Source organism: Uloborus diversus, chromosome 1 (genome assembly GCF_026930045.1).
Source record: "Uloborus diversus isolate 005 chromosome 1, Udiv.v.3.1, whole genome shotgun sequence".
Lineage (NCBI taxonomy): Eukaryota > Metazoa > Arthropoda > Arachnida > Araneae > Uloboridae > Uloborus > Uloborus diversus.
Window position 1 is genome coordinate 4,561,078 of NC_072731.1, and position 72,089 is coordinate 4,633,166.

A 72,089-nucleotide genomic window follows, 5' to 3' on the forward strand; every position below is an offset into this window, starting at 1 on the left:
TGGGAGAATTCAATTTATGTAAATCGAGAATCAATGTTCATTAAGAAAAATCTCGCTGGTTCTCAGTAACTATTTGATGAAACTCGACACATTCCCGGACTAGAAAAAGTGTTTTTCGTTATTTGGATGATGACTTAGAAATTCATGAAATATTTTCCGGCCTTTTCAGAACATAGAAAGCTGATAGGGAACCATGGGTTAATTTTAACTAAGAAGATATTTCTTCATATAGGCTAAATATTTCATACTTTTGTTCCTAATATGAGTCTGATAGTATGTCCAATATGAGAATCCCGTGCTAAGTGGTGTGGCTGCAAGGTTTTCACAAGAAAATTCCTTGATATTTTACTTTCACTTTTACGCTCATTTTTTAAGTGTATAATTATTTAACGAGTGTTCATCGCTTTCTTCTGCTAGAAACACGTTTCAGCTGCTCAGTGCATTATATGCTTTCATAGTAACTTCTTAAAAATGCATGTGATTATTGAATTAAAAAAAAAATATCAACAAATACCTTTTATGGGGCTCTATAATTATGCAATCTCGGAGTGACACAAGATGGTCTTCAAGAGTTAAAACCATAAAAACATTTCTCGATAACTTCAAAGCAGCGATTTGACGACTGGAAGAATTATTGCAAAACGATTCTTTTAATGGTGAAAGAGCTCATGCCCTTTAGCATGTATGATTTCGTTTGAATTTGTATTCAATTTGTATTGAGGAAAGTGTTTGAAAAATGCTTTACTCTATCGAAACATCTTCACAATCCGTTACCCTTAATTTTCGGACTATTCAAGCCACAGTTCAATCTGCAATTGCTCTGTGCACCATACTACCATAGTGCAATCTACAATTGAAATTGAAAATAGATTTTACATAGATGTATATTTCAATCAAGCGTGATTCCTCCGAGTCAATTTTTAAAAGACAAAAAAAAAAAGTGACAAAAATCTACATGATGTGAAGTCAAACACTTTTTTTTTTATTATTATTATTATTTTGTATGAAGTAATAGATTTAGTTTCGAATGAAATTAACACAAGATTTGATGATAATTGTTTTTCTGTATGGCTGGCTCTATATTATCTGGATTGGATTTTGAAAACTAAAAATAAAATGTTTCAATTATGAGTAAAAATTTTAGCATGAGGCAAGAAAAATTACAAGCAATATACCGACAAGACCAGTTCTCACATCCAGAGACTGCAGATTCGCCTTGTTATGGACTCATCAGTCTCGAGTAGTGAATAACAGAGCTGGAGGCAGATGACATCTCATTGAAGCTGACAGCGCCTACGAGACTAGATTATTCAATGATGAAAAATTAAGCCCCTCACAAAGTTTGAAGTTTCTTGGGTGATTTTGAAGAGCAAGATATAAAAGGTGTTTTTATACATAACTTTGTTACTTCAACTATTTTTTTAACTATTCCAATCAGCTCAGCTAGTAGAGAAAGATTTTTTTTTTTATTTTGTCTCAGGAGGTTAGAGAATTCTTTTCGAAGCACAAGGGGCAAAACATTCAAACGAAGTCATACATGCATAAGCGCATGAGCTTTTTCACCATCTTTTCTATTTAGCTGCACTGGCAAAACAGCACGATATTGGCACTGATAAATTAGTAACACGATTCCCCTGCGCTTCCGAATTCCAAAAATCACGCATTGAAACTTTTTCAAAAGGTATAAAAACTTTAGTATCGAGATGTTTTGTATGATAACTTATTAGAAAATGAATCAAAATTTTAATTGTTTCTAAACACTAATTTTTATTCATATTAAACTGATTTTATGACCACTTCCTCTTCCTGTTAGCTAATGTATGTAATGTATGTTTGGGACCGCACTATGGTAATACTTACTTAAAAAACTCAACCCCCCAAATGAAATGCTGAAATGCCGCCCCTGTGTCTAACGTCTGATTTCTCTTTTCGTTAGATGTTGGTATGCGACGTGCATGCTCGTATTTTGTCATTCGGCAACAAATTTTATAATTGAACATTTTCTAGGTCATGATTTTTACAAATTTTCCTGTGTGTGACCTCTAATAAGCTTTTTACTTTACAAAACCAAGGGCGAACTAGCCTACCGCCGGTCCAAGGTTCGGTGCGCCCTCGAACCTGTGCGCCTTCAGTTTTTTTTTTTTTAACCCTCGAACCTCGCCTTTTTTGGGAGTCCCGGTTGGTGCTCTCTTGAAGGACTTCGTTCGCCTCTGGTCAAAGCTATATTTTAAAGAAATTATTATTCAAATCAAAGATATTGAAAATTACATGCTTTGATTGAAAAAGGACACCTCGACTCAAGCACCACGCCCCCCCTCCAATTGCTGTTTTTATACCTTTCTTTTCTAGATACATTTTACTTCTCCATAACGCGTCGCTTTTTTTCCAGCAAGCTGTTTATTTTTTCCCCCCTTTGCAACGTGCGCCCCTAGGCCAGGGCCTAGGTTGGCCTATTGGGTAATCCGGGCCTGCTTGCTGTCTACAGCGTTTCAAAGTTATGATAATCAAGAAGCGAATTAAATAATGCGCTGGCTTGCTATCAACCATATCGTTGCCACTACATATGAGTAAAGAAGCGAATTAAATGTTGCTTGCACTCTGGGCTAATGGCAACGGTGAATGGCAGTTCATCATTTGTGATGTCATTCGCAGAAGCGTAAACAATAATATTAAGTCTGGCCACCGATTTAATTTTTTTTAAATAGTAAACTTTGTCAAATTATTTAAAAATGGTCAAATCCTATGTTTAAGCATGCTCTTAAAAAAAAAAAAATACTTTTAAAATTTCAGAAACGACCCCATTATACAAAAAGTGATTTTGCAGGAAAAACTTACCTGATAGAAATAAATGGAATGAAAGTTCGGATTCGGTACATTGACATTATATGAAAACACATTTTTTAAGGCAGTAAAACAAAAAGTTGAAATTCGGAGGCTAGTGTAATCCATTTTAAACGGATTTAATAATTATTATTTCTTAATTTTGGATACATATAAAATGGTTTAAAAGTGTTGCTCCCATATTGTACCAACAAATGCAATAATGATATTAAAATATGAGTTTGAAATAAAAACCTGTAGCTCAAGATAACCCCGAGTCTGTGTTCTTACGTTATCTTGAAATTTAAATAGATTTATTAAGTAAATTTTTTAAAATTTTGGATAAATATAAAATGGTTTAGGAGTGTCTTTCCGCTATACAACAACAAATATAATAAAGATATTAAAATATGGGTGGAGCAATTTGAAATTTAAAAAAAAAGTCTCAAAAGTTACCCTGAGTGAATGTTTTTAGAATTTCACGAAATGTACAATTATTGATCATTATTTCTTAATTTTGGGTAACTATACGATGGTTTAGGAGTGTTTCTCCCGTTTTGTACCATCAAATACAATAAAGATATTAAAATATGAGTGGAACGGTATGAAATAAAAAACTTGTCGCTCAAAGTTACCTTGAGTAAGTGAGTTATTAGGTTTAAAATATTCAATTATTAATCATTATTTCTTAACTTTGGATAACTGTGCAATCTTTTAGGAGTGTTTCTCCCGTTTTATACCAACAAATACAATGAAGATACAAAGTTATGACTTGGACAGCTTGAAATAAAAAACTAGTTGCTCAAAGTTACCCTGAGTGAATATTATTACGATTTCGCGAAATTTAAATGGATGTAACAATAATTACTGTTTTTTAATTTCGGATAACTATCAATGGTTTAGGTGTGTTTCCCCTGTTTTATATCAGCAGATACAATAACGCTATTAAGATATGAGTGGAACGGTATAAAATAAAGAAATTGTCTTTAAAGTTACCTCGCGAATGACAGTTTAATAAATATTCCTTCACTTACTTAAAAATGGGCACCGAATATCTTGATACATACTGACAATGTTTTGAGAAAATTGCGCGTTGAAAAAAGAAGTCATTTTATTTTCTCTTCAAAAGGAAGGTTAATTATGCTCTTGACACTTCAGGTGTTTGGTAGGACATTACGTCAAAACTTCGATCGCTGAATCATTTCATGGGCGAGGAGCCCAGCCAGAAAACCAACAGGCGTTTCACATCAAGTCAAAAAACAAAGGCCTGACGTTATATAAAAGACAAATTGAGGGTGGTTTCGGAGCTCTTTGATCACCACTCATCTCTGGAATAAAGTTGTGGGAACATACTTCGCTGAAATTTCTTGGTTTTATAATTCAGGAGAGAATAAAGCAAAAAGTGGACGATCGATTTGAATATTTCTCGATTTATGACAGTTTATGAGAGAGGTTAAATGTTTTACTTTTGATTTCATATGTTGATGAGAAAAGAGATTTAATTACTCAGAACTTTCCGAACAATATAATACGTCGTTTTTGAATAGTTTGGTGAATATGCTTCGATCGAGACTTTTCATTCTATTGCTGTTGTCAAACGTAGTTTTAAGCCACAAACGGACCTTTTCAAAGTTGAAACTGAAATCCGCTCTTTTGAAACTGTTGCTGTTGAAGAAGTTGCACAAAAAGATTATTTTAGTGGTTCCAGTACCTTACCCTAAGCAGTAAGTACCAAAAAATTTCTTTTTAATGACTAGATTTATTATTGCTGATTAGAATGAATTTTAATTTTGATTTTAGCTTTGATTACACAATATTATAGAAGAGATAGAAGAATAAAACTGTAAAACGATAATACAATGTAATGTAAAATGGCTGAAAAGGAATCTGCATTTTTCCATCATTAGCACTAAACTTAGCGGATTTTATTTTTGACGATTATTTTTTATTTTATCTGTGCCGATCATGTTTAGTTAAAGTTATGGTACATAGAAAATACTTGTTTAGCGATATCATGAATCATTTTGTCGTTTAAATGGATTTTTTTAACAAAGCAATGGGACATTCCACAAAAAAGTCAACCCTTTGTCCTGCACGTGACGGTTCTTATGTTTCATTAAAAAGTAATAATTTTAACGGGTAATGACGACATTTTTTGCAAAAGAAATCACACATAAGTTTGTAATTTGCTAAGCAGAAAAAAAAAATGTGTTCATGAATATTTTGAAGTATTATTTTTATTGAAATAAATGAGGCGCCACGTGCAGGACAAAATGACCAGTTTCTGTGGAATGACCCCAATCCGTCAAATAAGACTAAAAAGTTTAATTAAAATAAAGAACAATAAAAGAAAAATGTAAAAGAAAGTCATTAAAAATCTGCATAATAAAAAAACAAACCATTAAATTACATTAAAAGTTCCATTAAAAAGCTCAATCAACTGATAAAAATAAAAAAATAAAAAAATAAAAATGAAATTCTTCCTTTAAAAGGTAAAAAAACTCACCAAAAATGTATGATTACGAATTTTGTATATAATGCTATTTTTATTTTTTATGAGCTCAATTTGCTGTAATTTCGCTAAACTTGGTGTTTTTCCATTCATTTTTCTCTCAAAATTACCATAGTGCTTGAAACTTATGTTGACTCTGCCTGCTATGCACTATTTAGCATTTCATCTATGGTATTACGAGAATTTTAAAAGATATCGCAAAGTTGAAATCATTTTTGGCAACTTATTTATAGCACCAAATTTGGCGACATTTAGAACCTAGGATGCAATTAGTATCTTTAGTCTTATAATAAGTGGATGAAACCTCTTAAATGTAGTGGAATATTCCTAATTTTTAAAGGCTTGACTTCACTGGAAACTTTTAGATGCATCATTTGCAGCTATAATAAATTTCTTATTTATAAAAGAACCTACTTCAAAAAAACAAAGAGGAACTAAAAAGTAAAAAATAATTGGTCATACGATTTCCTACCCAAACCTATAAATCAAATTTATTTTACAATTCCAGTACAAAAATCAACTAAACTAAACACTCAATTATAAAATAAACACTGATTTTAATTACTATACGATTACCGATACGATATTTTAATACCTAGCAATTTTATATGATCTTCAAAATTTTTAATAATATTTTGAAGTCGGGGCCCCCTATAAACTACTGCCTAACGTAACTGAGCAGGTTTAGTTTTAAAGACTAATTTTGCGTTTAGTTAAATTAGTGTTCAACTCAGGATTTGGTGGATAATCAGTTACGTTAGCTAGTAGTTTATAGGAGGGCCCGACTTCAAAATGTTACTCAAAATAAAAGAACGTATATAATTAGTTAAGTATTAAAATAATTCATCGTATTGTAATTAAAATCAGTGTTCATTTTATGATTGGGTGTTTAGTTTAGTTGCTATTTGTACTGGAATTGTAAAATAAATTTAATTTATAAGTTTGAATAGGAAATCGTATGTAAGTATGAACAGTTATTTTTTACTTTTTAGTTCCTCTTTGTTTTTTGAAGTCGGATTTTAATTTTTAAATAAAAATAATTTATTTTTTGCTTTTTAGTAATGTAAACATAAAATAAGTACGTGCGGTAGAGTATTGTACCAGAGGGAGAGACTTTCCTTACGTACATCTCGAGTAAGAAAGCGTCGAGCACAGGTGTCTAAAAACAGCAGATGAGCACAATAGAGAAAGAAAGAGCACAGCGTCTCGGAGACTTCGGAAGATTGTGAAGGAAGGCGTTTTCAAATGCGCAATTATTTACAAAGAAAATTGTCTTCATCACCTGTTCGACTTTATCAAAGTAGGTTTCCGAAAGCAAATGACGAGTCACTGGAAAACAACAGGAATCGCTTTAACTTTGCCCATAAAATTTGAAGAGTTTCCTCGATTTTTCAAGGATCCCATCTTCAGATGCTGACCTCATGACCATGAGATTACCTGGGAAGTATACCTTTTTAAGCAAAAAGAATTTTCCAAATTGGTCTATTCGTGTTTGAGTTATAGGAGGACATACATAAAAATGTTCCGACGAATTGAGAACGTCTTTTTTGAAGTCGATAAAAAAAAACAAAAGACTCTTAATGCGCATAAAATCTTATACGATTGGCACTAAAAACCAATCCTTGTTTCTCTCCAGGATTTTTTTGAGTGCCAATTTAATTAGAACCATTTAAATGTTAATGGTTTCCCAAACTAATTTACATTTCACAATTCTGATGTTGTATATATAAAGTTCAAAATATTACTAGAGCAATGATACTAAATGAATTTCCTGTTTGCTTCAGAGAAGTCTTTATTCAAAACTTGCGATATGACTACTAAGGACAAACACAGGGGCGACATTTAGGGGGCGGGTGCGCAAGGTGCAATTAGGGTTCACCTTCTAAATATCACCCCTCCCCCAAAGACCCTCGAAGACTCCGCAAAGCAAGAGCCCCCCTAAAAAGGAAAAACACTTGTCGAGCCCACCGCCCTTAAGGGACACCCCTGATTAATATTAATGTTTTATGGTACTTTCTTTAACATTGAGTAAGGAAAGTACCTTTGTTTTATGGCACTTTCTTTAACAATGGATTGCAGATTTAATCGTTTAATATCGAAATTAAATAAAGTTTATTGTTTTTTGCCCATAACTTTTTTCTAAAGAATAAGTATGGTGCGCGAAGGACCTAAGTTAGATCACTCCTATCCATTAAACAAAAAAACTATAAACATCGTTTCACTAAGTGAGACGAATGAGTGAATTAATCGATTCATATTAATGAAATTTCAATTCAATGCCATTCATTATCACTAAAATTATCCAAAATAATGTCGTTTTGGAACAAAAAAAGTATAACTTTTTTATAGAAAATATTTCAGTTCTTCATGCACATGTGGAGTAACTTCAATTAATTAATAAGAGACTAATTATGCATCAAACATACCTTATTATTTGTATTCTTGGTTTGCGAAATGAGTTCTGTATGGTTGAGGTTTTGATATGTTTGTACATTAAGGAACTCTATATCTTAAAAGACAGCAAATGTCAGAATGTAGCCTAGTTATTGTTGATTTTTTAAAATTTAGTTTCAGATATTGATGTCTTTTTCTCTCATTTTTTCCAAGAGTATATATCAATTAAACAAAACACATACACGTTTATCTTCGTGTACATTTTCACATGACTCTCGTCAAAAAATGATAGTGAAATGATAAATAAAGAAATAAATGAACCTAAATTTGAAAAAGGAAGAGAAAAGAGAGAGAAAGACACACATTACTGAAAATTCAAAATTTTACTGCATATTTGTAGATTTTCTCGAAGAGAAATATCTTTAAAAAGTATAATTTTTGGGACAATGAAATATTCTAAAAACTTTTTTTTGTCAAATTAAAGAGATCAGTATTTAAGAGTAGCTTTCAAAGAGTAACTTCAAACTGATCGGATGATGTAATCGAATGTGCAAACTAATTAAAAAAAATATAAAGCTGGTATTATAACCTTAGCAGCTGAATGTAACACTGTGTCTCCTGCAATTTTTTGAAGTCAAACACATCAACGCTTTCACTGTCAAACTGGCGACAGGGCGTACGCTGAGCAGCAAACGTATCTGCAAATACTTTACAGACATTTTTTTTCGTTCTCTTGAACACTATGAAAATAGTTTAGATATTGAGAAACTTCGACTTCAGCTAATGTTATCGAATTTATTATATCGGGCCGAAAAATATTTTGACCAACAAAGAAGGCCTTGGAGTTGTTAATTTTGCTTGTTAGAAAGAAACGGAAAATAGATACTGGGTTAAAAAAAATGCACGGGGAATTATTTACTTAAAGCAGCATATAGGGGTACAACTAGTAAAGGGTTTTAGGTTTTTAGAGGCATATAACTTGAAATAGAAATAAAACACAAGATGAAATGTCTTTAATATTCATATAATTTGCTTTATTTAAAAGATAATTTTGAGGCATTAATGTTTGAATATGATTTTGGGCATGTGGGCCACCGCGGCAGGCGTAGCAAGGTCCAGTTTTCTCACACTTTTCGCAGTAGAGCTGGTTGAATTTTGGCCATAATACGCGGAATGTTGGCTTCGATGCGCTGCATTGGACATCGACACATGCCACACAGCAAGCCAGTCAACTAAAATTTACTGAAAGTGACGTTTGAAGAAGGTACACTATTCGAAATGGACAGGTTAACTGGCCCCCACGTTCTTGCGGTTTGACGCCCTTGGATTATTTCCTCTGGAGATATGTGAAGTCCCATGCCTACGCTAGTAATCCAGAAACAATGCAGCACCTCGAAGCCAATATTCGGCGCATTATTCCCGACATTCAGCCAGATCTACTGCGAAAAGTGTATGAAAACTGGACCTCCAGGTTACGACATGCACACGCCAACTGCGGAGGCTTCCACATGCGCCAAATCGTATTCAAACATTAACATTAATGTCATGAAATTATCTTCCACATTTAGCAAATTACATGAATATTAAGACTTTTTTTTGTGTTTTATTACCATTTCAAGTTGTCTGCCTGTAAAAAAAAAAAAAAAATAATTTTGTCATCTTGAATTCAAATTATGTTTTTCGCAATCACGAGTGTGTGTGTATATGTAGGCGTGTGTGTTTGTATGTGGGAAGTATGTGTGTTTGTGTGTAGGGGGTATGTTGTGTGTGGGTGCGTAGGCATATGTGTTTTTGTGTAGGGGGTATGTGTATAGGCATGTGTGTTTGTGTCTGTGTGCAGGCATGAGTGTGTGGGTAGTTGTGTGTAGGTGTGTGTGTGGAGTGGGGCGTGTGTGTATGTGTGTGTAGGCATATGTGTTTGTGTCTGTGTGCTGGCATGAGTGCGTGGGTATTTGTGTGTATGTGAGTGTGTAGGTGTATAGGCATGTGTGTTTGTGTCTGTGTGCAGGCATGAGTGTGTGGGTAGTTATGTGTAGGTGTGTGTGTGGAGTGGGGCGTGTGTGTATGTGTGTGTAGGCATATGTGTTTGTGTCTGTGTGCTGGCATGAGTGCGTGGGTATTTGTGTGTATGTGAGTGTGTAGGTGTGTGTGTGTGTGTGTATTTGTGTAAGTGTATGTATGTGTGTGTAGGTGTATATATGTATATGTGTGTAGGTGCGTGTATGTATGCGTATAAGTGTAGGATATTGACGAAACCTGGAGACGGTTTTCGCTAGAGGTGCAGCATCGTGAGGAGCCGGTCGACGGTGGTGCTGCGGAGGGTGCTGGTGGGGAAATAAAATCATAGGAACGCCAAAAACAGTCAAGTGAAAGCAATAAGCAATCGTGATTGCTCAAAAAAAAAAAAAAAAAAAAAAATAAATAAATAAATAAATAAAAAACCTTTAGTATTACACTTTGAAAATTCTCAGTTTTGTTTTTAAATGGAACTTTCAATCTGTCCATTTTATGTCGATGAACTGCATAGACGTACTGTCAATCCACAACTAATATTCCTTGTAATGTAATTTTTTATCTAGTGCATACAGAAAGAAATTTTAAGTTCAATTTATTTGCGATGAATGTGTTTGAAATTACTTCAAATAACGAAACTTATGTGAAAAAAGTCATGAATATTACTTTTCGATTTTCAGCTCATGTACTCATATATAAATATCTATGTACATGTATCTGTAATATATAAGTTCATTTCAATATTTACAGGAATGCTTACTCTGGAACGAATTATTTTCCTCAAGAAGAAGTAATTCAGCCCATGCAGCCGATTGGTTGGATGATGGATCGTCACATTAGTCTGATGAGAACTCGAAGGACAAGATGACGTAACTGATTCAGCAGACTACAAAAAAAAAAAAGAACTTGTCAAAATCTGAGACTGACACGTAATAATCTGAAAATTGAGAGCTTCAATACTCATCAAATTAATTTAAAAATATGTATTTTCCGTAGGACTAAAAAATGAAAGTACATTGATAAAAAAAGAAAGTAATAAAAAAGGTTTCATTCGGAACCAGCTCGTGAATTCATTCTTTTTGGAATGAAACAGATTTTCTGAAGATAAAAACGTTCTTTCAAACACTCTATTCTTATTTGTTGATTTGACATGGTTTTACATGAGATGCCTCGAAATCAATTTCATTTTTTGTTCTAAAAAATTATATCATGCATGACAAAAGTATTCAAACGTTTTGAAAATCCTTTTAGATTTTAATTTTTATTCGATTTGACACGGTTTTACTTGAGATGCTTCAAAATCAATTTCAATTTATGTTCTAAAAAATTATATTATGCATGACAAAAGCATTCAAACGTTTTAAAAATCCTTTTAGATTTTAATTTTCATTCCCATATCGATTGGCAGTAATTTTTGCTCTTTTTTCATTTTCTAAATCTTTTAAGAAAGGTATTCGCAACTCTAGCGCTCGAATACGCTACCTTGCGGTGATTTACAAAATTAAAGAAAAAGGTGAAACATTGCGTTCCACGTGTGTCTGTTCATAGGCATTTTGTTATGAGTAGTTATTAACGCATTCGATGTATCTTAAATTGCTTTCAGCAACAGTTTCGTCCCGTACTGGTATTTTCGAGCATCTCAAAATAATGTTTGTCAGCATTATTTCCCTCTAAAAAGCGAGTTGATTTTCGTAAATGGTGAAAACGTAAACACAAAAAAACTCTTGATTAACAAACTTTGCATCATTAACAAATATGCTCGTCTGTTCGATGCATATTTTTTCTTTTTTTTTTGAAAGAGGATAACGTTGTACAAAGTAAATTTATTTTTATTGCTTTCTGTGAATTTGTAACAATATGGATTTTTTTTAATCTTAAGCTCGAAAGAAAGATTTGATAACATTAGCAGAAAAATTAGGGCTTTCATCCTTGCCTAGTTCAAAAATAAGTAATTTAACTAACCTTATTTTACTGCAGCATTTAGTTGGAATGGACACTATGCAAAATATTTTCTTGAATATATTATCGTAGAACGAAATGAAAAATGTTTAACGCTGAGAGTTTTCATCGCCAAAATAGTGCGCCAACTTCACTTTATTGCTTACATTATCAGCTGAAGAGTTTAGCCAAAAATGTTTAGGGTTATAGTTTTAGTATTGTGCGAGCTAAAAACCCTTGGCGAGATTTTGTATGTCAGTTATAAACCATTTTTATTATTTTTTTAATCATATATGGATTAAAATGGTAGAATGATTACAGAATTCGATAAGTTTAGGTAGCTCAATTAAAAAGAAAACTACCACCGTAAGAATTTTATTGATGATTTGAATAGCATGACGGAATTTAATCATAATTCAGAAATTAGACACGTACGAAATAGAAAAAAATAAAATTAACCGATTGAGCAATTTGAGAAATAACTCAGCTATAAATATAAAACAATAAGCACTAGCCAAACAAAACAAAAATGTATCATTTTCCTCTTTTGATAACTCTGGTAAACAAAGGTTTTGTTACATGAAATATTTATAGTGTTCATATGGCCACAATGAAAATGTAGTTCCATCAAGAATTGATAAATTTCGAATTCAACATCGTGGAAATGGCTGCTTACAACTACGAACCACGAAATTTGTATTAATTTCTAACGTTTAGTAATGCTTCTTGAATTCTCATTTCTTTCTATGTGGGCCTGAATATCCACAAGACTTTAAAAAAAGATTTAAAAAGAATAAAACAAAAAAGTCATGCATACAAACAAAAATTACTAGGCTTATTAGCATTTTCTACGCGACAGCGTGCGCTTGTTTTACCTTTTTCATCCGCCATTAGACGGTGGCTGCGGTGCCCTCTATAGTTTGTTGGAATTGCGAATTAAGTCCCAACATACGGTAGAAGTCCCAACATACGGTAGAATAACACAATTTCCTTAAAGAAAAAAAAAGTTCTGTAACGCTTAGTACGCTAATGTTAACGTAACGTTTATTTGTTTTGTCTAAGCTAGATCTAATCCAGCGATGTTTTAGTTTTAATACATTTACAACAAATACGAAAAAATACCGCAGCGGACGATTTTTTACAGTTTGAAAATATTTTCTGGTTTCCAAATGTAGGTACATTTCATAAAAGTAACAAGAAGTTCCGTCTAGAATGGAACGAGCATACGCTCCCCGTATACCAATATTGAATTTTTAGCATCAGATCATAATTATCTTAATTAGCTAAGGTTGCAAATTGCGTCAAAATACCTTTTCAACATTTAAAGCTGATTTCTAAAAACAAAATATGCTTCTCGCATGAAAAAAAAAATATTGATGATATCAAACTTTCTTAAAATTCAGTTTCTCAAACTGTTAGGTTTTATTTTGAAGTAAATTTCGACAATTGATGACCTTTACAATGGGACCACTTTAAATGTGTATATAATAATAAAAAAAAAGCTCCCAATATGCTATTTCGAATCTGAATAGGTGCAAAATTAATAAATAAACAAATCAAGTTGAAGCACTTTTTAAACAATATCAATGCAGGTTTTCAATATCAATGCAAAGGTATATATATATATAAGATTAAGCAAACAGAATTACAAATATTAAACAAATTATAAATAACAAATGATGATAAAAAGGAAAAATGCAAACAGCTATTAAGTAGGAATAGAAAAAGAGTGAATCCAGAGCTCATCAGCCGTGGAGGATTCATTAATTATGGTCAAAAGACCAAAATTTTAACTATAAACTAGAAGAGAATGTTTAATGTCATTTGTTATTTATAATTTGTTTAATATTTGTAATTCTGTTTGCTTAATCTTATATTTACTTGGCTTTTTAGTTTTGCTGCGTTGCGCATTTATGGGCTCTTGGTGTGCTCTTTTCAATATTTTCCACTTTTATTATATATATATATATATATATATAAATTCATATATATATATATATATATATATATATATATATATATAAATTCATATATATATATATATATATATATATATATATATAAATTCATATATATATATATATATATATAAAGCATTAAAATAAATAGATTTCATAAAAAATAAAACCATTTGCAGTTCTTTCTTTCAAGTAAAAAAAAAGCACGTGGAATTTGCTTTTAGTTCCCTCTGACAAAATAAATATAAAATAAAACTTCAGAATGAATATAAGTCAAACAAAAATTATCTCAATAATCATTATTTCACAATAAAATTAATTACTATATTGTTTTGATTTCGTCGTAATAATCATTTTGAATGCCAATCTCCCCTTAAAAAAAAAAAAAAAAAAAACGACCATTTCTATCTATATTTATGTAGTGTCCGGCCAAATGTCGCTGCTGATTGGCTGTCGGGTGTCAGCCAATGCCTAAAAAATGCTGTTTTCATTTAATGTGTTTTGACATTTTAAAATATGTTTTTTTATGTATTTTTATTTTTTATTAAAATTGATGATTAAAGCAATGTTATTCGTTTGTTTTCACTTCTTTACATGCACACTTATATTCAATGCTACAACATGTCTTATGCGTCAAAACTTTTTTCAACTGTTCTATGTTTATCCTAGTGCTTTAAGATTATTCTATAATTTTCACAAAGAATAAAAGTCCTAGATTAAGTGGCTACTGAAAATAAAAAGAGCTACGAAATTAAAAGTGTTTACTGATCACGGGCAACTAACTAAATATTTAAATTTTTATGTCTAGTTAACAGAATGCAATTTTATTTACAAAAATAAGAAAATTGGCTTGCTGAATTATTATTAAATTTTAAATATCAAAAAATGCACGAAAATAGAGCAAAATAAATTATCAGTCGCAGAAATAAAAAAGCCTTTAATTATTTCTAAAAACTCGAAAATATAAACACAAAGATGCGAATAAATAAACTAATGGAGAAATTGTAGAATTAAAAATCAATATTATTCAAACTAAACAGCTGCGATTAATCGGTAATTGGCCGATTATTTTCGTCCAATTTATCAGTAGTTGGCTTATTGCATCAATAAGCAAATTGGCCAACTAGTTAGGATACACCGATTTGCTTATTGGTGCATCCTTACCCCTTGCTCCACATTTTACCCCGTTGTGACTCTTGAGCCATTAATACATAAACAAACATAAAAGTTGACGAAAATGTAACAGTGACTATCCATGTTTTCAACAATATCATACCAAGAATGAACCTTTCCACTTTCAACAAAGAAAAGGGAAAACAAGCAACAATGATGCAATTACTCATTTTGTTTGTTAAAAAAGCATAAATTATCCTCTAGTGTCAAAATTTTAAAGAAGTAAACTAATAAGTCAGGGACAAAAGCAGCAGCATTTCTAAATTCACAAAAGATGGCTCCGTTTCACAGAATTGTCCCTTTTTTCATGGGCAACAAACTATCAAAAATTAGGACAGATTCCAAGCATAGAAAAAGCCTGGAGCCTCGTTCGGTTTCAAGTTGGGAGAGAAATCTTTCAAAACCAATTTGTCACTGTACCTCACATTCAAGACGCTGTCTTCTACGGTCAGAACTTTGCTTTTAGCAAAAAAATGGACGTGAGTTTTTTTTTTTTTCTGATAAAGTCTATTAGTACCTGTTATTGCTGCTGTTACTGACTCCAAGGAGTCAGACCAGGTCTCAAAATCTGTTGACATTCAAAAGGTAGATGACTAGAAAATGAGAAGAAAAAATAGTCCATTGCTTCTCGTCACTAAGCTATATGCTTTATCCTTGACCTTGTCTAGTACGGTCACAGAAGTCTGATTGCGATGAGTTCGAATCCCGGCTTAGACATGGATGTACTTTCCCTCTACTATTGAGCAATCACGATTGCTTATTGATCTCACTTGACGGTTTTGATGTTCCTATGATTTTATTTTCCCTCCGCCTCTGTCTGCAGCACCACCGTCGGCGGCCTCACGATACTGCTCCTCTTGCGAAGACCGTCTCCAGATTGCGTCCATATCCTGCACACACATGCATACTTACACACACACGCATACCTACACACACACATACACACACAAACCCATACACACACATACACACAAGTCTACACATACACATACACAACTATACACACGTGATCGCCCAAGAGGAGGGGCAGGCTTGAAGGGACAGGAGCTGTTTCTAGAAACAAGTGAGTAGGGTAGTAACCAATGAGTAGGGTCCTGTCGCAGCTCGTGATTGCGAAAAACATAATTTGAATTCAAAATTTCAGAATTCAAATTAATTTTCTTTTTTTATTATTCTTTCTGTGTGGGAATGTGTTTTTGTTCCGTGAATGGTTGCCTACTATATAAACGAGTCCTTATGGCGTGTGTGTACTGTGGAAGTCGGACTTCAGACCAAATTAAGGTTAAGTTGGAAAAGAGAAGCAGCGCACCTCAAACTGGCAGCCTAGCTTGCACAAGACTACGACAACGACTAAGTCATATGTTTGAGTAGAAGGATATCAGATGTAGCTCAAATGCTATAGAACGAGAAATACATTTTTGTCAACTCGGCTCTCTTGCTTCGAATTTAAGTGGGAAAAGCATTGTGTTTCATCCACTGCATGCCTGGCTAAAGTGGAGCTTTAGCTGGACTGTCCTTTATTGAGGCTAATTATCGTGAAATCGGTAATAATGTAGTGCAAATAGGCACTCTGCGACTTGTTTACTTTTTACCCCGCACTGTAAAAACGATTCAGAAACGTTCCTGGAAAATAATAGGCAGCTGATGTGCCCAATTTCTTCCAGTAACATATCTTGGAAAAACCAGGAACGTTTTCCGCTAAAAGTCAGTAACCTCTCTGAAATTAACCTTGAAACTTTCTGAAGAACTGCGAAATCTTCCCTGTTAAAGCCAGTCATGTCTTCAGAACCATCAAGAAAAATTAAGTAGGTTTAGTGTAATTGATTAGAACCTTCCTGATTTACCAAGAAGGCTCCATAAAAATCAGAATGACCACGGTCAAAGCTATGCAAGAAGCAACCAAGCATATCTCTTGCCTGCGATTCCTGCCTCGCAAAGCTGTAGCTATCCATTGACTTTTTCGCTCTCATTGGAAGCTTAATCAATCTAGACAGGCCGTAAGCAACCTTAGGCCGATACACTTAATAAACACGCTCATTCAATCTTTAAACTGGTTGCTAAATATATTTTCCACAACAGTGAAAAGTCTGCACGCGTGCAACTTGTAGCGATTCAGGAAACTTTTTTGTGAAGATACTTGTTTTTACGGGGAAATAGGTGTAAACGTCTGAAATCGAGAGACGTTCCACGGAAATAACCATTAACGTTTCGGAATTTTTTTACAGTGCGTCGACAACAGAAAAATGGAAAATGGGACTTAGCAAATAGGATTTTATTCGAGAATTAGAACAGCAACAACCCACCGGTGTTTAAGAACATTGATGCTTGATGAAAGTCAAACATCTATAGTTCTAAATGTCGATATTTTAAAAATATAAATTTATTCATAACAACCTCTAACAAATGTTTTTAGAGAAAAAAGAGGAACAATTTCACAGTGGTCGTATTTGTTATTTAGAACTAAAACTTTTGAGCTAATATTTATAGATTAATAATCTTTTTGTTTTCATTAGTAATGTAGCAGGTTAAATATCCGTATCTTTAAAAAAGAGTTGACTGTTGCATTGAAAAATGGTGCTAATTTGCTAACTACAAAGAATAGTTGGTAACAAATTAGGACCATTAAATCTCCTATATCTTAACGCAAAATACGCAGCTAAGTACCAAACTATTGTAAAATTATTGATTATCTTTTGAAGACAGCACACACGCACCGTTTTTTGATGTAACATTCCACCACATTTTTTAGTGATGATGCATTTATTTCAAATGCAAAACATAGACACATCAATATAAATTAATATGAGTAATGCCGTAATTTCTTCCAGTAACAAAACTAAGAAATACAGGTATTAATTTATCAACGGTTATAACTCTAAACAGCTAGACAATATCTAAAAAACTAGAAACACATGTAAAATTAGTTGAAAATGAAGCAATGAGAAGATATTATTTAACATGACATTAAAATATTTACTTTGAATTAACTTACAGGGAAATAACTACATTTAAAATACTAAATGGAGTCAAAAACACAAAAATTGTCCTGAATTCATATACTACTCGTTGCTAAATTCTTATTTCAAGAAGTTTTAAACGAAGTCTCTGAATCAACAACTTATGAGAGGAAGCTATAGTTATTATATTGTGCAAATTTAATGCCGATGATTTGGAGTGGCGTAATTCTTTAACTGATCTGTGCTTCAATAAGCATTAATTACCTTTGGTCGATTTGTTATGGTGCATTGCAGTCCTTGTCCTTCGACAATGATAAGGTTCGGTTTATATTTAGTAGCATATTGTGTAGTTTTAAGCAGACCTAGTGTTTCTGAAAGCCTTGTTTATTATTAGCCAGTTTCTGAGGAGAGCCATAGGGTAGAGTCACAACAGCCGTTTGACGTTATCACCAAAAATTTTTTGCAAACTTGTTGATGTTAAGGACCCTATATATACGAGCCGGCGCATCAGCTTAAGATCAGCCTTTTTGGATCGGAGCGCGAGTTTGATTGGTTGTCTTTTCTGGCGACTGTTCGCGTTTGGTGATTGTTCAATGCGAGCGATTATTAGCGGCACGTGAATTGTTTATTAGATAAAGTATTATTTTCGGCGAATTTGGCGAAACCCGAAACTGTGCTGTGGTAACCCAAGCAGTGCAACAATGAAAAATCCGATCCAAAATGGCTAAACTTAAGTTGATGCGTCGGCCTGTCTATATAGCGGCTCTAGTTGATGTACCGTCTGCTGTTTTACGTAGGCGTTTCAAAAAGTGAGGTAACAAGAGCTCTGACAAGAGTGCAACTTCTTTGGGTAAATAAAAATCACACTGAAGATCACGAAGCTGATCAGAACTTTCAAACGGTGCCAGGAAGCTGGATGTCTACGAACGGAACAAAATGTCAGTTGATTGCGTTGACGGAAACATGTCCCGCCAATGAAACAAGAAATTCGATTAGGGTTTTGCGTCGGGAGGCATTGGACCAGTCTCCTTACAGTCTCGTGTAAGGAGACTGGTCCGATTCTTTAAAGGTCGAAAGAGATGGAAGTCACTTGGCGTAAGGTTGGGACTGTAAGAAGGGCGATCCAATGCTTCCCAAAGCAAAAACCTTATCATACTTCTTGTTTCATTGGCGGGACATGCTTCCATTGACGCAGCCATCTTCTAACTGACATTTGTTTCTTGTTAGTGGACACCCAGCTTCTTCCACAGGTTCCGTTTGACAGCTCTGACCATCTTCGTTATCTTCAACGTGACCTATTAATACAGAGAATATGCACCCTCATCAAAGCTCTTGTTACCCAGGGGTGCCCAGCTGGTAGGGGGGGGGGAGGTACAGACTGCGCCATTGAAATTTTTAGGGGTTGTTTAGAGGGGTATTTTTTCAGTTTTAGGGGGACTCTTGCTTTGGGGGAGGGGGTCTTCGCGCCATTTATGGGGGGCTTTCTGTAGGGGGGCACCCCTGTGTTACCTTACTTTTTGAAACCCCCTCGTAGATTAGGGTACTTTCAAATATTGACACTTCGACTTTATTATCTTGTTCTTAATACAGTAAAACCTGTGAAGTTGACCACACTTATAAGTTGACCACCAGTCTAAGTTGACAGCTTTTTTCAGGCACGGAATTGATCCTTATCATATAAATCAACCTCTGTAAGATGACCACCTGTTTAAGTTGACCACAAAAGTAATGCACCGCAGGTGGTCAACTTACACAGGTTTCACTGTATTTAATTCCAATAATTCATGAAATGGAGGTATCTTCCAGGCTTTCACGCAGCTGAGACTTAAACCACCAACCTATAAGATAATCGGCAATTTGGATAACTTATTGAATATCGGTGCTTCTACTTGGACCCCGTCGTTTAACTGTGCTCCTTGGAGGCCGGCAGATTCTTCTGATGTACGTATTACTAATTCAAATAGATTTTTAAATCTATGAGCATAAAATATAGGTACGTTATCACGTGGATATTTTTTAACTTTCGAACTCGGTGAAAGTAGAAAAATATAGGACGCCGCTGTATTTGCAAGTCAAGCATAATTTAAATTTTATAATGCAAATTTTCTTGTTTTTCAGCGGCTTAATGTATTTACTTGGCTGATTATGTTCCATTTTTGTGGAGGTTTTAATGGCTTGTTTTAATTATTTAACGGATATTTTTGCTTTTTAACGGAACTCTTATGGTTTAATGTGCTGTTTTATTTAGTTGCCGTATTTAGGGCATTGTCTTTTGATTTTTACTTTCTTCTATATCTAATATATAGAAGCAAGTATTGGATTCGTGCAAATTTTCGAATTTCGAATTTTGACGGATTCGAACGTTCTGAGGTGTGCTGAGTCCATTTCGACCATTTTTGGAAAATGCCTGTCTGTCTGTGTGTGTGTGTGTATGTATGTGTGTGTGTGTATGTATGTGTGTCACGTCTGTGTGTGACCAGTTTTTTGTGGCCGCTCTACAACAAAAACTACCGCATGAAATCGAACGAAATTTAGTACACATATGTGCCCCTATGTGAACTTGTGCTCATTAGTTTTTGGCGCGAATTCCTCCAAGGGGGGTGGAGCAATGGGACGTTTTTCGAGTTACGCGTGCTTGCTATTCCTCAGGATGTAACTGGCGGAATCAAACAAAATTTGGTCCATATGTTGGTATTAACAGGAACAGGTGCTGATTCAATTTTGGTGTCAATAACTCAAACGGGGGTTGAGCTATAGAACGTTTTTTGTCGTCAATTGTGACTGCTGTATCTCAAGAAATAATGAACGGAATGAAAGAAAAATTTATCGGCAAGTAGCTCTTAGTGGGTATAAGAACTGATTTTATTTTTGTGTCAACAGCTAAAAAGGGGGTAGCGCAATCACCCGTTCTTTTTTTCCATTTTGAGTGCCCTATCTCAAGAAGTAATGCTACCTTCTGGTTGAAATTTGGAATATATGTGAATCCATTTGTAAACAGGCTTTGGTTCAATTTTGACGCCGATCGCTCCAAGAGGTGTTCATTTTTTTTTTTTTGCGAATAAAAATATTTTTATTAATGCAACAATAAGAAAGATAAATCGTAATAGATTGTCGTCTGCGTATTTCTCGTGATTTTAATTGTATGGAAATGATCGGAAATATTATCTCAATGATTTAAAAATTTTAACTGTTGCCATCTTATGTTTGTTAATAAATAAAATATTTGTAATTAATTCAAGTAAGGCTTTTAAAGTAACTTTCAATTTTCGCTCTTTGTTTTGTTTTTACAATAATTCAGACATTGGGATGGTCGTCAAGTTTTTGCATGTGTAATTTTGTTTCTGTTAGGAATATTGCTTCCTCGTCAAGCATGGGGAGGGATCAGAAAAAGGAAAAATATAGAAGAAAGTTTCGTGATGGCCACAACATACTAGTTTTCTCTATACTAAAATTTTTTCGAGCGATTTCATTAAAACGTGGAAGTGGAAGCAATCATTATGCAACTCAGCGTAAACACTATTCAAAAGTAGTGTCCTAAATCTGCCAATTACAAAAGAACAAAATGCCTATGGGTAAGTACATTAAAGAAACAAAATAATGTATGGCATTGCCAACTGATTAGTTTCTATGTAGATTTGACCGAAGATCGTGGCAAATGCTAAGGGTATCATAAAGATACATACAATGTCACCAAACTAAAAAATATTTTATGAGTCCTTACTAATCAATTTGGTGACATCTTCTTGAAAAATTGTCCTTCTACACTGTATTCAATAAATCTAAGACATCAGCACATTAATGTTTTCATGGAAATGGATCCCTATTTTCGGAGCACCCTGTATATACGACCCTTTATGAAATTAACCTCAAACTTGAGCTTAATTGCGCTAGTATAAAGAAGAATAAAAAGGGAAATTACACGCTTCTTTGGTTTTTTTTTCATGGGATTTTTACTTGTGGTCTCATTCTACCGTATGAAATGTTTTATAAATATGTGTTGCAAGAAGCTACTTTTTAGTTCGCTATAAGCAGTTTTTTAAGGAAAAAACCTTTTCTGCTTCATCTATTCTTCGCACATAGGTTTGAGTGTATATTAGAGCAGACATTCAGCAGAGATGACACAGGGTTGCTTCAAAGTCACCAGCATGAAAATAAGTTTTTTTGCTTGCCACGTGACATTTCTTCATGTAGCCGAATTTCAATAGAGTTAACGCACTGGCAAATAATGTTTGGCATACCTCGTGCTGACGTAATTAAACCAATCATCACCAATAAATTATTTTATCGCACCATGAGAAAAGCGAAGATCTGCCACGTGACAATGAAGAAAGTGACAGGTCTTCGCGGAGCTTATCTCGCCATTCCAAAAAGAAATACTCTCGTATTTTTTACACTTCATCTAAAGTACATAACCGAATATTATACACGGAGAGTTTATGAAAAGACCGTAAATTTTCTGTTTAACATGTAGGGGAGGGTGGCCCAAAGCGGGTAGGTTTTCGAAGAACGCTCGAAAATTGTAGTTTTTGGATTTTTATCGTAACAATTTTAGCTTTATTTCCTAGCAGGGTTCTTGAACTTCAAAATAAAAAGTGTTTTTTGTATTATTTCAAACCTAATATTTATTTATTGTCAAAATTTATAAACATTTGAAAAACCCGCTTTGCCCTATACCAGTTTGCCCAATGCGGGTAAGCTTAACTAATTGTGATTTGGTATATTTGCCAATCAAATATGAAGTTATAAATGATTAAAATAATTGACCAGCTACCTGCCATTATAATAGCAAAAAAAAGTACTTATCCAATTTAAAGTCAGCACATTTGTTAATAAAACGTAAAGAAATAACTGATTAAATTAAGAGACTAATTAATTGCCATCCTAAAAAATAACTTTTTAAAATTATACTTTTCCTGTTTAAATAGGAAATCTAAGTCAGCATACGAGTCAAGAAATTATAAATAAATGTATGACTGCTCTCGCTTTGCCCGACCGCTTTGCCCAAAGGCACGTTTTTAATATTCAATAATTATAACCTTAAATTTAAAAAAGAAACAAACGAAATGGCTATCGTAGTTTGTAAGTGGATGGTGTCGGAATAACGTAATATTATTTACAATAAAAAAAATAGGCTGGTCTTCGACTGATCACAAGTTACAATACTTCATTTTTATTTAGAAATGTATCATTTTTTTAAATTCTAAGCCTGGTTGCGCCATGCCGCTTCGCTGGGACAGATTAAAACTTGGGGGTTTCATGTAAACGCGACATACGTATGCATCGCCGCTTACACATCAGGGGAGGGGAGGCATACGAAGGCCTATCCGCTATGGGCCACCCTCCCCTACTTCAAATGACTGAGATATTTTCTTTTTTTTTCTTCGTGATTTTAGTTCTTTCGTCTGTTCCATCTGCGCCTTGTCTCCAGCCCATCTCAGGGTCCAGAAAAGTACATCCGAGTGACGTTCAAAGACCTGCACAAACGCTGCGTCCCTGCACCTGAGTCTGGATCAACAAGCGTGCAATTGCCGCCGCTGTCATGTAATGTATCGTTACAGTTGAAGAAAATATTATCAAAATTTCCCAATGCCTTTCGGCAAGCATGATGCAGGATTACATGTAAATTGATCATAGGTTCATTGAGTTCAACTACATAGGATCCCGAGATGTATTTGTTCTAGGATCCGTAAATATTTTAATCGGATTCTGGACATAAATGTAAAATTGATAAATAAATGAGGCGGATGAGTGGGGTATGGCAGTTAATGTTGGGAAATGTCAAGTGCTACACTTAGGTCATGGAAATAAGCGTACGAGTTATCGTTTACAGGGTTCAATCATTAGTCAGGCAGAAAATGTTATTGATCTGGGTATTTTAATAAATCAGGACTTCAAGTTTAGTCAACAGTGCAGCATTGCAAATAACAAATCCAACAGGATTCTTGGGTTTATCAATAGATCTATTTCAAACACATCTCAGAAGGTTCTTCTGCCTTTATATAGGAGTTTAGTAAGATCTCATTTGGAGTAGGATGTTTAGTTTTGGTCACCTTATCCGAGGAAAGAGATTTGTGCATTGGAAAGGGTTCAAAGAAGGGTAACTATACTAGTAAGGGGGCTTTCGGATTTAGATTATGATACCAGACTTAATGGGCTTAATATGTATAGCCTGGAGCAAAGGAGGATCAGAGGGGACATGATTCAGTTGTTTAAATTTATCAAAAGGAAAGATGTTAATGGATTAAATTTTTGCACCGAAATCAGGACGAGATGCCATTGTTTTAAGCTATTCAAATCTCAGGCTAACCTGGAAATAAGGAAAAACTACTAACTTGGAACAGCTTACCGGAAGAGGTGGTAATGACCAAGATATTGGATAGCTTTAAGAGGGCCATTGATCTTTATTGAGGACTAATTAATTGACTAGGAACAGCCTAGCTTGGCCAAGAGCATGTTGCTGGTTCTCACATTTGTATTCGTTTTGGCTGCTATTATTCGGACTCCACTGGAAACAACTCAATTGTTCGTGTAAAAGAGTAGCGTGCTCGTAAAGAGAAAAAGGAAACCCTTAAAAGGATTTAAGGTGGGTTGGTACCCTAACCCCCCCCCCCAAAAAATCAGTTTTTATGTATTCTAATATTCAAATCAAGAGCCTTCAATTTTCAAATCAAGAGAAAATTTTGCTTTGGGGCTGGCACTTTTTCTTAAACAGCTGTTTTAATGGTCAAAAACTGTCTTTTTTATTTAAAAAATGACTATTGGTTGAAATTAAAAAAAAAATTAAATAAACAGAATCAATTTGAAACTTCACTTAAGTAGACTCTTTGATATATCTTGGAAAATCTGAGAAAGTTGTAAGTTTATATCTTTAAAACTTTGAGAAAAAGATACGTTAAGTTTAGCAATTTAACATTACCCGTACACAGGGTACTAACTCACTTTAAATTTTGATTCCCTGAAGCATATACTTAATATTCTTCATGTTTACACATCATTAATTCACCTTTTATGACGGTGTTCTAAATTGTTTTCATAATAACAGAAATATTTGAAGTAATTGATCGTTGTATAAGGAGCCAAAAAAGAAAAAAAAAATTTTGCCTCAGCAATCGGAGACACGGTGAAAATGTTGCTTCAAAAATGCTGAAAGAAGTTAGTTTTCCAAAATGTATTGAGACATTCTCAAATTGTTTGAAGAAAAAGTTAATGCACCTATTTTCACTCTAAGTTTCAGGATCACTTGCTTATGAAATTTTGAAGGAATACAAAGCTTGTCCTTACTGAAAAACAAAATTATTATGCTTTTCACAAAATGTTAAGCTGATAGCATAAAATCTGCGTTTTGCTTGAAACTAATTAAGAACGTCCACTTACATCCCTTTCCTTCTCACTGCCCGAATTAAAGTAAGCAGAGTATTTTTTATAATCAGCTTGTCAGCTTTGAATGATTGCGCAAATTTTCAAAATTGTACTGATTGTTATTTACACTAAATAACATGAAAAAAAAAATCATGCTGATGTTTAAAGCAAAACTTATAACAGAATGAAGCAATTTTTTAAGTATGGATGACATTATTTATTAAAAATATTCTTCACGTGGCGTTGCGTTATTCCGTAGAGCAAGATAATTTAATTAATACTACTATTTCAATGATTTTTTCGCTTAAAAATCTATTTTATTGAATTTGATTGTTAAATGTTTCATTTGGCATACCAATGCAACTATTGTTAGGTGATTTAAAATTAGATTTTAACTGAGAACACCTTTAGTAATGTCAAAATCTTTTCTAATATAAAGCTGAAAGTCTCTCTGTCCGAAGGATGTCTGGATCTCTGCGACGCGCATAGCGCCTAGGCCGTTCGGCCGATTTTCATGAAATTTGGCACAAAGTTAGTTCGTAGCATTGGGGTGTGCACCTCGAAGCGATTTTTCGAAAATTCGATGTAGTTCTTTTTCTATTCGAATTTTAAAAACAAAACTATCATAAGATGGACGAGTAAATTACGAAATTAACATAACGTGGAACCGTAACATGGGCAGAAGCCAATGGGCGAGATACGAAATTATCATAACGTGGAACAGTAACATGGGTACAAGCCGATTGGCGAGAAAACCCACCATGCATTATTTGTAAATATACAGGCGAACCAAATGACCTTTTAATTTTTCTATTACGGGCAAAGCCGTGCGGGTACCACTAGTTCTGAATAAAATTACTAATGAAACTATTTAATACTCAATTGGATTTCATAAACACTTGAAATATAATTGTGTTAATATATTTGAAACATAAGGTGCTTAAATATTAATAAATCCCTCCTTTTAATTTTTGGGTATTCTAATGCAAGAATGCAAGGGGAGGGGGCGGGTCATGGGTGCAGACTGCGCCATTGAAATGTTTAGAAAGGGTTGTTTTAAGGGGTATTTTTTGCTGTTTTTGGGGGCCTTGCTTTTCCGGGGGGGGGGGTGCACCCGTGTCTAATGCAACTACATGGGCCTACCTCAGTTCACATAAATAATGATATTTTCTCTTAATTTTATGAATGCAGACAAAATTGAAACACTGTCCGATATTTTAACGCGAAACCTTACTCGAATTTGCGCATGCGTCAGGTTTCTTCTGATTTCATCAAAACAGGGGTGATAGCAAGAAGGCAGTGTTGCCAGATTGGGGGAAATTTCCCCATTTTGGGGAAATCTGGTGCTCTCTGGGGAAATTTTGGGGAAATGGGTTTTGAGGGGAATTCTATGGGGAAAAAAACCTAGGGAAAAAAGATTTTTTTTTTTTCGTATTTAAATTCGCGTCAAGAAGTAGTAGTTACATTGTTTGTATCAAACAGCGTTGGTTTAGCTTTGGCCAACTTTATGGAATTCGCAGTATGTGGAATATTATGCTGCGGAATTCGCATTATTGTTCTGCGTGAGTAACTAGTTGATAGGTGAAAAAGGTAAAAATAAGTGTGATGAAGAATGTTCTTGGATAAATATATACAAAAATCAAAGTTTAAATGTACTTACAGAAGCAGAGTAGTAAATGCGAGTAGAAAAAAATTCTTTGGTTATTTCTTATCTTTCGGTCAGGCGCTTGTATTTATGACTTGTGGCACCCGCACGGCTTTGCCCGTAGTAGAAAATTAAAAGGTCTATTGGTTCCCCTGTATATTTACAAATAATGCATGATGAATTTCTCGCCAATTGGCTTGCCCACGTTACGGTTCCACGTTATGATAACTTGGTAATTTACTCGTCCATCTTATGATAATTTTGCTGGGGAAAATGTTCTTAAAATTGGAATAGAAAAAGAACAAAATCGAATTTTCGAAAAATTGCTTAAAGGTGCACACCCCCATGCTACAAACTAATTCTTTGCCAAATTTCATGAAAATCGGCCGAACGGTCTAGGCGCTTTGTGCGTCAGAGATCCTGACGATATCCAGATAAAGAAAGATAAAGATAAAGAAGACAAAAAAAAAAAAAAAAGGGAGGGGGAAATGGAAAGAAAAAAAATTTGGGGAATTTTATAAGAAAATTTGGCTATTTGGGGAAAAAAATTTTTTTTCAAGAGACAACAATATTAGAGTGAGTCGATTCATTTTATGAAAATATTAGTGGAAAAATAATTTTTGAATTTGGGGAATTTTGATAGAAAACATCGCTTTTTGGGGAAAAGTTGAAAGGGAATTGGGGAAATCTGGTTTTGACCATCTGGCAACACTGCAAGAAGGAAGTAACGAGCAAGCAAAAACTGAATCCATCTGGAAGTGCGCTTCCTTAAACCATCACCGCTTTTCAATTGGAACAGTTCGCAGCTGCAAGTCGCGGAGTTCGAGAACAGACCGAAAAAGTCTGTCATTGTATGCAAAACTGAAATGTCGATGACATTTTGTAAAACTCCCGATTTCTGTCCTTTATGTTTTAGTCTCAAGATCGCTGTATGTGATCACGGATGTAGTTTTTGCTTCGTACGTCAAGATTAAGGTCAAAATCGGAGAAGAACAAAGAACTTACAGAGAGAATAAAACGATTCCCATCGGATTCAGTTACCACAAATACAAGGTGGGATGTGATGGAAAAATAATTAAAGAGGTAATAATTTTTGGTGCTTAAATTAAAAGAAATAAATAAAATATTAATCTAGGAAAAAGTCGCTGCTTTGCCACGTACTCTTTATACAGGGTATCCAGCAAAGGACTCCCTGGTTTCAAAATTAAATATCTCAAAAACAAAGGACGATATTGGAATAAAATAAACAGTATGTTTATTGTGAAACCCGTGAAAATCATATACAGGAACTTGTAAATTAGTTTTAAAAAGTTCCAACAGGTGGCGCTGCACGCTGCAATTGCAATAAAAGTCTCCATGAATGGTGCTGCGAAGAGGTTGAACGATAATTTCTAGCGTATATGTAAGCATATCTGAGATACTAAACTGCTGCTGAAACAAGAAACCTCTTCACAGCACTATTTATGGAGACTTCTATTGCAATTATATTGTGCAGCGCCACCTGTTGGCAGTTTTTAAAACTAATTTCCATATTCCTGCATATGGTTTTTATGGGTTTCACAATAAACATACAGTTTATTTTATTCCAATATCGTCCATTGTTTTCGAGATATTTAATTTTGAAACCAGGGAGTCCTTTGCTGGACACCCTGTATGTAGGCATTAATCTTTTCTCTTTCTTTTACTTAGCCGTGCATAATAAGTGCAGCAAACATAATTTATCATCTGTACAATTTTTAAATAATGAGTGGTTATAAACAAAGTTAACTTTTGAAGAGCTACGGAGAGCTCATTCATATAAACGTATGGCATTAGAACTTGGTATGAATGTCATATGGATCAAAAGAAAAAGAAATATGCAATAAGACAAAATACCAGTTAAAAAATTTCTCTGCTATTTGCGGGCTTCTTGACTTTTTTAACAAAAGCAGTTCAGATCGCTATGTTGCTGAAATTCACAGAGAAAACTTTCGCGCTAGTGATGAATACGTTATAACAGGTTTTGAACCATTCAGAAGGAATAGATGGAGAGAGTGCAACCCTACTATCCCGATACGGCAACAGTACCATGTGACCTGGGGAGCAATTTCGAGTTGACCGTAACCGCTGAAGAAGTTTTCATTAGCTGAAGCCATGCATGATAACAACCTTTAACTGTAAAAGGGAAAAATTAGATTTATAGTAATAGTGCAGTATTCTAGCATTGTAAACTGTGAGGAAAAAGCCACACCAGGAGGTCCAGTAACTTTTCTCTAGCATGTACGAATGTTTTTTACTTCTAAATAAAGAAAAAATAACATTTATATGCATTCAACGAGTACATATTCCACAGTTGCCTATAATTTTTAAATTTTTGTATTTATTTTACCTATAAAAGTTATAAAACATTGTATATATTGAGTGCAAATAACATTTTAGTTCCATAAAAACACTTTTTACTTAACTAGTAATTATTTTAACGGCTCTTAAGCATTTTGCGTGCATTTGCTTTGTTGGCGAGTATCTTCTCGCCAAGCTCCTGTGAACAGCAGATACGCGAGAATAAAGATTTGCTATTTTTATGCTTCAATTTAAATACTAGAATGCCTGCGTATGAAATCATTTCAAAACATTGATTACAATACATATGAATCCATAATTTTTCAGTCAGTAACACAGAACACTTTAAACTATTTGTACATGCCCGTCATTTTAGGGAATAAACATCAAAGTACATGAAAAATTCAATTACATTATGTTTTAAAATCCGGAAAGAAGTGGGGAGAGGGAATTTGAATGATAGGCCTGTATTTGTATCAGTTATTTATTTATTTATTTATTATTATGCGGTAAAGGAGTTGGAGCCAGAGTTGCTCTGATTTGTAGCCCCGACTTCATAATAAGCGCCGTCGCGTCGTCTGAAAAATATTTAATGCCAAAAGAGCAATTGCGTGCCACAACGTGACAACTTCCTAGCCAAACAAGTCACCTGACCTGGGAAACATTGGGTCCCAAGCTTATTTCACTGAGACATTTGCTATGGCTACCTCCATTAGTATTCCTTTTCAATGTTTTGAACTTGTGACTGAAGAAAATGAAGAGAACCCAGTAAACGAATGGGGTCGTTTCCAAAATTTTAAAAGTATTTTTTTTCTGAAAGAGCATGCTTAAAAACATAGGATCTGATCATTTTTAAAATAATTTATTTAAGTTTAATATTTTAAAAAAGAACATACTTAAATCGGTGTGCTTTCATTGTTTACACTTCTATTGTGTGACATCACGATGAAATGCCATTCAATGTTGCCATTTACAGAACAAAATATTTAATTCGCATCTTTACTCACGTGTATTGGCAACGATATGGTTGGTAGCAAGCGTAGAGCGCAATTTTAATTCGCGGCTTGATTATTATAACGTGGAAACGTAGTAGAAAGATGCGCCAAATTGCATCATTTGTAACGTCATCAAGACCACGCCTTGTTTGAAAAATCGGACATTTAAAAACATAAATTAAAAAAAAAAAACTGTTGAGGAAAATGAAAGTATTTTCTGGGTCCATGCAATTTTTTTTGCTCATTCTATCCATTTCAATGACTAAAAGTAGGGATAAAACAAAAATTATTTTCTTAGACTTATTGCTTTTTTTCTCAATGCGCCCCTTTCTCATCTGATGGTAAAAAATTGAACTAATGATTTCTTATGGAAACTTCTTTTAACTATAGTCATTAGAACAAGTTCTACGTAGGTTCAAATAGGAGAAATTTACCGAACAAAATTTTTTTTATCTACACACTTTAATATGGCTGTTGAACATGCACCAGTGCGTTTTACAAAACAGTAAAATTAATAACCATGTAAGACCTCTTTTGGCAGTCGACTCGTCACTCTGTCGCTTTCGACACACCACAAACTGAGAAAATGACCCCTCAAAAAGCCTTATTAAAAATTTCAATGACGCAGTCTGGGCTATGCATCTCCCCCTCTAACCCTTGTATTAACCCCTGTTTTTCTCGCACATGAAGATGAACGTGTCACAAAATTTGTTTATTTCATGCATAAAGTGAAAATGTCTCTATCAAAGAAGTACACTGGCCTCAAAAAATTAAGGTACAACCGGTTTTTTGCGTGTAATTTGCAAATGAATAAATGTAGAAACACAAAATTTGGAGGATATGTGCATTCAATAGTTTTTTATTGAATGCGTTTTAGAAATTTGTATAATAGTATTTCAAAAACGATTTGTAACGAAAAATAGCATTTTTTTTTGAAAAGTCCATTCTTGGAGAAAACAGCAAATCACAGTGTTATAGCGTAAAATGTGAAAGAAGCAGAACAAAAATGTGTTCTAATAAAGAATGTGTCTCCTCCTAACTTGAATGCATTGGCAGCATCGATTTTCCATGCTGTTTATTAAGTTGTCGGGCACCGGAATAAGAAGCGAATACCAGAGACAGAGTAAGTCTTGTTTCAACTAGTGTTACGACCTTAGAGGAGGATTTAAAGAAGCAACCTGTCTGCCAAGATAGTCCCAAAGATGCTCTATCGGATTCAGGTATGGAGATTGAGCTGGCCATTCCATTCGTTCCAAATCGTGGTCCTCAAGATACTCCTCAACAATCCGAGCTTGGTGAGGTCGTGCATTACCTTCCATCAGAATGAAGTCATTACCAATAGCACCAGCATATGGGTAGACATATGGTTCAATGCTCTCATCAAGATACCTCAGACCAGTCAGAGTTCCTCCATGGAACACATGCAGGTCAGTGTGACCACCGAGCGAGATCCCTACCCAAACCATGATTCTACCATCTCTATATCTGTGCCTTTCAACGGCATTGGATTGATGGTATCTAGTGCGCTGTTACCTCCAGATCAGTAGACGCCCTGAATCACTCTCCAAAGTAAATCTGGACTCGTCTGTGAACCACACAGAAGCTTCGAAAAACATGTTGTACCTTAACTTTTTGAGGCCAGTATGGTTAGCAACGTGCTAAATTCAGTATGATAACAAACACATTCTCAATCTCCGATTCAGGTTTTTACTACACTAAAACCAGGAAAATATGACGCCATTTGGGTTACGCCAGAAAATATTGCTCTGCCGAGAAACCCTTCTTGGGATCCGATGTTACGTAGACAGCAGAGAGGCAACCGACCGAAAAATGTCCTCACCCTGAAGTCTTCAGCCACCAGTCACGACAGTATACATAATGGTGAGTTAGTGTCTGAACAGCTTTCTACGTGTAAAACGCTAATTAAGCATATGGGTCTGTCCACGGTGACTGACGTTACAATTTGACTCTATTTTTAACTTACAAATTCAGCGCTGTCTTGAAATTAAATTTTGTTTCTTCTAAAATTCATCTAAAATATCATGATATGGTACCTCACTGCCCCCACACGTGTTTTCGGACTTGAGAATTTTTTTTTTTGTGGGTAATTGAAGGGAATAAAAAAACGTGACTGATGTTACGCAGAAGAGACATTAAGAAAACTGACTTATATACAATTTGAAATTATCTTCAAACTAATAACGTAAAATCTAAACAGTTTCTTTTCTCCTTAAAGTAGAGATTTTGACTTGATGAGAACACTTTGTTTTATTGGAAAAACTTAAAAACTGAGAGTATAAAAGTTATTTAACACCCGTGACTGATGGTACAAAGATTTTGTGACTGATGTTACATTTACAATAAATTGCTGCAACTATAAATTATTTCTCCTTAAAAATAAAATTAGCACATGTTTGTTTAAAATTGTATTTAAATTACAATAAAAGTACATTTATAAAGTTTTAAAAGATATATTTTTGATGTATTTCATAAAATAAAAAATCCTCTTGCATTTATTACATCTAGTGCGCTAAATATTTTATTCCTTTCTCATGTGAATAATAAATTTTATTAATATTGACAGGCTATTTCCAATGTCTTTCTGCTTGAATCTTGACAGTCACTAAATACTCTTAGATTTTAATTTCAATGCATCTAACTTCCAACAATTGTTGGTGATATTAATCAAAAACCCGTTCTCCAGTTGCAGTCAACAATTTTGGAACATGTTCTGCTGGAAGTGATTCTCTCCTTTACTGCAAAAAAACACCTGCTGCAACTTATAAATTAAAAAAAAAAAAGTATTACTCAAATATAACTCTTTATAACATGGCTGTGCAAAGTCGGATGGTGATAGCTCTGAAATTTGCATGAAGCTGTGACATTTTGAAATATTTCTGTATCGATGATATAGCACTTTTTTTTCAAATGCATTACATTCAGAATTAGTTGCATCTGTTTGTCAAATTTCATACTGGAAATTTTTTTACGGCTGCAGTGTTCTTTTGTGAAGATATAACAAAGAATGCTTTGAATAATTAACAGTTTTTACCAAGGTTTCATTATTTTGAAGAGGCATAATGCAGCTAACAATTTAAACCTGGGACTTCAATACTTTAAATTTGTTCTACTCTTGTTCTACTTCATCATTTAATTTCTCTTTTTAGTTCCACTCTGAACTAACTTTGGTAATTATGCTAGGATTTTTAAAATTACTTTATTTATTTTTTATAGTCCGCTCTTTTTAGCTTCTACTTTGTTTTAATTTTTGTAATTTTTATGTTTTCCTTCATTTCTTAATTATCTCGCCTCCTTTTTTGCCTTTCGGCAGCAATCAATGGCATTTGTGCAATTTGTTTGAGGTTTATTACCAAAAAGAGAAATGTGACTGATGTTACTGTGACTGATGTTACATATTTTAAATAAGTTTTAAATAATTAAATTTAACTTTTTCTAAATATTTAAGGGATTAATATTAAAATATCATCATAAATGAAGAGAATATGACTTTTTATTAACTTGGGTTTGTTTTTGTTTAAGCAATGCAAACTTTTATACAATTTTGTGACTGATGTTACATTAGTATAAAGCCTAGTTTTTTAAAAAAAAGTTAAAAGACAATTATAACAGTTTAAAGTTTCTTTGTTGGTCTAATCTCTTTCTGTGTAAACTAAATTTCAATAAAAAATAAGATTGTAGACATAACAATTAATTTCCTAAGTGAGAAAAAAGATTAACTTTTAGAGCCGCTAATACAACGACACATGGGCACTGAGTAGTGTTGCTCAAATTTGCCTATAACACTTACAAAAAATGTGTTTATAACTTTTTTTGCACAGCTTTATAAAAATACAGTCTTTTTCTCCTCACATGAAGAAAAAAAATTACTGATACAATGAAATTTTTTTTTACTGTGATGTCTCTAGTTTTATGGAATCGCCCATATACTCAACTGGAATCAATATTTGGCTATTAGTTAGTGTTATTTATTCTGTAAAAAAATATGGTAAAAAAATAAATTAGACTAGGTGACCCATGCGAAGCATTTACGCTTGACAGTGGTGATTTAAAAATTCGAGTTTTTTTTAATGGTAATTTTTTGTAAAACAGTATCAATGTGAATTGTTGGTTTATTTTCCACCGATGACGGTGAAAAATAAAATGAAATGATGTCAAAATTTTGTAGTTTTATGAAATGTTGAAGAAATACCAAAAAAAAAAAAAAGAATTAATTTGAATTTTGTCATCTTGAATTCAAATTATATTTTTCGCAATCACGAGTGTGTGTGTATATGTAAGCGTGTGTGTTTGTGTGTGGGGGATATGTGTGTGTGTGTAGGCATGTGTGTTTGTGTCTGTGTGTAGGCATGTGTGTTTGTGTCTGTGTGCAGGCATGAGTGTGTGGGTAGTTGTGTGTATGTGAGTGTTTGTGTGTGTATGTCTTTGTGTATGTAGGTGTATGTATGTGTGTGTAGGTGTATATATGTATATGTGTGTAGGTGCGTGTATGTATGGGTGTAAGTGTGGGATATTGACGAAACCTGGAGACGGTTTTCGCTAGAGGTGCAGCATCGTGAGGACCCGGTCGACGGTGATGGTGCGGAGGGTGGCGGTGGGGAAAATGATAGGAACGTCAAAAACAGTCAAATGAAAGCAATAAGCAATCGTGATTGCTCAAAAAAAAAAAAAAAACACTCTTAAGAAATATTATTTATGATATTTCGATTCGCCACGTAAAAGAAACGACGTTTGCAACATTACGACTGTGGTTCAGAATCCTGCAGTGTGAATAGGTAATATGTTCTTGGAAATTTAAATCAAGATCCTAGGGAAAGAACCCACTATATTCGCATTTCAAGCACGACGCTTTACCACCTGATCCCCACACAGTCTCACTCGTGGGGCGCTATACATTAAAGAAATGCATCATAAGAAACATAATTAATCTATCTTTTCGACAAACCAATACAATGTGCGTTTTCTGTTTATTTTTCTACGAAAGGGGTGAAGATTGACAAAATTATGCCTTGTCACAAAAAAAAGAAAAAAAACTTTTGAAAAATGTTATATGTGATTACAATAATTACCAAATCGCAATATATTAGCAGATTTCATAATTTATTAACAAAACCAAAAATTCTAAACATTGCGATACATTACAGAGTTATAAAAAAAATAGAGGATTTCGAAAATAAATTACAGGAAAAATATATACGATCAACAATGGGGGCGCTCCTCTGTCAAGGGCTACAGAGCACCCCTTGGGAATGAGACCCGTCCAAAACGAGATAAAAAAAACCTCTGAAAATACATCGCTAAAAATTTTAATAACACAGTCTGTGTCAGGAACCATCCCCTCCTCTTCGTTGGCACCCATGATTGGCACCCATTGCCAAAGTGAAGTTGCACTGTCCATTTTCCACAAGAAGGCACTTCGCCCCACTTTCTACAACGCAGAGTTAAATTTTATGCGGGGGTGATCTGTAAACATATCAACGTGCTTTTAAATGAGACAACCAGACTACCTGAACTTGGGCTTGCATTTTTAATGCGCAAAAGAAGTCTTCGTGTCCTTTACATCACTAACTTCACTCGTCTGTTGCTACTTTCATTATTCTTACATTTTAAAAACTGCTGCTTTTACAACAAAATGCTATGATCCAAATATGCTTTCTGCAGCAAACAGCGAAATAGAATCTTTTGATACCACGTGACGAAGGTGGAGTCAAGTGCCTTATAATGGAAAACGGACAATAGAATATCTGCAGGAAATTCGGTACTGGTGATTGGCTCATTCTTGAAATTCCCTACGCAACGCATGCGTCAATGTCATTTGAATATGCGGGCCAGTTCACAGCTATCATCGTGATTGAACCATGCAAACGCAGTGTGCGTGGTTCGCTAAATTTATTTGTCTTTAACGTACTGTACCCAGTAAAAACAAATAAAATATAGGAGGCTTGGAAATCTCTGACTTATAATGGCTGAAAGAGGTAAAACCAAGACGGATCCATTTACGTAGGATATGAACTGTCCAATGAGACATCTGCCTTGATGACACAAAATTGAAATGTTTTACCTCTTTGGCTATTTTTTAAACCACCATAAGGTGACGTAATCAAGCTGTAGAACTGTGATTAGTGTAATAGTTTCGGAAACAGTCTATGATTTGTCTGTGTTTTAATTTCAAGGGCAAGAACAAAATGTAAAAAAGCATATTAATTGGATTTACAAAGCAAGTACATCCCAAGAAGATATTATTAAATTCAATAACCTGTCGTTACTCCTAAATTTCAGTAATATAATTAGTAAAATTTAAGATTAATTCAACAAAATACTTTTTTCAAAATTGCTTTTTAAACATTGAATAATAGCTGCGTTATTAAGAATGTATTTCTTCTGAATTGCTGTCCTCTTAAGAAACATGCTATGTTGTTACAACTCCCTGGAGCAATTGTTGCCAGAAAAAAATTAGTCTTAAGATATAGGAGCCATGCCGAAAGCAAAGAGATATAGCAGTTGTGATTCAGCGATTTGTTGTCAAAAGCTTACCATCCCCAGCTTCCAAAGAGGTACACCTGCATACCACACCAACGCACATACCTTTTTAAAAAATGGTTGAAATGCGTTCTGCACCTTCAAAATATGTAAAATCAGTCAAAATCAGGGTTTTTTTTTTTACGATTTTCTCCAACTAGTTTGGATATATAAGAAAGTGAAAAAATAAAAAATAAAATAAGGTGAATTGGCCCAAAAATTTGTTTATAACTAAGTTTGTCAAGAGTTATTTAACTTTCTCTACTGTCACAGATTCGGTATCGCTGGATTAACCCGTTCTTGTGTAAACATTTGTGCTAATATGTTACCGTAAACAAAATGAAATTGGAAAATGTCGTCACCGCGCTGATTCACAAGAAATATGCGGTCTTTCACCAAGGTTTTTGCCATGTGAACGTTGGTATCATTTACCAGATTTTGGGCTTTCGCAGTAATCTACAAATCTGTGAAAGCCCGAAATTAGAGAATGTCAATGTCATTCGGTTATTCACCGGAAACATTCGGTCTTTCGTCGATGTCTTCGCTATACGAATTTTAGTTTTCATTGGCTAATGTTTCCAAATTACTAAATTTCGGTCTTTTACGGTAACACACACACAAATTATATATACATATTAATTACATGTAATAGCTGATGTTTTTTTTTTTAATACAGCAATGTACCAGTTCCTTTCCTCATCCAGCAACAGTGCCTGATGCTCTTCGCTTTGAGTCTCTTAGCTCAACCGTTACGGTTGTACAAGAAAAAGAAGATCTACATTGAATTGTACACATTTCTGCATTTCTAAAAGATTATTTCGTCAAAATAAAGTGAATTCGTTGCAAGAAATATTGTTTCTATTTCCTCTAAAACAAATATCATCCACATTCAGGTCAACCTCGCTCTGTCCTAACATAGGGTGGATCAATCAGTGAATGAACACCTGGTAATATATTTTGCTGAATTAAAGTTTTAAACACTTTTTAGAGGAATTGGCAGATGTCACTAACTTACTTCTAAACATGTTCACAAATGAAACGACAAGAAAATGCTTAGTTTGTCCACTGGTTGGGGTGTTCGTTCATTAGGTTGGAGCACTTTGTTTCATTCCAACCCCTGAAACAATCAACACCATTGAAGTTCGTCCAAATTTTTTAAAATAACTACATTTTTCATCTTAAGTGTTCGTACTGTCATGTGGCAAATGCAACAATGCTATGAATTTCTGAAAATGAAATTGCACTTAAAAGTTCATTTACTGGTCGGTCTACCATACTACTGGTATCATAAAGAATATCAGGATTTGTTTACCATAGTGCTGGTTACCCAAAGGGGTGGATATAGAAAACATTTTAAGGAGGCTTGTGCTGAAAAATGACCCCCGCTCCCATGAACGAAGCAACGGTTTTGAGAACGAACATTTTTTGAAACTGCTTGAGGGTCAATACAAAGCACAAAAATTGGCCAGGAATAAATCATCTTATTGGGGATAAACGTTACACATTAATTTCATAAGCAATGAAACGAAGTAGTAGTTCAAAATTTACTTTCGAAAATAATTAATGAATTGAAAAGATACTCTAATCTTTCACATTTTATGCCCATAAAGTGTTTGAACACAATGAGGATGGATATTATTTTCGACGGTTTATGGGGGGGGGCGGTCATGGCCCCCGTGACCTTCCTCTTGTATCCGCCACTGGTTACTCATCCATTGAGGCGACGAAACCTTCGTCGCAGACTTTCTATACCCGTTGTTGTTTCCAAATAATCTGATGAACACTCCCTTTTGCTGACAATCACTTTCTGATTGACTGTTGTTCCATGTTATTGTCCCGACAGTGAAAAATATTTTCATTCAGAGCATTATTATTATTATTTTTTAATAATTCATACCATAACCAGATGGTAACTAGCTTCACTGACGACAGCAAATGTCTTTATATGTCCCAACCCGCCTTTGCCTTTGGAGTGATTTACAACACAAGTAGTAGAAATAGCATCCAAGACACAGGTGAGAATCGAACCCATTACCTCCTACATACGAAACGAAGCTGCTACCACAGATCCATGGAGGTTGCCACTCAGGGCATTAAAGGACACAAGTCGTGAAATCCTTTAGTCGCCAGCGGGTTCCGCGGCCAGTACTAACAATTTCATTAATCACCACTCTTTTGGAAAAGTGGCGACTAATTTTATTTCATTTAGTTGCCGTGTTTTCGGTGGCAACCACTTTTTTTGTTTCCTTTTGCAGAGTATCATAGTTTGCTGATTTGAGTTGTGGTTTTTTAAATCTTACAAGAAAGTTGTCATTGAGCGGCAGGGGTGGGGGGGGGGGGGCGGATGCAATGGGAGGGTCATGGGGACCATGATTTTTCTAAACTGTGAACAGTATTATGGATCCCTAATTAATGTATGTGATCATATTTTAATAATTGCATACAAGATGGATGGATGAAAAATACCATGAAAATATATTATTACACAATGCGTTGAAGTGCTTTATGAAAGAAATGCAAGTGTTTGTCTTAATCTTTTTAATTTGTTAATTATTTATTTAAGTAAATGCTTGAAATAACTCTTCCTTTCATTGCTTCTGAAATTAATTGACGATTTTTATGCCTTATTAGGCGCTTTATTCCTGGACGTTTTAGAGCTTTTTATTGACACCCAATCAATTCCAGAAATTGTTTGTTCCCCTAACCCTATATTTAAACAAAACACGTCACCAAACAACACTTAAAACTCCATAAAAATAAAAAGAATCCTTCAACTAATAAAAATATGCCACATAAAGTAAAATAATACGCCAAAAAGTAGTAATCATGATAATAATAAATTAAAAAACAAGCCATTTACGAGCACTTAAATTTCTATTGAAATGTAATGTTAAAACGTGAGTAAGAAACAAAAATGTTTTCACCAATTTGACACGTTCCCCGGATCCCTCCTCCCCCTCCCCCACCGAGTTATAAGACATGATTATTTTGTGAATTTCCCCGCGTAGTAAATTAGTCATTAAAGGGTCATTCCATGCGAAATGAGTAAATCAGCTGTGGCTGACATGTCACAGATTTCAATAAAAATTTTTATTTAGGTAAATCATGCATATATATGAGGGCACGCAAAGTATGGAAGTTTAAAAACTGTTTGTTGATTTGTTATTGAAATTAGAAGTTGATGCTCACGCTAAGCCTAAATTTTCAGAAATCATGGCAGCCAGTTTGTGACTCAATAACTCCGTAAGTTATAAACGTACACTTAAAAATAAATGTTTTCACATTCTTTAAACAAAACTCTATTAGGAAAACGAAAATTAAAACTTATTCGGAGCTTTTTTTTTTTTTTTGAATCTGAGATATTAACTAAGATTAAAAACTTGCCAACATACTTCAGATTTCAAATCACTCTTCTAGCTCTTTTAATAAAAAAAAGTAACAGCAAAAAGGTTTTAGATTGAAAAACTACCTATAACTAACTCTCTGCTCTAATTTAGTAGTTGTTTTTTAATTCCTTAATGATGAAATAGTACCTTAAAAAATTAAAAATTTCCGAAGTTTTCATTTTTTTCTCTATTTTAGATGTCTGTTTGAACATAAGGGAATGCCCTTAATTGGCTTAATTTTTTTACGTAACATATTGAAGTGTCTTTTAGACAATACTAAATTTTAATAATTGGAATCAGCGTATTTTTGTTACTAGAGTAATTTGAACTAAGGCAAAATTCCTTTAGTTAAGGCCATTTATCGTAAATTGATCAAAACTTAACCCTTTCTTTCATGTTTCATTTTCTCAAAAGTATGTTTATGAAGTACTTGCTGAAATGTTTCCCTAATTATTATGGAGTATATAATAGTTCAGTATGCATAATTAAATATAATGGGGTTGTTTCCTTCAGTCAAAAGTAGTACTTTTTGTCACTGAAATTGATAGAATAAGCAAAAAAAAAAAAAAAAACATGGACCCAGAAAATACTTTTATTTTCCCAACAGTTATTTTTTAATCATTTTTTTAAAATGTCCGATTTTTGAAACAAGGCTTGGTCTTGATAACATCACAAATGATGCACTTTGCCGCATCTTTCTACCGCGATTCCACGTTATGATAATCAAGACGCGAATTAAAATTGCGCTCTACGCTTACTATCAACGATATTGTTACCAATACACGTGAGTAAAGATGCGAATTAAATATTTTGTTCTGTGAATGGCAACACAGAATATCATTTCATCATCTGTGATGTCATCGGATGCATAAACATTGAAAGCGCTCCGATTTAAGTAATTTTTTAAAAATATTACACTTAAACAAATTATTTAAAAAATGGTCAGATGCTATGTTTTTAAGCATGCTCCTTCAGAAAAAAATACTTTTAAAATTTTGAAAACGACCGCATTGTGCCGCTGAAAGTTGAATTTTTTTTCTCCACCCGTGGTATGGGAAAAAATAACTCTAAAATTTCTAGAAAACATATTCAGCATAACCAAAACAATATACTGAGTTTAATGATTAAAAGAGATAACCATCTCATCTGATTCTCAATAGACTTTGAGATTGGGCTATGAGTTCGAGGAAATTCATTTTATCCATCGATAAGTATATTTGACGAAATACACCCATTTATTTCAATCGTCCTGCTGTGACATTCATTGAAACAAAAGGATTCCTTTGGTAGTGAAACTTGTCTATTTTAGCTATAGCTTTTTTTTTTCCAGAATAAAAATTGCCAGTTGAACAACATTTGCCTCACAATGAATCTAATTTTCAATGGAAAGCAGATCACTTTTCTTTCTACTATCAATGCCAAAGTTGCATATTATGGCATATTGATAAACCTATCAAACTATTATCCGTCAGAACATGTATGCTTATGACATACAATAATCCACTTATAACTGCAAGATATTTTAAACTTCTGCCTGTTACAATAAAAATAAGGTTTTTAATTTTTTTTGGTTATTTTTTCTGTCTCATGAGTAAATTATCAATCTTGAAAGTTAGGCTCAATAACAATTTGTTAAAGTACCCATAGCTGTTTTGGAGGTATGAAATTATCATCGTTTCATCTCAATTAACAATTGAACACCATGTCTCAGATTTATATCAATTATCAGTGAAAGGAGCATATGTTTGAAGAGAAAGAATTTAGAGATCAGGCTTAAATCCAACATCAATAGTTTCATTTGTTTGCAGAGTTGACAAAAACCCGGGTTTTTTTTTAAAAAAAAGTTCATGGACCCAGGGTATTTGTTTTTTTTTTAAATAAAACCCGAAAAAATCCAACTAAAGTTGGGTATTTTTTTATAAAAGAAATGTTGTTTTTTTTGTCTTTTTTTAGGGAAAATGTGGAGTACTTGTAGCATATTGTAGCGTAACTATATGGACAAAGCATAAAAATTGTCTTGAGGGTAAAAAAGGCTGAAAAATTCAGCATTTTCTGAAGAAAAGTAAAAAAGACGACAAAACCCAAGAATGGTGAAATTTCAGATTTTTTTAGTTTCCATGATTATCAACAGTTAAGGCAAAGTTACTTCTAGAGTGATAAAATCTATTGTCCGTTTGTAATTACTACATTTTTTTTCATTTTACTTTATTGTATTTCATTTTGTTATGGCACACTACTGCAGAACCTCCAGTAGTTTAAATCCCTTTTTACTGAATTCCAGCTTAATCAAGACATTTCTTTGAATTTTATTTTGCTTGTTTTTCTATTTCTGTGTACAGAGTAAGAAATATTAAACTTTTTCGTAAGATAATGAAAATACTGTACATCCTATTCGGTTTTCTGTCCGACCGTTTGTGAAACCTGTTAATTTCTAAAAAATATACGTGGTTTATTCGAGATATGTGACTTGTTGGTTTGCAGAAAATAATTCACATGCTTTTTAGCTAGAGTAGTTTCCTCTGTACAATCTACAAATTTTGAGAAAATCAGACGTGACAGGACTTAGTCAAGATATTTTGAGTTATTTATTGACCATTTAAAGAAATAAGTTAAGTATATTTATTTAAAATCTTTGACGTATTTTTTTAATGCTGTTAAGAGTTAGGAAATACTATTAAAGTTCAAAATTCATTTTTTATGTACATTGTCTGTGGTGAAGAACAAATAAAAAAGAAGTTTAATTGTGAAAGTATTTAAATTAATTATTTTTTTAAAAAACTTCTCGGAAAATTTAAAAAACCCCCAAAAGTTGGCTAAATAATGGTTTTTTTTAAATGGGTTTTTTCAAAAACCGGCCAACCCTGTTTGTTTGTTATATCTATATATATAGCAACTATTTATGGCTAGGTAATGTTTTTCTACACATTGATTTTATGCATCGATATCTTTCAGATAAATGATTTTCTTATTTAGTTACTGAATCCACATGGATCGTCGCTGTAGCACACATTACCTATTAAAGATGATGCTTGTCTGGAACTTCTTGAAATATATTAATGAAAGTACTATTAATGTGTTCAATTGGAGTTTCCTACAAAAAATGATCCACAAATTTTTAGCCACATTGAAAGATGTTTTTGTAGAGAGCAAAGAAAGAAAAAAAAAGCAACATTTCTTTGATGCATTTGTTGAAGTTATTATTATTATTATTACTTGAGCTTACTTTTATTATTATTATTATCAATTTTATCCTCATTTTTTTTCCACAAAAGTCACATTATATAAGTACATTTTAAAAAATTGAAATAAATGTTAGATATACTTACTTTTGCATAATTTAGTCGTTTATCTAGCTCTTTGAATTCTTTTAATTTCACATAAAACACAAAGAAAATGCTATTGTTCTGAATTATATTTTAAGCTTATAAATCGAAAACTAATTCCGAGTTTCTTCAAGCAAATAGCAGAAATACTGCTCTATATTCTTGCAGTAAAATTTTAAAGTTGTCTGAATTTTCCTTCATTCAAATTTTTGTGTTTATGTAAAGGGGAAAATCATCCCTTTACAAAATGTCACTAAGTTTAAAACTGATTTTGAAGACAAAGCAGTTAAAATACTACTTCAAAAGTAAGGTATTTCTTTTATGATACTTAGCATGTTATTGGGTATTAATTTCAGCAAAGCTAATACATTCTTTCGAGAATGAGATTAATAAATAAAATACTTAATTATGAGAAAACTGAAATATTTTCAGTTTTTAAAACTCGGTTAAAAGTTAACTATAATAATTTTGAAAGTAGTACTCATATCAGATGAATTTCCCTGCTACATAGATTACAACAATATATTTTTATGTTTTGATTGAACAGTTAATAAAATACAAGCCTTCAAAACTGCAACATTTAGCATTTATGAGAATGCTGTTCAATTTGACCAATTTTCAATCGCATGTAACTACTAAAATAAAAAATATTAAGCCAAAATATTTTAGACATTTTTATATAGGCATAAAAGGAACCTGTATACCAAATTTCATAAAAATCTGCTACCATGCGGCAACCACTTTTTTGTGAATTTTGCTCATTTTGTATGGAATGACCCTAAAGCAACATAAATATCAGCATCTTCAGTTTATAATTCAATTAATCACGTTCGCTCAACTGCTTTGAATACAATTTCTCCTCTGCGTTTATTTTCCCCAAAAGTTTTAATAGCAAGTCAGAAAAGTTGATTTCAAAATTTTTTTTTGTTTTTACAATTTTCATTTTTTTTCTTCTTATCTTTAATTTAGCCCTTTCCAAAGAAAAGTACAAAATGAAATGATTTTTGTTTCTGTTTCAGCATCTTAAAATGTGTTTTTAGACACTTGAAGGATTATATTTTAAATTGTTGAATATTTAGATTTCAAGACCATTCTCTACAAGAAAGAATGGCATCAATATATTTAATTCTATAAAAGTTTAAAACTTAAACTCTCTTCAAACTTTCTGAAATTGTTTTACTTAAGTATTTACGCCATTTATCGCTACTTTCGCAAATTCGTTGCTGCTTAAATTGCTTTTATGAAGGTCGAATATGGCTCAAAATTAAATTTTTCGGGTTCTTAAATTTATATTCATCAAAAGATAACCAGAGACCAATATTTAAATTTTGAAAAATACTGAGATAATACTAGCATCTCTCGCACTCCCAAGCTACTAGTCGATATTGGCAAAACACTTCTCACCCTATTCTTTTATGCATGAGGTGGATAACATACTTTCGTATTTTCTTATGAGATGGTAAAAAATGGCGATTTGTATCCTTCAAAAAGTTCGAATCCTTTTTTTCCCCACGTCTGCTGAATATTGATGAGGAGTAATGAGTTCTGCTTTGAAATTTGCACTTATATTGCAACGCATTTGAAATTTTATAAGAGCATGAAAATTAACTTTGATTGGGTTGATAATGTATTCCGATCGATTCATTCGGCAAAACTGTTTTCGAAAATCGACTTTTTTTCTCCTGTTGCAGAAATAGCCGTTTGATTGGAGTTGAATTGAGCAGCAGATTTTTTTAATAGCTATAAAAGCAATCGACTGTCATAAAAGAGACAATTTTATTTCGTTATTTTCGAATTACAATTTTGAAATTAGGGTCAAAAAAAGTAACGTTTATTCGAGCAATATAATATTAGTTTATGAAAGAAAAACTTTACGTTTCAAACTTGTACCTTATAAGAACTAACCAAACAAATAACCAGAAAATAAATTTTTTTTGCAATGATTGAATGAGTATTTGGTACGAAAAGAAGCATTATGAAATAAATTGAAAATCTTTTCATAGTTGCACGAATCGCTTCGCATTACAGGTGGATGAATATATTAAAAAAATATTCACAAAAAAAGGAACATTTGTTAAAATGTGTGCGCCGCATGAGGCCATATAGACTAATAAGGCCACCACTCATTTTTTGAAATGTAAAACAAAAATTTGCTAGATCGTAGTTTCGTTGTTGTCCGAAAACCTAACTGATGATAAAGAGACATCAACAAGCAGTTTTCTATCACCAGGCAACTGTGCGACAAAAGTAATGTCAAACGTGTTGTCAAAACGACCTGATCTCATTTCACTGTTTGTTTTGTTTCTTCATAGCCCACTGTAATTTACTAGCATGAAAAAAATTGTGTATTGTTTTTGAAGCCTAATTTATGTAGTTGACAAATCCAAAAATAAAAATATGATTGTGTACTGTTTGACCGCGGATTGTATATAATTTGGCAATCTGCCAAGTAAAGACTATTCCATCTGAATTAATCTAGCAGGGGAGAAGGAAAAATGACGATGTGATTTTGATGCACGCTTTTTATAATGTAACTAAACCCTTATTCATTTATTGCATTCTCTAAAATAAAATAAGGGAAAACAAAAATAGTTACCATGGGAACAACAAAAAGAAAAGAAAATGTTTTCATTTCGTTCAGAAACGTAAAAGCAAAATGGTAAGCTTAAAACTTTCTTGTGAATAAATAAATCAATTAATTTTTGCCGTGAAAATATAGGTCGAATATACTTTAGATTTATAAAATGTTGCTGTGAGCAAATTTTCATTTTTACAAAACAAAGGCTAAATAATAGAGAGGCAAAAGTACACATCTGTACCAAATCAACTAACACACCTATAAACTAATAGATACGTCCATTTCCGCCTATAAAACGGATATCAGCCTTTCCATGTAATCGATGGTCAAACAGTACCGTCATTCGCTTACTGTGATTTGATAACCCTAAACGTATATTGTACTCAAATAAGGCCGTGGTTCTCTATATCAGGATATAGAAGGATATGTTGCACGTTTTGCAGACATGACGACGAATCAGGCTAAATAAACATAAAAAACAAAGAGCCACACGTATTCCCGTCGTCATGAATTTTTCAAAAATCAAAGGAACATCAAGGGAGGAAAAAACCGATTCGTTATTGCTCAAGAAACAGCCTAATGGGCGAAAATTTGTCAGTAGTAAACAAATAAATTTTTGTTTTAAATGCTTATTCTTGCACAGAGTTTAATTTAGAAATTTATGGCCAAACAATAGTCCAAGCACATCTACAGAGACGTCTTGAACAATATTATCGATGGAAGTGCTGTAAATGGCAATCTCATCCATTTTTTGTTACTTCATATTGTATAGTAGATTAAAGAAAATGCTATGGACAATTATCTATAAAACATAAATTAACTTTATTTTAATTCTACACTCGAAAGGGCTTCCAAATTGCCCTTGCTATACGAACTGCCACGAGACGACCAACATCAACAAAACCAAGCTATCGAAGCCACGAATCTTCGACACATTAACAGAAAGACATCAAACGAAGTCGATTTACATAAACGAAAAGCGCCCTCTTGCGCACTGGTAAACTTAATGCTTTGTACGGAGATTTTCCACTTAGAGTGTAAAAGGGGGTAGTTACATAAAAGAGAAGTCTATTGAGACCCGTGGTGCAACAAATCACTCGACGTTAAATCCCGGTTATCACAAATTTGCCATTTCAACTGAGCTTTTGCGCGGACTTAGCTGATTTCAAAATTCTTGCTAAAATTAATTACAAACATTTTTAATTTGGTAATAAATATGAGATAGCAACAGATAAAAATTAGAAATCACAAAGTTTTCTCTGATTTAATTTTTAGGCCTCGGTAAAGATTGAATTTTGCGTCTTAATTATTAATGGATTCGGTGTCTGATTTGTCTGTCCCTTTTCAGTACCAAATTTTTAACCTCAGAAGAGCGTACTAGAATTGCAGCATCACTTGTAATACAAAGCCGAACCCTCAACTTAAATAAAAATGTATAATACTAAGTTATTTACGCCTAACGTAAAATATCCGCAAAAGACGGATTTCTGTACTAATATTCCAATCATTTTTGAAGTACACAACGCATTTTACATTTGTGGTAAATAAATATTTCCAAACTAATAAATATTGAAGTGTCATTTTTCTCTTTACATTATAAAGATTATCAATTATTCATATCAGTAGTTTCATATGATATATCACGAAATTGCTGTGAAAATATTCTAATCGCATTCATTAATTCGTTGGGACTCTAGCTCAGCCTAAACATAAACAAGCAACACGAAATCTTAAAACCGAAAGCCCAAAAAGCTCCGAGCGCAAGCGCAGTTGAAATGGCAAATTTGCGATAACCGGAATTTAACGTCTAATTTCAACAATATCACATCAACAATTAACTTTTGGAAATAATAAAGGGATGAAAAAAGTAGCAACAATGATTTAGACTTTATTAGAAAGCAAAAGTATTTTATAAACTAACGTCAAAATTTTTAGGGAAATGAACTGACAGAATATGAGCAAAAGCAATTGCGTTTTTAAAATTCACAAGGTATGGCTCCAGCTCAAAGAATCATCAACAGTGTCATGGACCAAAATATATATGAAAAGTTAGGCGAGAGACCGAGCATAGAAAAGGCCTGGAACCTGATTCGGTTGCAAGTCGGGAAAGAAATCTTTCAAAACCAGTACGTCACAGTTCCTCATATTAAGAATGCTGTCTTCTATGGCCAGAATTTCGTCTTCAGCAAGAAAATGGAGGTAAGGGCTCGTCTACTCTTGTCGAACCGAAATTTTATACATAAATTAGTAGAAATCCATAGTAGTCGAAGTTCAAATGCTATAAATTTTAATTTTTCAGGAAAGATAAGCAGTTTTGAAATGTGTGCAGTTAGAACCGAAATACGTGGTACTTTTCCGTTAATGGTACTTGGTGCATTCTATATGTTTGGCGGTTTTAATTTATTTATTGCAAACTAAAAATTTCATTGTAGGCGACATCCAACAATTTCAATGCTTAATTCTAGGGTTGTCATGTGTTTGTAGATATCATCTTTTGCGTTAGGCAATTTTTCTATTGTCGCCAAGGCAAAAAGTAAACAAGTCTTCAAATGAAGTGACACCTTAAACGGAAAAGTACCCAATACGTTACGTATCATACATTAATAATTCTTTCTTCTATGGTCAGAATTTTGTCTTCAACAAAAGCAACGGAGGCAAGTTCACGTCGTAAATGCTGTCTGTAGTGAAACACGATTTTAATTCAACGTCGTTTAATGTGGCCGGATATCATAACGTGGAACAGTACATTTTCGATTTTTGTCGCCAAAGTAATCAAAACGAAGCTATCATTTACTTGTCAAGCGTTGCCAAATTCAATAGGGCCAACTGATGGAATAATGTTTAGTTTATAACGGGATAAGTTATTTTACTACACTTAAAGTTACCTTAAATTGAAATTTTACAAAAAATAACTAAACTAAGTGTTTAAAATTTAGTACAATATGCCAAACATTTGAAAAAAAGGAGGCAAAACAAGTCTTTAACTACTAACATCAAAGTTCCATTATCTAGATATTAAAATGTCACCTTGATTTAACACCTTGAGTTAGGTAGCGATTTGTTGGTAACATGATTCTCCTCCATTGCTTGCTTGTTGAATGCCTTTTTAAGACTCTGAATATAGAAAAATGGTGCCACTCTGGTTAATTTTTTTATTGAAGTAAAGTATCGGATTACAGGTGTGATTTAGATGGAAAATCATTACATTTCTTTTTGTTTCTGTGATATTTGATACCGTGGACACTTTTAGGGACCCCTCGCATCTCCATAGGGCACACTGGGGTGCTGTGGAACCTACTTTTGGAAGTCCTGTTCTGTATTATTTTTAATATTTAACTGCCTTGATTAATAAAACAGAGATACTTTTCAGCCATGCGCAAAGCTGAAACTGAAACCACCAACTTATAAGATATTTGGCAATATGGATAACCTATTGAATATTGGTGCTTCTACTTGGATTCCCAAGTTTAACCATGTTCCTTGGGAGGAGGAAGATGCGTCGGAAGTAAGTATGACTAATTCTAACATCAAAGTTCCATCATCTAGATCAGCTTTTCTTAATTTCTTCGGTTAGTGGAACCCTTTTAAATGCTTCCGTTTTTCGCGGAACGCTTAGTTTTTCGTTAATAGTTTGCAGTGGCGTAGCCAGGTTTCTGTTTGACAGGGATTCAGTTTTTTCCGTCAAAGAGACTAACATATTAACTACTTGTCGTTAAATCGCTAATTAAATAGACTCCATTATAGATGATGTTAACTATTAATAATGGATAATTATTATTTATTATTGTCAAATACGAATACACTCCTACTTGTAATTCAGAGTATTTTTAAAAGGGATGAACAACCTCAGAATTAATGCATGAGTTGTATGATTAAAATATTTTCATAGTTAGGAAACTAAATACTGATGTGTTTTACCTACAATAGTGTTGATAATCTACTAAAATTTCCAAAAAGAAAAGTTTTTAAACCTTAAAAATTAAAATTTCTCTTATTTTTAAACAATTTTTTAGTTATCAGCGACTTTGATGTCGCTGTGTGTTGATATCATACAGAGATATACCATTTAGACTCTCTACCGATACTGCCCCTTAAATTGGTCCTCACTCGTTAAATGTTGGAATCGTCATTTCAACTGCTGCTACAGATACTGGTAGAGTGACTAGTATTAAGAGTAGAATACTGTCAGCTCCGCTTAATCGGGTAACGGATAAACGAATACCCCGCTTTTACAAATAAAACTTCCTAGAACCGAATATTTTCCCATTAATGCAATGTCCGCATCTTAATCGAATAATATCCACGAATAATCAATTAATATTGATCAGCTTTCGGAAGTGTTTTTCCCGAGAAAAAATTTGAACAAACAAGATATTAATTAAGTAAGAACAATTATTGACGCAAAAATATAAAATAATATTTTTCTCCGACAACGGACGAAAAAAAAATCTTATTCCGTCAAAACGCAAAGGAATGTATGCATTTTGACGATAATAAATATTAAATGTACAACACGGTAGACGAGTTGGGAGAAAAGTTAGTCAGAAAAGCATTGACAGAAGACCTTGAGCAAGTAATTCGCTATTATGGAATTTTTCAAAAAATAATGCTCTGAAAAAAGTTTTCATTACTCAACTTTTAAGTTAATTTTTATAATTTTCAAACGTACTTGCAATATATATACTAATTATTAAACTGTTTTGATGTTTATTTAGCCTATTTGAAAAAAGTTTTGCCAATAACATTATTTGCTTCATTTATATAGGTATTTATTTATTTTTATTTCAACTTAAGACAAATGTTGCCAGTTAAAAAAGATAAAGAAAATTTCCGCGTTCAATCAATTACCCCATTTTTACCCCATTTAATCGAATAATATTTCTAGGAACTAAAGATATTCGGTTAAGCGGGATCGACAGTATTTGAAATTGAAGTCAAAAATCGTAATTTCAGGCAATATTTTTCCATATTAAAGGAAAGGGGATTTGAAGTACATTCCCGAAAGTTTTCCAACATTAAAGTCACTTTTGAACAGTCTTTGGTGATAGGGGGTCAATAGCTTGTTCCGAAAATTTTTCAAAATTGAGGTGCTTTTAAAGTGAGAAAGAGGTGTTGAAATCTTGAAGGCCCAACTTCAAACTATTTTTAAACTGAAAGTATTTGCATCATTTTAGGCGAAAAATTAAATTATTCCTATATTTTCTTACCCTGTTGGAAGTATACGAAAGTAAAAGTAAATTCATTTTTAATTTTGAAAAAGCAGTTTTTATCGGTTTTTTAAGTAACTAAATTTGAAAAATGAAAAAAAAAAAAAAAAAAAAATGCAAATCTCATGGAATTCCTGAGAGAGCTTTATGGAACCCTGGGGTTCCGCGGAATACATTTTAAGAAACGCTAATCTGGATATTAAAATTAAAACTCTACTTTTGAGTTACTATTCGTAACGATCTATTCGTGTAAGGTGATACAGTAACGTAAAGTGTCCTAATGTATCGCGTCCTGGCAAAAATATGACACAACTCGGGGGAGGTGGGGGGGGGGGAGACACGATTTGAGCAAATCAAGGTTTTATACAACATTAATTAGAAGGGATTTAGTCTAGACATTAGAATTACGGCGGTCTTCGTATACCTAGAAATACGGCGGGGGTCATTTTGACCCCCGAGAAGAAATCTGCATGGTGTAGTAAAGAAATCTACATTTGTCAAAATTAGTTAAAAAGATACATATTTAGAATAAATGCAGTTTATTTAAGATATTCAAAGATTTTAAGTATGTATGATTTAGCATTTAAAAAACGTTTCAAACCCTTAAAGTAACCAGCGCTGTTTCATTTGCATTTCATAAAACTCTAGGGATTAATACTCCCTATTATATACAAAAACATTATAAAGACTTAAAGTTCTTGCAATGCTACATATATTCTAACAGGCATTTTTGAGTTTCGACTCTCTTTCAAAGTCAGTAAATGTATTTGCATTTTTTTCCCTCAAATGGGTCAAAATCACACGTGCCCACATTTTTAGGTATAACCATTTAGTTTGGGTTTAAACAAAATTCAATATTCTTAAAAACTTAATATTATTATACAGCGCGGTTATTTAGGAAAAGTCAAGGAAGTATTAAGCTTTTTATGAAAATAGAGAGGAGCATTTAGCAAAAAAAGATTGCTAGGGTCAGAATGATCCCTTCCGTAATTCCAGTGTCAAATAATACAATACCTCCAAAAAATTGAATTGTGATGTTTACTGGTTACACTGTTAAAAATTCAGAAAACTTTTATGGTAAATATTTCTGTAAAATGTAGTGTTTACAGTATAGAAATAATTTACAGCAAACTGTACAGAAAATAAACGATTGCAGCGCCGATTGATACACGTGACTTACAGTACAAAGCATATAACACCGTATTTCCCTTACTCGGTGCGTCCCAACTCGTATGGTGGGCAGCAAAGCCGCCTGCCATTTCGAAGCTCCCGAGATCGAGCCTGTAGTTCAAATTTTGGGTTTTTTAACTCTCGTTTATTCTTCTGTAAAATTTTAGTGTAAAATAGGATTCTACGGTAATAGTTACTGGCAACATGTGGATGGCAGTAACTTTTACCGTAAAATTTCAGGAACTTTTTTAACAGTGTAGTTTTGTTGTCTAAACTAAGGCAGAGTACTTAAAGTTCGAATTTTTTTTCTCTAAATTCTGAAATTTCAATGATATGTCACTATCGATTACGTCATTTTTACGCCACTACGCATCAGGTATATTAACTAACTTGGTGCAAGTTTTTTGGCAAGAAAGAGCATTAAATTTAGATCTCAAATTAATAGCTTTTCCCAAATTTTGAGTTGTGTCCCAATCCTTGCCGATATGCGATCTGTAACTGGGTAACCAAAAACGTAAATTTCGTATTTAATCCATTTTTTTCAATGCATAGCATAATTTTTTAAATTATCATTTCAGTTCTATCGTCTGTTCCGGCTTCGCCTTCACACCCCCTCAGATAAGGAGCCAGAAAAGTACATCGAAGTGTCAATTAAAGAAATACACAAGCGCTGCTCTCCTCCACCAGAGCCTGGATCGACAAGTGTACAATTATTGCCATTATCATGTAACGTACCTTTAGAAAGTTTGAAAAATCACAATACGTGAAAAAGTCGAAAACTAAGTTTGACTTGTTGGACGGTGGTCAAAGTTGGGTATGAAAGTCAAAAAACAGAAATATATTTAAGTTAAAACATATTTTATTTTCCAAATAAGTATCAAAGACATTGAGACCTTTGTCATACCGCTTGATAAATTTTAAAAATGCCTCCAGAAAAAACACAGGGCTTTTCATACGGAAGAAGTGCTTAACGGCTTGTTTGACTGCAGCATTGTGCTTCCCGAATTACATCTCCCCCAAGATTCTTCTTTAAAGCCGAAAACAGATGGAGGTTACTTGGTCCGAGATTAGGACTGTATGGCGGATTGTGTAGGCGTTCCCAACCAAAAGTTGCAATATGGTTTTGCGTTGCAATCGCCGAGTAGGGCCGTGGTAGCCCGATCGGTAGAGTGTCGGATTCTAGGCCGGAGGGTCCTGGGTTCGAACCTTGATGGTCGAAGACCCACCGTCGTCATTAAAGGGGACTGGGCGACGTTAAATATGCTCGTGGTCTCAATGGCCTCCAAGTGAAACGATACCTCTGGGGGTGCTAGCACCAGGTAGCTATTAGCTCTTGGACTAGTTCTAAATTCTCATTAACTGTTCGATCCGGTGATGGTGCTGCCATCTATCGGTATATAAAATAATGGAGGCAAGGCACTTTGTATGCAGTCCTCGACATAAATACAGTTGTAGTCAGTTGTGACTCTGAATAGGAATAGGAATAGGAATCGCCGAGTGTGGGCTCGCACTGTCTTCCAACATCAGAACGCCAGATCTGAGATCAGACCAATGTGTCGTCTTTCGCTCATAGTGGTTCAAAGCTTCGTTCGTTTGCAAAGTTCTGATGTATTCCTGGAGAGTTTTTTGAAGCTTATCAAGCGGTACGACAAATGAGACAGGGAGAAGCAAAGGGATGTAAGTGGACATTTTCAAGTTTTGAGTAAAAAGTGTTTAAAGTTACGGTCTTAGGTAGGTATTCATTGAAATTCTTTTCTAAATCATGCTGTATAACAGCACCTACCAGGACGACTAGTACTATCTCTTGTTCTAAGATAAAGCAGAGGTTCGCCTACCATTTGTACAGATTATCTCAATATTTTAATTTTGGCACTTACATCCATTAGCTTTTCACTGCCTCAAATGGCTGAACAAGCAAGGCACTAATGTTGACAAACAAAACTGTGTTGCTTCTCCTTATATTGTTTGACTTTTATACACATCTCTGTCCACAGTCATCGAGGGAAACTTATTTTCTGACTCATCCTTGTATAAAAATTAGTACTTGGGTGTTTTAGAAGGTATATGAGGCAGTGAAAAGAATATGGATGTAAGTGGCAAAGTTAAAAATTTGGAGATAACAAGTACAAATGGTAGGTGAACCTCTACTCTGCTTTGTGGCATGAGATAGTACTAGTCGCCCCGGTATATCCTGCTATGCAGCACGATTTATAAAAACTTTTCAACGAAAGCCTACCTAGGATCTGAACTTCAAACGCATTTTTCTCAGGACTTTAAATAGTCCATTTACATCCCTTTGCTTCTCACTGCCTCATATGCTGAAAAAAAAGTCAGTATGCTTACGTTCGACGAGCACGACCGGTAGCGATCGGTTGGTTAATCACGTGACAGCAATGACGTCAGCGGTTACTAACCGGTTGTTCACCAACCAATGCTTCATCTAACGCTTTCGGTTGATCACCGGTTACTTGCGCAGACATGACGCAAACGAATAACACGCAGGCGAAAAATACATATAATTGGTCAAAAATGTCACGTGGTTCCATCAACCAGCTAGAGTTGCTTTCGACCGGTAGATCAACCGGTGAGGCTCATAAAACGACATCGGAAGCAACCAGTTAACCGGTAGCTCTCAAGAACGCTGCGGTTAGCAACCGGTTACTCACCGGTCGACCGGTGAGGTTCGTCGAACGCAAGCTATAAGAAAACTTTTGCAAAAATCTATTTGAATGAATCTAGTGCGTGTAATACACATTACATCTAGAAGAACGTGTCAAAGGAACAAAAATAAAGTTCGATGGAGCTCAGTATTTATTAAATATATAAAAGATTTTTACAGAAGCCTATTTCGAATATTGACAGTTTTAACGTTGATGAGATGGGAATTTCACTAAAATATCATTAAACTGACACTAAATTCAGTAGTTCATTACTATCGCCAAATTTTTCGCGAACTTGGCAAAATATCCCAAGTTCATGAAACCTTTAATAAATGAATGAAACAGTTTTCAATGAATTAGAAGATACTACTTAGTTAAAAAAAGTTTTACATGAGCAATAACGTTATTTCGTTGTGCATGATATGTGTAGATTGCAAATCACCATCAGTTTTTGAACTTGTAAAATATATTTTAATGCATTATAGTTACTTTTCTAAAATTTTTTCACCTTTAATATTTCCTATACTATTCGTTCTTGACTTAAAATTTTAGTGTTATTAATATATCTTTCGTTTCCAAGTGATGGCCCTTTTTCCAATCCCCTCGAAGAATAATTTAAATCACTAACGAAGTCATTTCACACTATTCAAATATGTATTAGAACGAAAATATGAAATTATTATTATTTTTTTTAAATTTCCAATGGCTGGCAGCAAGAAAAGGTTACAAAAAAAAAAAAAAAAAGCAAAAACAAACACAATACACAGAACAAGGTTTAACACAAGGAACAATACAGGAACAATAAAGTGAATTATTTAACTGCCGATACGCTCTCTCGTTTCCCAATAACGGTCACACAGGCTACGTCTGGAAAGTTGGGTGCAAGTGTGCAGGTGACGAATGTCCATTTCTTCGTTTGAATTGCAAAAGGGGACAATTGGGACTCTTGACACTCCTCAAGCGGTGAAGATGTTTTGGTAAACAGTCATGGCCAGTTAAAAGTCGAAGCAAGGCTACTGACTCTGCTCTTGGTGCTGAAGGGACAAAATCACGGTTTATAAACCAAACTTTGTGGTTGCGTCTAGCTTTTAGGTCTTGCCGAAAAAAAACTCTTGATTTTTTCCTCATATATAATTTTATTGCATTAAATGAGACTGGCTCATTTGATAGTTGAACAATAGCAGACCCCCTCTTGGCCAGAGCATCAGCAAGCTCGTTTCCTCTAATTCCACAGTGTGCAGGGATCCACTGCAACACCACTTTTATATTCCGCATCACCAGATCGAAATATGAAATTATAGCTGAGTGAATTTAGTACTTCAATATCATAATGAACCTAACATTTTTGAGAGAAATGACTTTTTTTTCTTCACTCGGAGAGGAAATTAAGAACCATAAATAAAGTGTATATCAAGGCACATAAACCTTTAGACTTCTTCAAAAAATGTATTTTTATATTTCTTTTAATAATGATAAAAAAAAGTCGAAGAATTCTTACTAATTAAGCATTTTAGTCTCATTGGTTGGGAAAAATGGCAACTGTAACTCAATAGTACGAAATTAATGAAAAATGCAAAACATATTTCAGCCATTATTAATGAAATAATATAGTAAACATAACAGCAACCTTAACGTAAAATCGATGATTAATGAGAAAAGGATAGACTTCAAATATTAATGACAAACTTAACACTATCTTAAATGAATGAACTAATAGCGTTTCACAACGCAAAAGATTGCAAATTACTACAGACACGTGTTTTGGTGTTACAAGGAACCAACTTTTTCAATGCAAAGAAATGTGAGGTTTTGGATGAAAAGTCTTCCGAGGAAAGCAATACTGTGGAACAGAAGACAGTTAAATTGCAAAAAAATGGAAGCTAACAAAACAAACAAGACAAAACAACACATAGAGCCGAAATTTATTAAATAATTCTATTAGGAGAAAACCGTTAAGTAATAAATTTCCAAGAAATCCCATAAACAATGCTTATTATCCAATAAATGAAACCACTCCGAATAAATTGGCAATAAATTTACTGACGGGAAAAATTCTGTAGCGAAGCAATGTAACATGGTTTCATTTATTGGACAACATACATTTCTTATGGGTTTCTTGGACATTTATTACTTGACGGTTTTTCCTGATGGAATTATGCAATAAATTTCGGTTTCATTTTTTCTTCTTTGTTTTGTTAATTTGCAGTTTTTGCTATTTATACTGTCTTCTGTTCCACCGAGTTGCTTTCCTCGGATGACTTTTCATCCAAAAGCTTACACTTCTTTGCATTGAAAAAGGAGTTTTCCATGTAAAACCAAAACATGTGTCTGCAGTAATTTGCAATTTTTTTGCATTAAAGCGTTGGTTATTCAGTCATTTAATTTTCTATCACAAAGGTATTTTTTCTTTATTTATAAAAACTATTTGTTAGCAAACAACCAATTTGCACGTTATTGATGAATGTCATAACACAGAACCATAGGAATGTCATAAACAGCTTAACTGATCTGAACTTGATTTGAAATCTTTACGAAGACCACAATAAAACTGCTTTGGGGGCATTTTACGTGCATTAACTCCCCCCCCCCACTTAATTCGCTAATGAGCTTAAAAAACTCTTGCGTTTTATAGGCTTTTAATTGAACAGTATGAACCGAAAATCGCTCGCTTGTTCTCGTCCAATTTTGTGTACATGGCTGAAAGAAAACGAGCTGATGTGTTCATTACATGACTTCCTTTTACTCCAATTTAATGTAATTTCGCCATTATTGGCAATTTTAATGTTATTCAATTTAGTTTACTCTCTAAATATCACCAACAGTAGCCAAATTAAAAACAGATTTAAAAAAAAAATCTCCAAATTTGTCGCCAAGTTGACGACAAAAACTTGGCGACCACAAGACTGGCGCTATATCGCCAAGCGTCCGCCAAATTGTAACACCACTTGAGTCTACATCGAAATTAACAATGATTTCCCCCTTAAAAGGGGCAAAAGACCCCATTAGAAACACCCGAATACAACCAAAAGGGAAGGTGCACAACTAGACGCCACTAGGAGTCTACGTACTAAATTTCAACTTTCTAGGACGTACCGTTCTTGAGTTATGCGAAATACATATGCACATACATACATACATACGTACGTTCAGACGTCACGAGAAAACTCGTTGTAAGTAACTCGGGAATCGTCAAAATGTATATTTCGCGTGTCTATGCGTTCTTAGGCACTTATCCATGTGTGATTGAGTCGATAAAAAACTCAACATTCCTTCGGGGGTGAGCAAAATGGAAATTAAGGCCGATTTTCAAGTGAAAATTTTTTCGCGAATACAATACTTCCTTTTTTGTGAAAGGAAGTAAAAATAATATTGCATGCAAAATAAGCTTTCGACGACATCTCCTAAAACTAAATTTTCTTTTCTTGTTTCTATTTAGTTACAAGAACGCTATATGTAATCACGGATGTAGTCTATGCTACATTTGTTCAGATTAATCTCAGAATTGGCAATGAAGAGAGAATTTTCACAGAGGATAAAACGATTCCCATCGGATTCAGTTACCACAAGTACAAAGTACGATGCAACGGGAAAATAATGGAAGAGGTGACTGATTTGTTTTGATTTGAAAATATAACTGTGAAATCTTTCGCGAAACAGTGATTATGTCATGTATGTTTAATAACACACAAACGCACACAGGTAAATTATCATAACACTTTTACTATGGTGGTAGCCAAGGCCCGACTAACTAAAAGTAAGGCCCAAGGCCCACAATAATTTTGAGGCCCCCTCAAGGCCATTATTTTAAAAATTTTTGTATTTTTTCTTATAGTTGTAATGCTATGCATAATTCTTTAAGTAAATTGGGGCCCCTTAGGAAGACTCGATGTTAAATCCCGTTTATCACAAATTTGCCATTTCAACTGCGCTTGCGCGCGGACTTTGCTGATTTCGAAACTCTTGCTCAAACTAATGAAAAACATTTAAATTTGTTAATATGAGATGAGAACAAATAAAAATTAACCTCAGAAGAGCGTACTCGATCTGCAGCATCACTTCCTATACAAAGCGGAACCCTCAACCTAAATACAAATGTATAATACTAAGCTGTTTACGCCTAACGTAAAATATCCGCAAAAGACGGATATTTGCAATATTCCGATCATTTTTGAAGTACATAACGTGTTTCACGTTTACGTTAAATAAATATTTCCAAACCAATAAATATTGAAGTGTCATTTTTCTCTTTTCTTTATACAGATTATCAGTTATTCATATCCATAGTTTCATATAATGTATCCCGAAATCGCTGTGAAAATACTCTAATCGCATTCATTAATTCGTTGGGAATCTAGCACAGCCTAAATGTAAACAAGCAACACGAAATCTTAAAACAGAAAGCCCAAAAAGCTAAGTCCGTGCGCAAGCGCAGTTGAAATGGCAAATTTGTGATAACCGGGATTTAACGTCGAGTCTTAGGAAGAGGAGGTCCCAGACCCAGGCCTGGTAGGCCTGTGCCGTAATCAGGGCCTGGGCAGAGAAAGATCGGTTCCTGTATCCGCATTGTGTGGTCAGATTTCCAATTGGGCGAAATCCCTGGAAAACGAAGATACTACGAGATGATCAAACATGACATAAATTACCATATAGAAGGAGCAGAAATTTGGTAATGTTAGCAAAAGCCTTCGTAAGTAGATGTTCTCCCAGAACTGCTCTTCAAGCGAAAGTTATGCTAGTTGTTTTCCAGAAAGTATAGAATTTAATTGTGTAGTACAAACCTTGATGAGGACCTCACAACTTCTTTGTACGACTGAATAATCTATGGTTTTTAATAACTTGAAAAAAAAAAAAAGCTCGTGTGTTCATGTACGCGCGTTAGAAGTACTATTTCCTAAATGCATAACTTTTCAGGCGCGATTCCGTACTAATAAAATCATGGTAAACGTAGAGAATGATACTTTCAAGTATAAAGAAAAGTGATGTCTCTCTTGGCGGTTAAAATAAAAACATGCGCAAAACTGCATGGAACATGTGTGTGTGTGTGTGCATATATATATATATATATATATATATATATATATATATATATATATATATATATATATATATATATATATATATATATATATATATATATATATATATATATATATATATATATACATACATATATAATTTTTCAACTAATTTGTCGTGAACCGATAGAGATACATAAGTTTATAAGATTCATCTTCCAAGTTTCACCGATTCTACTGTTGATTCAATATGTCTACCGCTAAATAACGCCAAATATCAAACAGACCCTAGATTAAAAATATTAGTTTTGGCAGCAAATTTCGTCAAATATCGCCAAGTGGTTGCCAATTTAGGTCATTATTTTAGTCTGCATTGCAACTAAAACCAATTTGCTCCCCAAAAACGTGTAAGCATCCCCTGTTAAACTACCCAAAATAAAACATTCTAAAAAAGGAAATTCATAACTAGACTACACTCAGAGTCTACATAGAAAAACTTAAAATTTTACAAGAGTTTTTTTACAAAGAGTTATACAAGAAACGTACATACACACGCACATACAGACGTCACAAAAAAAAACTCGTGATAAATAACTCGGGAATGGTCAAAATGGATATTCATGGACCATAGGTACATACGCAGGTGTTGACGGGTCGAAAAAAGCTACTTGATATTCAGTCGAAGTGAATAAAATAGAAATTTCAGTGCGAAATTCTTCTCGAACACATTTTTTCTTGTACTTCCTGCAAGAAAGTAAAATTCGGGGTTATCAATCAAAAATTCAATCATTGCGTTATTTCAGTTTATATATAGCTAATTATCAATTTATGATTCAGGTTTCCACGACCATAAGGTCAAAACAAAATGACGCCATTTGGGTGACGCCTAAAAATGTTGCCTTGCCGAGAGTCTCTTCTTGGGATCCGATGTTACGTAGACAAGATGGAAGTTCTCGACAAAAAAACATCCTCACACTAACATCTTCTGCTACTAACTCTAGACGAAATACAGACGATGGTAAGTTAATGTTTGAAAATCTCTGTACTGGTTAACGCTCATTGGACGCGCTAATCTTGAATCAATACTTGATTAACCAGTAAGAAATCATTCAGTATTAGGAATATCTTTGGATAGGTACTCATTCTACTAGACACTACAATGGAGATGATAGTAAAATAAAGCTTGCAGAGCTTTCAAATTGGCATCGCTCATTCCGCGCAATTATCTGGAATCAATATTTACCTTAGTTAGTTTTAGGAATCATCCGGTATTAGGTATTATCTTCAGCTGCCATTTCTAGACAGGACAATATAGATAAATGTAAATTAATGCTTGAGGAGATTTGAGTTGGAAGCGTTAACTGAACAGGTTACTGTCTGACCACGGATTGTATGGAAAGACAAACATCCGTTTTACAAGCGGAAATGGACAAATCTATTATTTTTAGAGATGTCAGCTTTTGCAGAAGCAGAGTCTCATTCAAAAGAGCGGAATACACGCATCAAATTTTTACTTTCCCCCCTCATTCAGATAGATTCGTCTCATCTGGACGTTTGAAAATTCCATACAAACCGTGGTTGGACAGTAATTTGGAAAAAATGTTTTCCTATTCATTAGTTTTATGCATGAACTGTAACGAATATGCACTTTGGAACATTTTGTGTTCTGGGCGGTCATTCCAAGCTCGTCAGCTTGCGAGATCGAGAATTTTGCTCACGTGATCGGTTGTGATGTAGAAATGTCGCAAAGTAGTATTCTTATCTACTCGAACTTAGCTTGCGGCTAGGTTCGAGCAGATTAGAATACTACTTTGCAACATTTCTACGTCACAACCGATCACGTGAGCGAAAATCTCGATCTCGCAAGCTGACGAGCTTGGAATGACCGCCCTGTAGATCTGTAACGGACAGTTCATGAAAACAATATCTGTTACAAAAAATATGATCATGATCGTTCATTATTCTCAATACTGCTTCGTATTAATCATACATCATTCGCATATTAATAGGTAATTTTTTACAAATTAACTTGAAAATAATGAATGATTACCGAAAGTACTGCTGGTTGCGAAAGCTAAAACAGTGAATACACAAGAGCCTTCCACCCCAAAATAAAAAAACAGCCACTTAAAGAAGATCCGATCAAGTCCACAGCCTACCTCCCCTACGTTGAGGACGTCACTGATAGAATCGAAAGACTTCTGCGACGCCACAATATCAAGACTGTTTTCAAACCCACCCACCGAACCAGCGACTTATTACGATCTGTGAAAGATGCAAGAGATCCCCTGTCCGCCGCAGGTGTTTACAAGATTCCCTGTTCCTGCGGATCTACCTATATTGGAACTACTAAGAGAAGCGTCAACACTAGAATCAAAGAACATCAAAGAAATTGCCGACTAGGCCACACTCAGAAGTCAGCAGTCGCAGAACACATTTTTAGTGAGGGGAACCATGACATCAAATTCAAAGAGACAAAAATACTTTCAAGGACTTGCCATTATTATGCGAGATTGAACAGAGAAGCCATCGAGATATTCAAACATCCAAATAATTTCAACAAAAAAGAAGAAGGAATAAAGATAAACAAGCTCTGGCATCCCATACTGAATAGGATCAAAACAACAAGAACAGCTAGCCAATCAGAAACAAGGACGGACCTTCAGCTGAATCCCCAGCAGCCAATCCCCGAGCAGGAAAAGGAGAGCCTAAGCTCCAATCAGGAAGCGATGAAGACAGACGTTCACCAGCCAATCCCAGTCCAGAACCAAGAGGACCCATGCCCTATAAATGTTGACAGCACTTCGACACTTGCATCAGTTGCCAAGAAGTCTCTTCCCTGGAAGTTACGAACTCGGAACCACTGAGGATGGCTGCCGCAGATGCAGCCGAAACGTTTGGAGAATATACACTCAGACCACGGCAAACAGCCCGGAATCCTTTCATAATATTGACACCGGCCGTGAAAGCCTTCACTCTTACAGTGAATACACATTTCTAAATTTCGTGTCTATTACAATATCTAATATATCCATATATGTGTAGATAAATTTGACCCAATGGGGGCAATATTTATGTTAATTTATAAGGTTTAAAAAGTATTTTCTTTTACAGGAACAAGAGTTAATCGAGTCAGACCTCTTTTTATGCTTCCACATAATGATCTTAATGTAAACAACAACAATAATCCTGGTGAACAGGAAAATTATTTCCTTCGCAGAAGTTTCGAGCAGCACCCTGACATTGGTGTGGAACACGGGTAAGAAAAATTAACACATTTACGGTAATCGACCATAACCGGCCGATTTATCCATTATTCATATTCAGTCAAATTTTGCCGATGAATAGGCGAAGAAAATGCTTAAAAAATACTATTTAATATTTTTTTAATTTTTAAGCTTGGAGTCTTTATTTTAGACAAACTACATTTAGAAACATTGTAATTTATACTTTTTGACGTAAAAATGAAAACTAATAAGTAACTGGTGTTTTTTAAAAAATATTTTCTTAATTTTTTAGATAAGTTGCTAATCATTTGTCAAATTTGAACGGAAATACTAAATATTTCAAAATTACTATAAAACAACTTTTTAACTTATGAGATTAAAATTATCATCAAATTTACTTACTGATTCTCGCCTAGGGCTAGAATTCAAAATATCTCAAAAAAGTCTCAAAATAGTGCCAACTATTTTAAGGATATTTTGAAAATAAAAATTTTTAGAACTCATCGAAGCCTTTTTTCATAAGATTTTCTGCGAATTTAGTATATTTCATTAAAAAACCCATAACTAATAAAATATTGCCGTTATGATTAACATTTCGGTATACTCCCTAGATAACAGCATAGAGACAAAAAGTCTGCTAAGTTTCGTAAAACAAGATGATAATATTTTGAGTTATCGTTGTTCAAATGAGCAAATTTGACACAAAAACTCATTTCGAGAAAAATGCACTTTAGTTTAATTTTCCTATGTTCTGATCATTTATTATGCACCTTCAAAGACCAATATATCTGCTTCTAATGAAAGTAAAGACAAAAATTGACCAGTTTTGTTAAGCTACAAAATTGATTAATTCAATAAATTTTTTTAAAAAATTCGTTCAATTTCGTCAAAAATAGTCATTTTAACGTATTTGAAAACTTTTAGTATTTTTTGAACAAGATGAATAAGTTTATTAATAACTAGTTGCGTTACTCAACTTTGTATGTTTTACCTCGAAAATAAAATTTATGTCACGTGACGCGTGTTCAACAATTAGACTGAAATAATGGGGGGAAAACATACTGTAAAATTCTCCGGCAAAATAATGATTCTTAAACAACGTTAACGGAAAATCTAAAAGTCCCGAGTAAATTAAACGCAACCCTCCTTTAATGCCTAATGCAACTAAAATCCTTGATTATTTTCAGCTGGCAATACCAAAAAAAAAAAAAAAATAATAATAATAATAAATAAATAAATAAAAGGGGAAATTTCGACATCAAAGCAAAAGCAAAAATTTTATTTGTTCACATTCGATATGTGGGTATTTTTCACGGGCTTTCGAATGAGACTGAAATTAATTCAATCGGATAATTATATTTCGGGTAGAAAGAGTCATTTAATGCCATTTTTGGGACGTAAAATTAAAATTCGAACGGTTCGGTACGTTTTTTAGCGTTCGAATCACCCCCCCCCCCCCATACGTTTCTTCTCGGGTGCCCAAGTACCTCCCTGCCAAATTTAGTCGAGATCCGACGTAAACTGGATTTGAATAGGGAACATACATACATACATATTCTTTGTTTTATTTATATAGATAAATGAATGTAATTTTCTGCAATACTAGTATATCATGTAGTATGAAATTGAAATTAAAAAGAAGTAATGCAAAATTTGTGTAAAACTGAATGAAATTTTGATATCAATCCTCACAGTTTACTACTATGAAGAATTAAATCCGAGACATTTAAACTGTAATGCAAAACCATGAGTATTTCAGGAATGTCAGAGCATAACTTATTTCTCCCTGGTTTACACATATTTCCTCCTGCACTAAATAATCTTTCCCTTTATTTCCTTTCACCCACAAAAAGGTACATTTACATATATTACACATTTAAGGTACATTTACATATATTTCTCATTTAAGGTACATTTATACATTAATTTTTTGATTTTTAAAAACGTCATGTACGTGCATTTAGTTTTTCTTTTACAAAAATTAATGTTTATAGTAATAATAATTTTGTTATTTAAATTTTTTGTTTTGAATAACTATACGTATTTTTAATGTTGCATCATGCTTCATCCTCCAATCATTTCTCAACTCCCTATTTTTAGGTAAGTGCTTTGAGATTACCTTATAATTTTCATCTTTATCTTTACTAATAATAAAGCTGAAAGTCTCTCTGTCCGGAGGATGTCTGGATCTCTGTGACGCGCATAGCGCCTGGGCCGTTCTGCCGATTTTCATAAAATTTGGCACAAAGTTAGTTCGTAGCATGAAGGTGTGCACCTCGAAGCGATTTTTCGAAAATTCGAGGTGGTTCTTTTTCTATTCCAATTTTAAGAACATTTTCCCGAGAAAAATTATAAGATGGACGAGTAAATTACCAAGTTATCATAAAGTGGAACCGTAACATGGGTACAAGCCAATTGGCGAGATACGAAATTATCATAACGTGTAACCGTTACATGGGTACAAGCCAATTGGCGAGATACGAAATTATCATAAAGTGGAACCGTAACATGGGTACAAGCCAATTGGCGAGATACGAAGTTATCATAACGTGGAACCGTAACATGGGTACAAGCCAATTGGCGAGAAAATTCACCGTACATTATTTGAAAATATACAGGTGAACCAAAAGACCTTTTATTTTTTTCTATTACGGGCAAAGCCGTGCGGGTATCACTAGTAAGGAATAAAAGTCTTGGATAAAATGCTTACTAATCGCAATAACAAAGGGGCTACTTAGTTAAAATCATCTGTTGAATACAGATAACTAAATAAATATTTGAATTTACATGTCTAGCTATTATAATGTAACTTAATAGACAGTAATATGAAAATTTGCTCACAGAAATAGAATGAAATTTTAAAATATAATTTTGGAAAAAAAAAAAATTGAATTTTGACATTTTGAATTCATATTATGTTTTTCGCAATCACGAGTGTGTGTATGTAGGCGTGTGTGTTAGTGTGTGGGGTGTATGTGTGTTTGTGTGTAGGGGGTATGTGTATGTCTGTGTAGGCATGTGTGTTTGTATCTGTGTGCTGGCATAAGTGTGTGGGTAGTTGTGTATATGAATGTATGTGTGTGTGTGTGGGGGGGGGGTATGTGTATGTGTGTGTAGGCATATGTGTTTGTGTCTGTCTGCAGGCATGAATGTGTGGGTAGTTGTGTGTATGTGTGTGTATGTGTGTGTGTGCGTGCGTGTGCGTGTGTGTGTAGGCAAGTGACGCAAACTGGAGACGGCTTTCGCTATAGGAGCAGCATCGTGAGGACCCGGTCGACGGTGATGCTTCAGAGGATGGCGGTGGGAAAATAAAATCAAAGGACATCAAAACAATCAAGTGAGAACAATAATTGCTCAAAAAAAGAAAAAAAAAGGAGAAATATTGCTAAAAATTATCAGGTATGTTAATTGATCTGACCGATTAATCAACAGCCGATTGATGGGTAATCGGTCAATTTGCTTATTGACGCATCCCTACTTTATCTGTCTAACACTCAATGTTATAACTGTGGATGGATGCGCTTCCTTTGTATTTTATCAAAATTGTTCAACAATGTGTTCATTTTGAAAAACTTCAGGCTCTAAAAGACGTGTTTGAACAGTGGGTATTTTAACTTATTGATGTTCACACCCAGCGGAATTAGGTACTGCATTAATTTTTTTTTTAAGTTTGAAATTTATATAAAGTACGAACGTTTTTTAGAAATTCATTGCTTATAAATATTATCAGTCGTTTCGCTCTACTTCAGTTTTAATAAAAATGAATACCTCCTTTTTTACTTCCTTTTACAGAAAAGGAAGTATTGTATTCGCGAAAAGTTTTTCACCCAAAAATCGGCATTAACTTCCATTTTGCTCGCCCCCAAATGAATGTTGAGTTTTTTTTTCAACCCGACCACAGGTGGATATATGCCTAGGAACGTGCAGACACCCGAAATATTCATTTTGACGACCCCCGAGTTAATTACAACGAATTTTCTCGTGAGGTCCGATGTACGTATATATGTGCGTATGTGCGTATGTCTGTATGTATCTCGCATAACTCAAAAACTGTATGTCCTACAAAATTGAAATTTGGTACGTAGACTCCTAGTGGGGTCTAGTTGTGCACCTTACCTTTTGGTTGCATTCGGATGTTCCAAAGAGAGTCTTTTGCCACTTTTTAGGGGGAAATCATTGTTAATTTCGATGTGAACTCAAGTTGTGTTATAATTTGTCGGACACTTGGCGATATATCGCCAGTCTTTTGGTCGCCAAGTTTTGTAGCCAACTTGGCGACAAATTTGGCAATTTTTTTCCTTTTTTTAAAATTTGGTTTCAATTTGGCCACTGTTAGTGATATTTAGAGAGTAAACGATTGAATCACATTAAAATTGCTAATAACAGGGAAATGACATAAAATTGGAGTAAAAGGAAGTCATGTAATGCACACATCAACTCGTTAAGCCCTACTTTTATACCTACTATAATACCTACTTTTATATTGAGTATATAAATGAATAATTTTATGATGAGTATATAAAATGGATGGCCTAATGTCAGAGTAAACCATCATCCATAATGTTTATTTTTCAATAAGAAGATTCAAAGTTAGATTAATATAGAAAAAACACATAAAACATATTTGTATTTTATAAACTAGGAAAGTAGTACTACGAAGTAATACTTGACATGTTTATATCTTATCAATTTAAGACAGAAAGCAACATTTGCAGCATATTTACACGTTAAAGTCAGAACTTTAAAAAATCATAGTGCATTCTGGCATAAGGCCATCCAAATGTACCTTTTTTTGGTACAAAGTTAAATGTTTGCAGGCATTTTACTGTAAAAATACTGTGAAAATTCCATATTCATGTAACGGAAACTGATTATATATATTTTTTTTTGTCTTGCTGTGTTTGCGGGTAAGATTCAATATTTCGCCACAGTTCTTCAAGAACCCCCAAAAACTTTTTTGTCAATTTAAATCACTGCAAAAGCAACTGATTTTAAGCATAGTTCGGGCGTCTTTTTCTGGAAGTAACTGAATCAGTTTGTTTACCTAAGTTGAAGCGTTATCTAGAGTACTGTTCGCCTCTGAGAAGTTGAGCTATGGCCTTGAGTAAGTGCATTTCTCCCAATGGAGAGCAATCTGTAAGAAGAGGAATCGTTAGGCGCAGAGTTGGTCTACCATTAAGCATTTGGACCTTCAACCATTTTTTCCTCACCCATATTTCAACAAATGGAATCGTTTTATCGGCCCGCCAGCAAAGCTCAACTTGCCAGAGGTCAACACTAGTACTGAACTAAATTTAAGTAAATAACTTTTGTAAATGTTTTTAAATTGGTAAGGTAATTATGCGTAGAAATTTACGCAGAACAAACTCCTTTGTGGTTTTACCGGCCGACAGTAAAAAACTGACAGATAACGGATTACTTTTCATTCAATAAAATATAATTACGAGCGATCATACATAATGTGCTTTTAACTGTACTCATATTGACTTAATGCAAATTAAAATGAAGTGAGAAGTAAAATAAAAGATCTATGTTCCTTTCAGTGCTCTCCAACAACAGATTAGATACGAAATATTTGTGTGATAATAACATAAGAAGATGATTAACAAAGTACCTCCAAGCGGGTCAAACTGGGTAAGATTCTCAAGCACTTTATCATTTTTTTTCTAGTCTGATGTTTAGACATATCCATGCTGGGGAGGGGGAAAAAAACTAAATTGGTTTCAAATCTTTATTTTTACACTAATAATAAAGCTGAAAGTCTGTATGTCTGGATCTCTGGATATCTGTATGTCTGGATGTCTGTTACTCGCATCCTAGACCGTTCGGCCAATTTTCATGAAATTTGGCACAAAATTAGTTTGTAGCATAGGGGTGACCCCCTTGAAGCGATTTTTCGAAAATTCGATTTTGTTCTTTTTCTATTCCAGTTTTAAGAACATTTTAACGAGGAAATTATCATAACGTGGACGGGCAAATTACCATAATGTGGAAGAGTAAATTATCATAACGTGGTCGAGCAAATTACCATAACGTGGACGAGCAATAGCAAATTGGCGAGAAATTCATCATCCATTATTTATAAATATACAGGCGAACCAAATGACCTTTTAATTTTCTACTACAGGCAAAGCCGTGCGGGTACCGCTAGTGTATAATAAATTAGTAATAAAGCATGAATAAAAATACAAGGTGATCCAAAAGTCAATATACTTTTCAAAACCTTATAATTTTTCAACTATTCACAAAAAAAACGATGCTGTTTGATCAGAAATGCTCCAAAGCACGGAGGATTTTTGTTTATAATGGTTTTTTTTTCTTGTATCTGTATTACATTTTTGACAAAAAGTGGGCATTTGAGTGTAATTAACGGAATAAGACTATGACACAGCTCATTTTGGTGAATAAAAGTTCTTTCATTTTACAAATATTTCATGTTTTTTTCCCATTTTGAGAATTGCAGTCGTCAGACGATGGAAAACACGATGCACAGCGTCAGAAAGCATTTCAGAGGGTATAACTAACTCGGGGTGGGTAGCTTCTTCAACTGACACAGAGAAGTACACCCATATCTGCACACACGTGACTTTAAATAGCGCCGCAACAAGAAGTCACAAGGTGTAAGATCTGGAGACCTTGAGCGGGAAGGGGAGCTATTCTTGAGTATTCTTCCTTTTTCTACAAACTTTCCTTATGAAGCTTTATTACGCAAGGATAGCATGTTCAAACACAGTTAAAGATAAAATTTTGACGAAATTCGTTTGAAACTTAATTTCTTGAATCTTTGAAAGTCACATGTGCAAAAGATTTTATCAAAGCAACATCAAAATAACATCTTGAAAATCTAGATAATATGCAATCAACTAGTTTGCTTCTTTCGCGCACGGTAAAATTGTACTCTATATAAAACACTTGAATAACTTTTAGTCAAAAATGTAAATAATAAAAAATATATTTTTTTTTCACTATAAACAAAAATCCTCTAGTTTGCGAGCATTCCTGTGCAAACCACGTCGTTTTATTATCAATAATTCAACGATTATAAGACGTTGAAAAGTCTTCTGACTTTTGGAATACCTTCTGTAGATCGTCGCCCTGGGATTAGATGTCGGTAAGACATCTAATCCCAGGAGTAACACTTAAAATATCTTACTATTGTTCTGAGGCGACGATATAGCGACGTTCATAAAACACTGAAAAAAAAACCTGTTATGGGATTTTTTTTCAAAAAATAGGTTACGAGCAAATCTACTCTGCATTGCTTGAGCCAGCATTGATCACCAAAAACACTAGTTATTCATTTGCTTTCTTAAAAAATAAATAGATAAATAAATAAATAAATAAAATAAACTCTAAACTTCTCAAAGATGTCATTATAAATGGAGCTTCATCCCTGCCCATAAGCTGAAACATTATTGATTAAGAACATTTGTTTAAAAACTATATGTTTAATATATTTTCCAACTATTTGTTAAAAAAAAAAATAACAAAACCGAAGAAATATCAAAATACGAAATTATAGCTACCATAAAAAAAGATTACTGTTTTTGTCTTTCTTTTTTGCATCTAACTCTCCCCATATGGCCGACGATCGATAAAAAATGTGTCGACTTTAGTTTCCATTACCCTTTCAAAAGAACTTTTTGATTAAATTTTTCTCACTTCTTTTGAAAACATTTGACATTATATGTATTTTTAATTTGTTGTTTTTTCATTTATTTTACATATATGACGTATGGTTATGTATGCATGGAGCCCGCTTACATTAACAAAAAAATCGTGGACTCATTGGAGGTACTTTTAAGCCACCAAAAGATTTCTTAGAGGAGGGGAAAATTAGTGGTGGGGAGAGCTTCCGACTTAATCCTTTGTAGGTAAAATAGGGCTTATGCCGATAACCGCCTTTTAGAAGTGGTATTGGTCAATTGCGGGTACAAACGTAAACGGGTTCACAACGGGGTCAACCTTCTTAAAGCAATGTGTAGGTTGTTCTAATAAACTTTTTTTAAGGAATTTGTTTCTGGAGATATTAGTATCTCTGTTAAAAATTCCATGGTAACAGATGTATCAATTTTGGCATAAAACACCCCGAAAAGAGCAATAACATGTTCGATTCTGGCTTCATTCAGTGGGAAACCCATAAATTCATCAGATCAGTTCATGCAAAAGGAGAAATCCCAATTGCGCAACTATGGAGGCCCCAACTGCGCAACCACTTGAACTCCCACAAGGCTGGCTGAGAATCGGCACTGGCGGTCAGAGCAAGATTGTCTCTGGAAGAGTGATCGTGGAAATATGTGTATTAAACAGTGAACAATCTAAAACCGAGTTATGTAGTGAATATACCACCTCTGACATCACCACCACTACACCACAATTCCATGAGCTTCAAGGAAGAACGTGTCTATACTTCCATAGATCGAATTTGAATTTTCAAGATTTTTAGGAATAAAATTTGAATTAATCCTTTTGCTTAGTACCAGACATGTGTCCGTTACTGACCCAGAAAAGAAAAAAAAGTTCATACAATGCTTTTTAATGTCTGATTTCGTTTCAGGTATAACAGCGAACTATTCCCTTCTTTCAACAACAAATACATTTCTTTTGCTCTTTATCTGGTCAATGAATTCAACAGTTACAGCGTGGCGTCATAAGAAGAGATGGACACTTAATTGCAAAATTATCTGTACTTCTAAAATACTAATACAATTTTCTGGTTCAATCAAATAAATTACTTACAAGATTGTCTTTATGGAGTATGGGGCAATTTTGATAAAATCCCCGGGTTGGCACTATTTTTTTGCCACTTTTTTGAGCAATCACGATTGCTTATTGTTCTCACTTGACTGTTTTTGGAGTTCCTTTGATTTTTCCCACCGCCACCCTCTGCACCATCACGGTCG